The 70,352-nt window shown below is 35.1% G+C and overlaps 9 protein-coding genes, 1 non-coding gene and 1 pseudogene across 17 annotated transcripts in view; 8 read left to right on the top strand and 3 right to left on the bottom strand.

Moving 5' to 3' along the window:
• Positions 1-10,365: 10,365 nt before the first annotated feature.
• LOC142530358 (putative pentatricopeptide repeat-containing protein At5g37570) lies at positions 10,366-16,655 on the top strand. The gene is given in 3 exon segments (XM_075636163.1): positions 10,366-11,874; positions 11,876-13,127; positions 13,819-16,655. Coding segments are annotated over 2 exon segments (1,659 nt in total). The 5' UTR covers positions 10,366-10,704; the 3' UTR covers positions 12,365-13,127; positions 13,819-16,655.
• Positions 16,656-21,744: 5,089 nt separating this feature from the next.
• LOC142530462 (F-box protein At4g18380-like) lies at positions 21,745-22,902 on the bottom strand. The gene has a single exon (XM_075636299.1). It carries the CDS (start codon positions 22,900-22,902, stop codon positions 21,745-21,747), a length of 1,158 nt encoding a protein of 385 aa, XP_075492414.1.
• Positions 22,903-25,251: 2,349 nt separating this feature from the next.
• On the bottom strand, positions 25,252-28,569 carry LOC142530296 (ATP-dependent Clp protease ATP-binding subunit CLPT1, chloroplastic-like). 4 transcript variants are annotated; one of them, XM_075636062.1, is made up of 7 exons: positions 28,143-28,569; positions 28,037-28,072; positions 27,800-27,909; positions 27,256-27,435; positions 25,696-25,823; positions 25,555-25,631; positions 25,252-25,477 (listed from the first exon to the last, which is right to left on the bottom strand). In XM_075636062.1, the coding sequence occupies exons 1-6, from the start codon at positions 28,364-28,366 to the stop codon at positions 25,575-25,577; spliced, it is 735 nt and encodes a 244-aa protein (XP_075492177.1). In that variant the 5' UTR covers positions 28,367-28,569; the 3' UTR covers positions 25,252-25,477; positions 25,555-25,574. The 4 variants fall into 4 exon arrangements, with proteins under 4 accessions (XP_075492177.1, XP_075492179.1, XP_075492176.1 ...); XM_075636064.1 differs by having other exon boundaries at positions 25,555-25,607; positions 28,143-28,566; XM_075636061.1 differs by having other exon boundaries at positions 25,252-25,631.
• A 3,228-nt stretch (positions 28,570-31,797) lies between these two features.
• On the top strand, positions 31,798-36,273 carry LOC142530294 (protein YLS7). 5 transcript variants are annotated; one of them, XM_075636056.1, is made up of 5 exons: positions 31,798-31,969; positions 32,177-32,956; positions 33,798-34,072; positions 34,531-35,286; positions 35,392-35,565. In XM_075636056.1, the coding sequence occupies exons 2-5, from the start codon at positions 32,353-32,355 to the stop codon at positions 35,437-35,439; spliced, it is 1,683 nt and encodes a 560-aa protein (XP_075492171.1). In that variant the 5' UTR covers positions 31,798-31,969; positions 32,177-32,352; the 3' UTR covers positions 35,440-35,565. The 5 variants fall into 5 exon arrangements, with proteins under 5 accessions (XP_075492171.1, XP_075492170.1, XP_075492173.1 ...); XM_075636055.1 differs by having other exon boundaries at positions 31,798-32,017; XM_075636058.1 differs by lacking the exon at positions 35,392-35,565 and adding an exon at positions 35,680-36,273 and having other exon boundaries at positions 31,799-32,017.
• A 2,163-nt stretch (positions 36,274-38,436) lies between these two features.
• Positions 38,437-41,902, top strand: LOC142530295 (AT-hook motif nuclear-localized protein 1-like). The gene is made up of 5 exons (XM_075636060.1): positions 38,437-38,819; positions 39,943-40,010; positions 40,547-40,678; positions 40,927-41,088; positions 41,350-41,902. Exons 1-5 carry the CDS (start codon positions 38,462-38,464, stop codon positions 41,629-41,631), a joined length of 1,002 nt encoding a protein of 333 aa, XP_075492175.1. The 5' UTR covers positions 38,437-38,461; the 3' UTR covers positions 41,632-41,902.
• Positions 41,903-44,499: 2,597 nt separating this feature from the next.
• On the top strand, positions 44,500-47,311 carry LOC142530293 (uncharacterized). The gene has a single exon (XM_075636054.1). It carries the CDS (start codon positions 44,915-44,917, stop codon positions 47,147-47,149), a length of 2,235 nt encoding a protein of 744 aa, XP_075492169.1. The 5' UTR covers positions 44,500-44,914; the 3' UTR covers positions 47,150-47,311.
• Positions 47,312-58,411: 11,100 nt separating this feature from the next.
• Positions 58,412-58,623, top strand: LOC142532117 (small nucleolar RNA U3). Its single transcript, XR_012816508.1, has one exon. It is a non-coding gene; the product is annotated as a small nucleolar RNA U3 (small nucleolar RNA).
• Positions 58,624-60,938: 2,315 nt separating this feature from the next.
• On the top strand, positions 60,939-63,158 carry LOC142531768 (small ribosomal subunit protein uS15). Its single transcript, XM_075638023.1, has 5 exons — positions 60,939-61,144; positions 61,228-61,300; positions 61,405-61,543; positions 61,642-61,828; positions 62,903-63,158. The coding sequence occupies exons 1-5, from the start codon at positions 61,122-61,124 to the stop codon at positions 62,934-62,936; spliced, it is 456 nt and encodes a 151-aa protein (XP_075494138.1). The 5' UTR covers positions 60,939-61,121; the 3' UTR covers positions 62,937-63,158.
• A 571-nt stretch (positions 63,159-63,729) lies between these two features.
• LOC142531717 (chloride conductance regulatory protein ICln-like) lies at positions 63,730-65,841 on the top strand. Its single transcript, XM_075637940.1, has 7 exons — positions 63,730-63,981; positions 64,073-64,196; positions 64,731-64,845; positions 64,963-65,022; positions 65,102-65,161; positions 65,247-65,338; positions 65,658-65,841. The coding sequence occupies exons 1-7, from the start codon at positions 63,815-63,817 to the stop codon at positions 65,727-65,729; spliced, it is 690 nt and encodes a 229-aa protein (XP_075494055.1). The 5' UTR covers positions 63,730-63,814; the 3' UTR covers positions 65,730-65,841.
• A 1,048-nt stretch (positions 65,842-66,889) lies between these two features.
• On the top strand, positions 66,890-69,082 carry LOC142531842 (small ribosomal subunit protein uS10y-like; annotated as a pseudogene).
• Positions 69,083-69,494: 412 nt separating this feature from the next.
• Positions 69,495-70,352, bottom strand: part of LOC142531716 (UDP-glucuronate 4-epimerase 3-like) — a 1,638-nt gene continuing 780 nt past the window's right edge. Inside the window, exon 1 of the mRNA XM_075637939.1 lies at positions 69,495-70,352. This exon is cut by the window's right edge and continues 780 nt beyond it. Within this exon, the coding sequence (XP_075494054.1) occupies positions 69,678-70,352 (675 nt within the window). The 3' untranslated portion in view covers positions 69,495-69,677.

Raw genomic sequence — 70,352 nt, 5'->3', positions numbered from 1 at the left:
ATGGGTGACTGCACTGTAATTGCTCATAAATATTTAACAGAAGAAGATGTAGATGCATCCATTGGTTCGCTGGCAAATACACAACTTGATCGTGAATTGTGGCTTGTTATATAAGAATGATTGTTAATGTTCTTCCAAACGTACAAGAAGTTACGGCAGTAGATTCCTAGATGCATGGGCGTATGTTTGTGAATGGAAGCCGCATCGATTTTATGAGAGGGACGACGCCAAATGAGGATGTCAAAATTCGAGGAAAAATTTGGAATGCACATCATGTGAAGGTGCCGTTCTCAGCATTTGTACTGAAGGATGTGGTCATGTATTTTGTAAGATTAAACGAGGGGGTGAAAAACTTTTGCGAAAAAAGAGAATTTTTCCAAACGATCAGGAGGATAATGGCATATGCTCCCTCCCAAGAAGATTTGGGGGTAGCTACCAAATATAACTTTTTATGAGTAAAATGATAAACTGGCTAATGTCAAAATCTGTAAATAAGAAGTATACATGCTATTTATAATAGGAAATCCCATCATTACCTATTTTCAGTGCCCACCTGCTAAGTATGGTAAGGCGGGCGCCCATACCGTACTTCTGATGACTTCTCTGACACGTCAAACTCATGTAGTTCTGACAGTAATGATTGTCAAGCATAAGGTAGCCCATACTGATACACTCGAATGAGGTGCGCTTCACGACTTCATTTCATTGTCTACAGGTTGCGGTGGAAGCCCGAGATATACCTTCCTCACAGATATATCTTCCTCGCTCATTTTCCTAAAACATCATACTTATATCGTCGTCCGGTAGATCGCCCCGACTTTTCTCACCCGATTTACCGGAACACATCAATATCAGTTAGCAATTAATTCTTTTTCGTTGACGGTTATACATTGCAGAGAGTTCTAAAAAGACCAGATATATACCAGACGGCATTATCATCAAAATTTTCTACTTATGTGATGCAAAATCCATTTTCAATTGTTGTCTAGTGTCGAGACGCTTCCGCGAGCTTGCTGTTCGAACCAAACACATTTCTCTCCAAATCCGGTATTTCATTAGCATTCGGGAATCTAGAGTCCCTGTTTGGCCACAAGGACTTCTAAAATTTCTAAATATTTTTCCCAGAATTCGATTTGCAAAGATTGAATTATTCTGCGGTGCTCCTATCCTAACGATACCAAGCAGATGCCCGATTCCTTGCTTCGTTGGAAACATGGTCCACAAAGGTCCATAATCCTTTTCACGAAGAAGTGTGTTACTTCGTTTGATGACGATGACATGGGTGACTGCACTGTAATTGCTCATAAATATTTAACAGAAGAAGATGTAGATGCATCCACTGGTTCGCTGGCAAATACCCAACTTGATCGTGAATTGTGGCTTGTTATATAAAAATGATTGTTAATGTTCTTCAAAACGTACAAGAAGTTACGGCAGTAGATTCTTGGATGCATGGGCGTATGTTTGAGAAAGGATGCCACATCGATTTTATGAGAGGGACGTCGCCAAATGAGGATGTCAAAATTCGAGGAAAAATTTTGAATGCACATCATGTGAAGATGTCGTTCTCAGCATTTGTACTGAAGGATGTGGTCATGTATTTAGTAAGATTCAACGATGTTTCAGATGATTTAGTGGTGAAAAACTTTTGCGAAGAAGGAGAATTTTTCCAAACAATCACGAGGATAATGGCGGATGCTCCCTCCCAAGAAGATTTTGGAGTAGCTACCAAATATAACTTTTTATGAGTAAAATGTTAAACTGGCTAATGTCAAAATCTGTAAATGAGAAGTATACATGCTATTTATAGTAGGAAATCCCATTATTACCTAGTTTTCAGTGCCCACCTGCTAAGTATGGTAAGGCGGCTGCCCATACCCTACTTCTGATGACTTCTCTGACACGCCAAACACATGAGCATAAGGTAGCCCATACTGATACACTCGAGTGAGGTGCGCTTCACGAGTTTATTTCATTGTCTGCAGTTGTGGTGGAAGCCCGAGATATAACTTTCTCACATATATATCTTCCTCGCTCATTTTCCTAAAACATCATACTTATATCGTCGTCCGATAGATCGCCCCGACTTTTCTCACTCGATTTTCCTGGAACACATCAATATCAGTTAGCAATTAATTCTTTTCCGTTGACGGTTATACATTGCAGGGAAGTCTAAAAAGACCATATATTTACTAGACGACATTATCATCAAAATTTTCAACTTATGTGATGCAAAATCCATTTTCAATTGTTGTCTATTGTCGAGACGCTTCCGCGAGCTTGCTGTTCAAACCGAACACATTTCTCTCCAAATCCGGTATTCCATTAGCATTCGGGAATCTAGAGTCTCTGTTTGGCCACAGGGACTTCTAAAATTTCCAAATCTTTTCCCAGAATTCGATTTGCAAAGATTTAATTCTTCTGCGGTGCTCCTATCCTAACGATACCAAGCAGATTCCCGATTCCTTGCTTCGTTGGAAACATGGTCCTCAAGGGTCCATAATCCTTTTTGCGAAGAAGTGTGTTACTTCATTTGACGACAATGACATGGGTGACTGCACTGTAATTGCTCATAAATATTTAACAGAAGAAGATGTAGATGCATCCATTGGTTCGCTGGCAAATACCCAACTTGATCGTGAATTGTGGCTTGTTATATAAGAATGATTGTTAATGTTATTCCAAACGTACAAGAAGTTACGACAGTAGATTCCTGGATGCATGGGCGTATGTTTGTGAATGGAGGCCACATAGATTTTATGAGTGGGACGTCGCCAAATGAGGATGTCAAAATTCGAGGAAAATTTTGGAATGCACATCATGTGAAGGTGTTGTTCTCAGTATTTGTACTGAAGGATGTGGTCATGTATTTAGTAAGATTCAACGATGTTTCAGATGATTTAGTGGTGCAAAACTTTTGCAAAGAAGGAGATTTTCCCAAGCGATGACGAGGATAATGGCGGATGCTCCATCCCAAGAAGATTTGGGAGTAGCTACCAAATATAACTTTTTATGAGTAAAAATGATAAACTGTCTAATGTTGGTTGCATTGACATCTCTTACTTTAGACTTTCAATTTTTGTCGCATGGAGCTTCGGAAAACATTTATTTTCTCTGTTTTTGTTTGTTGTTGGAACTGATCACGTGTTAGTCTTTGAAAATCTTTGACAGAGCTTAGTCATTGACACAAATTATCCTTGGTAAGTTCATTAGTACAAAATTAACTTGTTTACACAATCTCATTTGTCTAGTCCTCTACAATGTTTAATAAATCACGACAAAATTCTAAACATTTTTAGTCCATTACTGCCATTTCAATTATCCGCTGATGAAACTAATATTATATTCATATAAAATAATCTTAGATTAAATCTTACAATTTCATATTAAATGTTTTTTAATAGTTATTTTTTTTTTGTCTTCAAATGGTTAGAGATTTAAAATAGAGAATTCATTTTGGTAGATGAAATGCTTTAATTTAGTTATTATTGGATAATCAGTATTTATTTGTTTTGATTAAACATTACCACTTAATGCATATGATCACAAATAGGTTCATATGATGTTAATCGATTGTGTTGGTATTTTTGTTAAAAAAAACTATAGTTTAATAAAGTTAAGGAATTCTATTATTAACATCTTGTGTGAAAATATTTTTTTAAGTTAAAAATACTTCAATCACGTACAAATGAATTGAATTAGGTGTAAATCCATGCACCTAAATTTGGACAAGCCCAAGCCTCGGCCCGTGCTAGAAAATATGGGAAGGAGGCCCAAGAATTGGGATTTTCAAAAACAAAATTGCAATGAGCTTGATTAAATCTGTTCTGTACTGGGCATTTTTCGAAAATGGAAGATGAAAAATGTATCGAACAGTCTATACCATTTTCGATCTCTACTCAATACGCATTTAAATTAAAATTTATGTGCATTGTTCCTTCTTTCTCTAATACCTATATTGAATAGTTTCCCTGCAAAATTGATTATATGTCAAAAGACAAGAGCTCTTCCAGTCGAGAACTAAGATATTTGTGTGAAAGAGAAGGGGGTGTTGCTTTCTATTTGAAAGGAAAAATGTCTTGGCATGCAAATCATAATTTATTTTTTGATTATATTTTTTAATAATATTTTACATAAAAATATAGAGTTTTGTATTTCTAGATTAATGTTATCAATGAAAAGATATATATTAAGTCTAGATTTATTTAAAATCGTTTATTTACTAATAAAACTCTTGTTTTCATGGGCAAAAACTTGTATGAGACGATCTCACGGGTCGTATTTTGTGAGACGAATTTCTTATTTTATTTACGTAAAATTTTGTGTGTTGAATTATTCTGCTGCATGTCGTGTTAGATGCTACAACATTGCACAAAAGAGTTATCTCTAAAACACATAATTCTTCAATCATACAGTACTTTTATGTTAAACAATACAAGAGTGTACATTTGACGTTATAAAATAAGATTCACTTTATTTTTGCTTAACATGAAAAAGTACTATGAAAGTCTCACTTCAACACGACACTCCTATCACCAATTTGGAATAGATCCAATTATATTTTTTGGAAAATCCATAAAAATCCATTGAAGAAATGATTCGACGTCCTGTTGTCGATGGTTGGAGTCTATCAAATATTGTTGATAAAAATGATATAGTTTAATTTAACCAGAAAGTACAAGGACGAGCCATGAAATTCAAATCTCGAACTTCAATTCAAAGACAATTAAGAGATATCTTCATTTCCGATGACACAAACATGTTAATTAAGTCTAATCCCCAAGCACTGAAGCAGAGGAAGGAAGCCCGACTCAAACCATCATCTATCTCGCGAGAGTCGCAGCCTCCGTTCACCATTCGGGTCTAAATCTTAAATAGGGTTTTAATCTCTTCCTCCATACCTAGCTATCGCTCTCTCTCGATATATTTTGTTGGTTGCAATGCACGAAGATTCACCGTTTTTTATTTTATTTGTAGTTGTTTATTGAAAATGAAAGATACCATGATTTGAGTTTGGTTTAACTTGTGACATTTACTTTGACTTGAACTCGGGAATAAATCACCGAAATATAGGGCCATGCTTTTTAAGGGGCAGTCAAGATCAAACAATCTAATAATAATAATTCACACAATACCCAATGCCCTGAAATTAGGGTTTTTTGTTAGGTTCTCAATCCCCCTTAACTCAATACTCGTATCAATAAAAAAGATATTTATTTCTTAATAATTTTGGACTGAAAGGTCCAAACTTGGAAGCTCGCGTGGATAATAAGTACACCATAAGTATGATTGCTTTCATTTTTTCACTTGTTCTGATTACCTTGTATTCTTGTGATACTCACGGGAAATTTAGGGTCCGATTCCAGCAAGTGTCACTAGTCCAGACGCAGGTTTTGAAATTACCCTGAGCCTGAAATCACAAATAAGATCGTTAGGAGGGGGCCATGAGGGTGTCCTTGCGTAGCCCCTCCGACGCTCAAGTCAGAGACTGAAGATATATGGGGGGAGCAGCTAAGGATGCTGCTGAAAATGATATAGTGAATAATCTAAAATGAACACTCAAACCTGGTATTTATAGGAGAATACCTGGGCCCTGATGGGCTTCCCACCCAAATGTGGTCTGGACCTCCAAGATGTAATCCGCGCCTAGGGGGCCCATGGGGTAATCCGGGCCTAGGTGGCCCATGGGGTATCACTAGTCTCCCCCTTCCGAGTCGAGCTAAATCGCAGGTTCGAAGTTCGATTAGTTTTGCTGTCCTCGGGTTTCCAGGTGTGAGTTGTGCATTTTCTTCCAGTCATCTATCAGTCTCCAAAAATTTGGAAACAAATCAAGTTGCAATTCTGTTCAATTTCGCTTCTCCCCTGCATAATTTATTCTGCACTTCACATATGTTCCACCATTGAAACCCACCTTCTTCTCCCTACACCTGCGCTCGTGAGCACGCCCGACGCCGCCGAGCCCTCGCCCCTGCGGCGCTCGCCCAGCGCCCGCGCGAGCACCTTCGCCACGCTCGCCCAGCGTCCGCCCGAGCGCCTCCGCCACACTCGCCCCTCGCCACGCTCGCCCATTGCCCGTCCGAGCGCCTCCGCAACACTCTCCCCTGCGCCCAAGCGCTTCACCTCACCCATCCGGCGCGCCCCAGGCCTCGCAGCGTCGCCCCCTCCACATGCTCGCCTACGTCGTGCACTGCTCGCCCCACGTCGAGCTTGCCTCTCGCCACGTTCGCCGCCAGCCAGCGCGTCCCAGGCCTCGCCCAGCCAGCGCTCCCCAGGCCTCGCCCACGCCGACGCCTCGCCCGCACAGCGTCGCCCCCTCCACACGCTTGCCTACGCCGTGCTCTGCTCGCAACTCACCGAGCTCGCCCCTCGCCACGCTCGCCCCAGCGTCCGAGCACCCGAGCGTCTCCGCCACGCTTGCCCCTCGCCCGAGCGCCCCTGACGCCACACTCGCCCTGCACGCCCTCGTGCTCGCCCAGCCACCACCGCCACGCTCGTCCCTCCGCCACCACCACGCTCGCCCTCGTAAGCCATCACCCAAGCATGTTGAGATTTTTATTTCGAAGAGGTTACAATGGAGATATTCTCTTGTGAATGATTTTTTCTGAAGAGCTTTTGGGGGCATTGCCCCCAAGCCCCCACGACCTGACCGGGCAGGTCGATCCTCGTAATTTTCGCAACGGCAAACATAATTCATTATCGACGAACCAAATAAATTTTTCTAACACCTTCTGCCATCGTCGCCTCCATATTCAAGGTCCTCTACTAAGATTTTGAAGGAAAATAATTCTCACTTCCCCGTACCCTTGACTCATCTACTAGAATAGTCCTTAGCATGAAAAATAAAACTTCAACCTCCTCACCCTCTAACTCCACTGCTAGGCGATGTCTTAGCAGGAAAATAAAACTCTCACCTCATCATCTCGTAACTCCTCTGCTAATCCGGGCCTTAGCAGGAAAAATCAAACTCTCACCTCATCATCTCATAACTCCTCTGCTAAGTCGGGTCTTAGCAAGAAAATAAAAATTCTTCACCATCACCCTCTAACCCTTCTGTTAGGCGACACCATTGCAGGAAAATAATATTTTTCTCCTTCCAAACTCTGATCCTCTCCTAGGCGGTGCCTTAGCAGGAAAATAAAATTTTTCTCCTCCCCAACTCTGCTTCTTTGCTAGGTGGTGGTTTAGCAGGAAAATAAAATTTTTCTCCTTACTCACTCTGCTCCTCTGCTAGGCGATGTCATAGCAGAAAAATAAAATTTTTCTCCTCCCTAACTCTGCTCCTCTGCTAGGCGGTGTCTTAGCAGGAAAATAAAACTTTTCTCTTTCCCAACTCTGCTCCTCTGCTAGGCGATGCCTTAGCAGAAAAATTTAATTGTCTCTACTCCACTCTGCTCCTCTACTAGGCGATGCCTTAGTATGAAAAATAAATTTAATTCTCCTCCTCCGCTCTGCTCCTCTGCTAGGCGATGCCTTAGCAGGAAAATAAAATTCTTCTCCTCCACTCTGCTTCTCTGCTAGGTGACGCCTTAGCAGGAAATTTTAATTTTTCTCCGGCCAAACTCTGCTCCTTTGCTAGGCGATGCCTTAGCATGAAAAATTGAACTTCTCCCAAACTTTGCTCCTCTGTTAGGCGATGTCATAGCAGGAAAATAAAATTCTTTTCCTCCACTCTGCTCCTCTGCTAGGCGATGCCTTAGCAGGAAAAATTGAACTTCTCCCAAATTCTGCTTCTCTGTTAGGCGATGCATTAGCAGGAAAATTTAATTCATTTCATCCTCAAAATATAACAACATCCATGAACTTAATATAAGAACTTGGCTTTATTAAATTTCAACTGATAACATAAGACAAATTCAGAAACGAAATACAGCAAAATTCAAGTCAAGATTAATATTCTCTAATGTGGTAAGAGTTCCCAAGCGTGCATTCTCCAACTTTCATCTCTGCTCCTCTTGTACCTCCACAGGACAAAGTTACCCACGTCTTCTTTTCTTAATCATGTTAAACTCCACACGCGCTTTTTTTCCCTCATCCCTCACTACCCTTTCATAACACCGACGCGCGAATTTTTGGTCCCCGCACAAGACTCCAACTCTTTTTCCCATAAGAAACTTAAGCTTCTGATGATAAATGGAAGCCACGGCTCTGAAATCCTTCAGGGCTGGCCGTCCTAGAATTCCATTATATGCTGAAAGGGTATCCACTACGGTGAACGCTATCATTTTTGTTACCCGCCGAGGATCAATCCCCAAGGATAGGAGAAGCACAATCTGACCCAAAGGCGGGATGACGAGTCCTGCAAACCCATAGAGCAGGGTGGAGAGCGGCTCAAACTCAAATCCTTCCACCTTCATTTGATCTAACGTGCTCTTGAACAAGACGTTCACGGAACTTTCATTATCAATAAATATCCTTGCCACATCATAATTGGCAATGGTGGCCGTCACCACCAAGGCATCGTTATGTGGAGTCACAACGGTTCGGAGGTCTTCCGGCCCAAAGCTGATGATGGGGTCTTGTGATAAGTATGCACCCCCAGATATCTCAAAGTTCTCCAACCTTCTCTCATGTGCTTTCCGAGCTCGCCCAGAGTCTCCATCAGTAGCACCATCCGAGATCATATGAATCATTCCTCTCGTAGGGTGGTTATCCTCATTCGTTCCCTTCCTCGGTTCGACGGGCTCCTGAAGGACATCTTGACCACGACCTTCCCCTCTCTGCTCCCCAACCCCCTGATTTATCCACGGAGGGTCTTGACCACGTCTAGGGGATGGGCGAGACATCGGTCGACTTCCAGATGCAGATCCTTCTCGTCTGTCCCGCGAAGGCAATCTAGCGCTGCACTCATCCCTTCGTGACTTCTCCCACCTCCCCGCGGGCTCCCTCACCTCCATCACCTCGTCACGACTCCTATCTAGGGGAACATGTGATGAGAATTGTCATCTACTTCTAGTTATGTCCTCCTCTCTTTCCCCCGCACCCCTCTTCCTTCCTCCTTTCTCTGCTCCCTCAACTCTACTTCCTCCGGGCCGGTTCTCCATCCTTCTGTACCGTTGGGCATCTTCCAAGTTTACAAATTTCTCAGCTCGAGCCAACAGATCATCATAGCTCGACGGAGGCTTCTTGACCAGCGACTTAAAAAATTCCCCTCCTCTCAGGCCTTGAGTAAAAGCACTTATCATGATGTCCGGGGTAGCCGCTGGTATCTCCAGCGCTGCATTGTTAAAATGTTGGAAAAATTCTCGCAAAGTCTCAGACTCTTGCTGTTTCATCACGTACAGGCTCAAATAATTCTTCTGATGTCTCTTGCTAATGGCGAACCGGTGCAAGAAAGCAACTGAAAAGTCCTCAAAAGAACATATGGAGTTAGGCTGCAAAGTGTTAAACCATTGATGGGCTGACCTCACCAACGTGCCCAAAAACACCCGACATTTCACTCCATCTGTATACTGATGCAACATAGCCACGTTCTCAAATTTCTCCAAATGCTCTTCTGGGTCGGTATGTCCATCGTATTCTCCAACATTTGGCTGCCGGAAATTTGGAGGATGCCCTTCTTCCAAAATGGCCAGTGAAAAAAGACTTCATCTCTTGGGGGTCGGTGCTCGGCTTCCCACTTGCTGCCTCAGCATCCGTATTTCCTTCCACATCTCTCCCATCTTCGCATTCCCTTTGCTCGGGAGGGGCTGTGTCTCTTCAATCCTGCTCTGCTGTCCCTCAACATTTTCTTCTCGCTCCTGACGAGTGGCATGCTCCTCAGCGAACATAGATTCTTGGTTCTTTTTCATGGTTTCATCCACTGTCCGAGTGATGAATTGGCCCAGCTGCTCCAGGGTCAAGTTCCCCATATTCTCATTGGGACGGGGTTGCTCGGCCCTGGTCTCTTGAAGAAGTTGTTCGGTTCTGGTATCTTGACGAGGTTGTTCCCGTCTCGCCTCAGCATGAGACTGTTCGGGTCCCCTCTGAGGATGCAATGATGCTGAGGTTCCTCTTCTACTCTCTCTCTTCTCTACCATCTCTACGTCTTAACTCAAATGTTCCCAGAGACGGTGCCAAGTGATACTCACGGGAAATTTAGGGTCCTGATGAACATTCAAACCTGGTATTTATAGGAAAATACATGGATCCTGATGGAATTCCCACCCAAATGTGGTCTGGGCCTCCAAGATGTAATCCGAGCCTAGGTGGCCCATGGGATATCATCTTGTAATTAATTTAGTTATTTAATTTGTATTTCTGTGATTAATTAGTTACTCCAACCCATTGAATAAGGATAAAATAAAAACTTTATTTGTATATTTTGTTTTTTCAATTAATTATGTTTGAAATTTTTTGACAAACCTATATATATTGGAGCTTGGGAGTAAATTTTTTTTAAAAGATTTGTATAAAATTTAAAAGATAAAATTGTTTGAACAGCTGAATCTTGAAAACTTGACAATCCCAAGTCTCAACCTTATTTCCTTATTGAATTACAATGATGATGGTTGGAACTTAGTTTTATTTTGGTGTTTTTTTTCGGATTTTTGGTTGGATTGTGTTGGTGGGAGACTGGGAGGTATTAATTTCTTGTATTCGACCAGGTAATGCTGTCTGTTCGATTGGTTATGCAATGGATCGACAAAGCATTGTGATATGGGAATTTTTAATGTTGATTTAGGGTTTTGTTCCAGAGTGTAAAAGTTGAAATTTTGTGGGAGTAAGATGCTCCTGGGAAACCCATCGTCAGCTGTGTTACCCCTTCTGAAAGCCTGCAAGACGATCAAAGATCTCAACCAGGTTCATTCCCACATCATCCGTAGAGGTTACGATCAAGATCATTTCTTAATCACCTTGTTCATTTCTCTCTGCACCAGCATAACGCCCACTAATCTCTCTTATCCCACCAGCCTTTTCGTCTGCGTTTCCGATCCAAATATTTACCTCTGGAACACCATGATGAAAGCGCAGTGTGAGAGTATTTCCCTTAATGATTGTTTTTTGTTCTTTAGAAGGATGAGAAGGGCTTTAAATGTGGCTCCGGATGAATATACATTTACTTCTTTGATTAAGGGATGTGTTAGAAATTTGGGTCTCAGGGAGGGGAGGGTTGTTCACGGGGTGGTGTTGAGGTGTGGAAGTGAAGGCGATGTGTTTGTTGGGTCCAGCTTGATCGATTTGTATGGAAAATGTGGGGAGATTGAATGTGCTTGTAAGTTGTTTGATGGAATGCGTACAAAAAACAAGGTTTCTTGGACTGCGATGATGACAGGTTATTTGAATTTTGGGAACCTGGGAGCTGCAAGACGTGTGTTTGATAAAATGCCAAAGCGGAATGAGGTGGCTTGGAACTCGATGATTAAGGGGTTGGTGAAGTTTGGTGATTTAAATGGTGCAAGAAAGCTTTTCGACATGATGCCTTCCAAGGATGAGGTTTCATTTACAACTTTAATTGATGGATATGCCAAAGCGGGTGATATGGCAGCTGCAAGGGCGTTGTTCGATAAGTTGCCTGAGAAGGATTTGGTTTCATGGTCTGCTTTGATCTCAGGGTATGTACAGAATGGAAAGCCTGGTGCGGCCATGAATGTTTTTGGTGAAATTTTGTCCGCTGGTGTGAAACCTGATGAATTTATAATGGTGAGCTTAATGTCTGCTTGTTCCCAATTGGGGTCCTTGGAGCTAGCAAAATGGATTGAATCATATATGAGCAATGGTTCCTTTGACTTTAAAAGACCTCATGTTGCTGCAGCTCTTGTTGATATGAATGCAAAATGTGGGAATATGGAGAGAGCAACTTATTTGTTCGAGGAGATGCCTAGACATGACCTGATTTCTTTTTGTTCCATGATACAGGGATTGACCACTCACGGTAGTGGTGCTCAAGCAGTGCTAACTGTTCGACAGGATGTTGGATGAAGGCATAAGACCTGATGCCGTGGCCTTCACCGTTATCTTGACAGCTTGCACTCGTGCTGGCCTTGTTGATGATGGATGCCGTTACTTTGACCTGATGATTCGAGAATATTCTATTAGTCCATCTCCCGATCATTATGCGTGTATGGTCGGCATTCTTGGAAAATCAGGAAAGCTCAAGGCTGCTTACGAGCTCGTACGGTCAATGCCGGTTGAGTCTCATGCTGGTGCGTGGGGTGCTCTTCTTGGGGCTTGCAGGCTGCATTGTGATATTGATTTAGGTCAGGACGTAGCCCGTAGACTTTTTGAGTTTGAGCCTCAGAGTGCTGGTAACTACGTGCTTTTGTCCCACATGTATGCAGAAGCTGATAGATGGTTGGATATATTTCATTTGAGAGACAAAATGAGAGACAAAGGAGTTCAAAAAGTTCCTGGTTACAGTTATTTGGAGCCAGTTACCCCAGTTTGATCCTGATATTCTTGAGTTTGGCAGTGTTATTACATCGAAATCAAACGAGCATGAGATTTTTTATTTCTCTCTTGGTTGCTGCTCAGTTTGTTGTCAAAACGTATATTTTAATCCGCATGCCTTTGGCTATGGAATTGAGGTCATTGGTTTGACATGCAATTGCAAAAGCAACTTCCCATTGATGAGCACTAGGACAAGAGGCCTTCGTCTGAGTCGGGATTAATCTGAAAATATATTTTCGGAGAGGATGTGAGCAAAAGACTTGATGATTGGTTTTATATGTCCATAATTTTTGTGCATTGGTTTGATTCGTTTGAGAACTTGAACCTGAGCTGCAAAATGAAGTTGGCTGGAGAAGTTTCGGCTGCTAATGTTCTGTGCTAGCTTGTAACCAACATGCTTTGGCAGTTTAGCTGTATAGATACTGCTAAATATTTCTTCAAGATCAGTTCTCTGGTAAGATTATGTAAGGAAGCACCAGAGGGGAAAACAAAAGAAAATTAGAGCTTTCTGCTGTTTAAACAATCTAGAATATTTTCATCGTGCCTCCTACTACCTTCAAGAATCTTGTTGAATGGAATAATAGGGATATCACGTGCAAGAAAATTCATTTTATCACATGTTTGATTACAAGAGAAGCAGTTAACATCACAATTTCTCACTAAAACTTGATTCTTGTGTACCCTGATTGGATGTCTAAGTGTGCCTACTCCATTGGCAATGCTGCATGGTCTTGCTTTTATTTGATGCAGCCTTTTGTCAGGTCTGTTTTTTACTCTTGAATGACTTTTCAGTTTAACACTCAACATATGCAATCAATGTCATCTTTGAATTTAGTCTTACGTGCCTACCAATTATCTGCTGTTGCTGGGTTTTGATTTTGTTTTTAAATTCGAAATGATTGATCTACGTAATTTTCCAGATCTAAATAATATGAGGTCAAAACGTGTGGAGGCCTTCGGATTCACGTGTATATATTATTTTTCTCTTTGAATTTGTACTAGCTTATGGATAAAATTAAAGCTTATTTACTGAACGAATGAAAATTGGGCTAGAACTTTATATGAATTGGACTCTTGAATTATATCAGTCTATTCCTGAATTGCAAATATGCATTGAAGAATTAATGAAGCTCTTGATTTGTTATTCAGTTTGTACTGGTTTTTGGCAGTCTTGAGCTAAGACGCCATTGAAATTATTATAATAAATTGCGATGTCGGGAGGGATTGATGCTTGCCTATAGCATTGTCAAATTTAGTGGTAAAGTTGTCCCTTCATTGTTTGCAAACTCACACGTTTTTGGAGCCATTCTAAAATGATGTTATATTCTAATAACTTAACCATAATTTTCTTTGTTGGAAATGATGGAAACTGTGTTGCTTTGATTAAGTGTTATCACTAGGAAATGTATTGTATAAATAGTAATTGACTACGTGTGATTGGAAATATTGCAGGATTGGTAAATATATGAGTTTTGTGGTCAAATGACATGTATATGGCAGTAATCATGAGGCTAAAGAGACATGAATGGATGGTATGATTGTTGATCTGGCAAAGCCAGTGAGTTGTTTTCTAAAGAGAGCCAGTGGAGTGTAATTAGCCAGTGAATGATGTATCTGACTTGATATCATGTTGATGCCATGTGGTTCATTTTTTTTAGCCGGTGGATGATGTATCCTGTTGGTGATCGTATTTGTCAGTCAGTGGATAATGCATCTGGAGCGACATGATGTTGTTGTGATTCTGACCATGGGGCCATATATTTGGGTACGAGTGGTTGATGTGGATGCATTTTTAGTCGCATATATTGATTGTGATTATAATTGATTATGATATATAGAGGCATGAGAGTATTATTGTTGGTTTCACAGCATAAATAATTGGCTTACGATCCTTTGTGGGATGTTTTAACTAAATAATGATGGAAGTTACTTTTATCTAAGGTAATTGGCTACGGTCTTTCATGTGACGTGTTAGCTAAATAATGATTGAAGTTAATCTAATGTCATTATATGAGTTGATAATGGGCTCCATGTGGTGCTGGCTAAATAATTTTTGAAATTACTCTGATGTCAGGACACGAGTTGATTCATTGGGTGATGGTCCTTCATGTGACGTGTTAGCTAAATAATGGTTGAAGTTACTCTGATGTCAGGATATGAAGCTAAAATTGGCTTATGGTTCTTTGTGTGATTATCTACAGTTGTTTGATTGCTATGCATGTTTGATTATGAACATATTGGCCATTAGTTCACTTAAGGGATTTGTTTTTCAGGTAACGTGTTAGATGTTGGTAGCGGTAGATAGGTTGTATCATGGCATAACGGAAACAAGGGTAGAGCCATGCTACTTAGTGTTGAGTATGATTAATGATACTAAAAATGTAGTTTATTCTTTATATTTTGTGTTAAAAAAACTAGCAAGGTATGTGTGTTTGTGTGTGTGTGTGTGTGTTATGTGCGGGAAAAATATGCCAGACGAAATATAAAATATTTGTTTAAAAAAAGCACAAATTATAAATAATTATCAGTTACTACCAACTTGGATTGGTTAGTTGCGTGGTTAGTGCGAGATCAACCTCGGGGTACTACGTCAGGTGGTATTAGAGCAGTGGTTAGATGTCTGGGATGGTTATGATCTTCGGTTTATGTGTTGGAGGTCAATATTAATTGTGCATATCTATACATTTATATGGTCTTCTTATGCGAAAATATGTTTATTGAATTCTTTAATTGTGTGTTCGTTGTGTTGACTTGATACAATATATGTTTGTATTATCATTGACCTTTGAAATTGCAAGATGTTAGTTAAAAACACGAAGAGAAGGTAAAACGTCTCTTGCTACATATGTTTGTCACTAGCATGATGTTCTATTGTGTGTTGTGTGAATTTAGTTTTGTCCATTGTGTCTAGATAATGTGGACAGTTATGATGATGATGTTGTTTCTGTTATTAAGGGTAATGGTATGCTACTGAGGTGCATGAGAAATTTTTGTACTGTATGGGTGGTACTTGATAACGACTGAAACAGGTCTTTTTCTCATCATATGAATATTAACTTTCTGCAAATATATTGGATATTCTAAAGGTGCCAATATGTGGTCATGCTTATTTTACATATGAGATTCTGACCCAATGAATTATATAAATTAGGTGATGTCGAATATAGATGGTGATGTGGATTCCTGTAATGATGTTGTAATTTCTCACATGTTGGAGCAATGGCCGAGATGATATGCTTAGGTGTTGATGATTGGTGTCATGACACGGAAACTCCAAAGGTGAGTATATATGGATACTTATGATACCTAAATTGTATCATATGGTGTGTATAACAGTGTTTGGTGAAATTATATGTAATCTTCGAATAATTCCCGATCATGATGATGATAGCATGATTATTTTGTAGAGTTTATTATATAAATACACATGCTTGTTTTTGACTTCTGAAAGGACATGTCTTATCTGCTAAAAGAAAAGAAATATTGATTTTATGGAGGAATCTTATGGAATGATGATGATGGTATGTTGATCTTTGAGTTTTATCTAGTAATTGATTGATCTATTGATAACTAAGTGAACTTCAATTTGTTTTAGTGTAGCTAGTAGTAACCTGAGTTTGATCTGTTTGCTGTGTTGAGGAGTTTGCTTCAGTGACATCTTTGTGATACGATGCAGTGAGTGATGTTAGTTGAATTTGTTGAGAAATTTGAGTAGACTTTTGACTAAATTTTGTTAAATTAATGCCTTGCAATTTTATATTTAGTTGTTTGATGCTCCGTTTTTGTAGTGATAAAATGAAACAGTAAATCCAGCCGATCATATATTTTTTGCCGGTGATTTGGAGGGTCATATCCAGTAAAATAAATACCATCTTCATTGGCTGCCTGGTAACAGAAACCACTGAAACAACTAGGAGCCAACCAGATATTGAAAACATCAAAAAGTATGTTCTTGGGGCCCCTATGCGAGTGTGTGATCCCGGATATTATCGTACCCGGATCGACAATGGAATCATGATGGTGAGTCACTTTAAATGGGAAGGTAATTCTGGACATGTATGTGGCTATTGTTCGGAAAAAGTTTAATGTTAGAATCAAGAATGATGCATAGTTTTTCGCTGTAATTGAATTCATTCTTGCTACCTGACATTCGAGATACAAATTCTTGTGGTGCTTTGTTGAAAGTTCTTATCCATTTGATTTGTTTACTTGGAAAAGACCAGTTGCTAAAAGAGCACCACTGTCGAACAATTAATCAAGAAATATGTATTTCAAGAATTGGATTGAGAGTTTATGTGTATATTATTTTCTATTTTTTGCGACAAATATAATATAATGTTGTATTTGAATTGAATGATTTAAACATGAGAAAATGATTTGATTGAATTATTTCAAATGACTCAAGTTTCTGATTCCATGTGTATCAAAATGGTTGTCGTGTGTTTAGGGTACAAAATGTAATATTTCAAATGCACTTAAATTTTATATATGTTTATTCCATCATCGTTTGTAAAGAGACGTACGGTTTAATTGTTACAAATTGTAATAAACTTTGTGCCACTAATTTATTCTGAATTAACAAAACTTTGTTATTGGGAATTTAAATATTGAAAAATTTGTTAGTTAAGAATTTTGAATTAATAAAACTTTGTTATCTTGAATTATATATAGATTTGGGCAATTGCTATATCAATATTATTAGAGTAAAATGATATTTGGGTACAGTAAACTAATTTGTAATTAAATTCGTGGAATTATTTTTACATTTTTGTAAATTGTAATTCTTAGTTAAGTAATTGACAAGATTTTGCCTATAAAAATTTTAGCTTATTTTTAAAATCTTTGGACAAAAACTTGTGTGACACGGTCTCACGGATCGTATTTTGTGAGACATGTCTTTTATTTGGGTCATTCATGAAAAAGATTCATGACCGTCGCACAGATAAAGATTCGTGAGACCGTCTTACAAGAGATCTACTCAAATCTTTGTTAATTTTTTTTTGCATATTAAATAATTTTTAAAATTAATAAAGTTTTTCTTATATATAACAACAACAAAATAATGATAACAAATTCTTCAAAAATATACTTATATAATGTTGATTGCAATTACCAATGTTCTAAAAAGTCCGCTTAAGCTTAAAGCTCGACAAAAACGTCCCGCTTCGGAGAAAAACGGAAAAAAGCCGTTAAAATGTAGTTTGACCGAATTAAGTGTAATTAAAACGTTTAAGCACAATTAATCGTTTCTATTTATTTTTATTTTTTATTTAGAAAGTATGTCTTTTTATTTTAAAATAATAAATTAAGTTTATAATTTAGATATTTATTTTTTAATTTAATTATGATTAAGCATGTCTCATAATGATTTGACAAATATTTAGGAATTTTAATGTAGTCTAGTTGAAAAAACAAATAAAAAAATTGCAATTTTGAGATTTTTATGTTTTTATAAATATGAGAATTAATGCATCAGACTAAATTTATCATATTTATATATTATTCTATCTATTTATTGGTTTGAGATAATTACAATTAAACTAAAAATAAAAAACGTTTTTCATGCTTAAGTATGTGCTAATCTCGCTTAAGCTTGAAAAGCTTGGAGCTCGACATCTGTGCTTCGGGGCGTTACACGCTTTTTAGAACCTTGGTAATTACTGATGATTCTGTTAACTGATACACAGAGTAGGTCTCTTGTGACGGTCTCACAAATATTTATCTGTGAAACGGGTCAACCATACCGACATTCACAATGAAAAAGTATTACACAATAAAAAGTAATATTCTTAGCATAAAAAGTAATACTTTTTCATTGATGACCCAAATAAGATATCTGTCTCACAAAATACGACTCATCTCACACAAGTTTTTATCAATATTAACACTGATTGACTAACTTCATATTCTAACGGAATAAAAATGTCTACTAGAATCACGTACATGTTTAACTTTGATTCCAAATTAATAATGGTAAATATTACTTTTTACAATGAAGAATATAATGCAGGGATTAACGATCATCGTTTCAGGTTATATATTATTAATCAATTTATAATTTATCTATCTTATATCATGTTTATTTTGTCATATTATTTATTCATCTACTAATTATTTATCTTACATCAATCAAATGATTGAATTTAAATTACAACATTACGCTTAATAAATAATATTATTAATTTTTTTAATTATTAAAATATCAAAATGGTAATTATCATCCTATCTTAAATTTAATCAAATTAAATACTATATCAACTATCATTTTTTATTTCCATATGAGATTATAAATCTCAACATTATTATCTTATCTTTAGTTTCAAAAGGCACTTGAGTCTAGCAAATGTTTACTTTTAATGAAACATAATGTTTGATTCGAATTATGCATGTTTATTCTGATTCTTTTTTTTTTTTAATCCTAATGCAATGCAAGAAACTTTAATCTTTTTTTTTTCTTTCTAAAAACGACAATATTCATGTATTATATTACACATGCATCGCGTGTATTTGGTTACTAGTATATATTATACTCTGACATCTCTAATTTTTATTTAATATAATCATAACAAAGAATTAACTAAATAGTTCAAACTAAGACTCTTATTCCATAATTAACTCGATCAAATCAATTAGTCAACACATTCTTTTTGATGTATTTTCTCAAATATTCGAAATGGGTTCAAAATACTATGAATGGTATCCTCATAATCTACATCGTGACATTTGAGCCTAAGACCTATCTTAATAGATTTTTTGTGAAACAGTTTCACGGATTTTTTTATTCATGATGAGAGTCAATTATATCCATATTTACAATAATAAGCAATATTTTTTATATAAAAAGCAGTATTTTTCACGGACGATCCAAATATAATATGTGTACATAAAATGTGACAATCAGTACTAAATGCAAAGAAGGTACGTGCATCCACGACTATATACGTAAAGTTGTTTGAGCTTAAAATTAAAATTAAAATTCCTATAAATTTTTTACACAACATAAAAGATTTCGCACAACTTTAGCATTTCACGAGGAGGTTGGATGCACTTTACCCCATATATTTGTATTGTAAATATAGTGACAGCACATTTTGACTTGTCCATCTTCCAAAGGAAAAATTATCACTTCAAAATCAAATCTAATTATAAAATTATGTCATAATACTAATCGATCCTAAAAAAATTATGCAAATAATTTAAAACTAAAACAACAAAATTGGTATCTTAAAAGTATTAGGTTACGTCTGGATTGATGAAATTATTTTTATTGCTTAGAAAAGTAAGATCATAAGGTTCAAATTCATTTGTCACGTGTTCATGTAGTATTTCATGTTAATTATGATGAATTTCAAGTTCATCCAACAATAGTATTACATAAAATACATTCCTCTTTGTCTTAAATGTCATTTTTTTCTCTCTTGTTTTTTTAAAAAATCACGAGGTACAATCGCATAAACAGCTAACCAAATCTCACACCAATAGAAGCTAGACAAAATAATGAAAAGATCATCAGATAAAACGCATATAATTCGAAAGCATAAAGCTTCAAGGTCACATCCAAATAATTCACCTACAAAGCAGCAGCTTATCAAATCACATACTAACAGAAGCTAGACAAAAATTGGATGTTCTGAACCTTAAATACATCGTGTCAGCTTCTCCCGGGAACTAAATTCAAGGATCTTGGCCTGAGGGGAGGACAAGTTCAGCCAGGCCAAGAGTGCCTCCTACAAAACTCAAAGTAATGGCTTGGAATACTAGTTTAATGACCATTTAATATACCAAAGTGCAACATCAATATACCATAAAATAATTCATTTCAAATTTGAAACGTTGTATGACCATTCCTAATATATCAGAGATTAATATAAGTGCATAGAACACAGTTTTCTTTAGACCTGAACTATCAAAATAATGCTAGTCTGCACAGAAAACTGAAGTAAGATTTAAAATTGAGTATACTTGAAGGTTGCAAGATTGTAACACATGCTTGTCAATGTCAGACAAAGCATACAAATACTATCCATCTGCATCCCTCAAGTTCTTTCTTCACATGCCTAGCTTCCCCCATGCAACATGGATAAAATAAATAAAGAAACAAATAGGGGGAAGTGAATTTGACTCTAATGGAGCAACAAGCTGCAGCAGATGAAGTTAGCTGCTTAAGTCATTCAAACAATTCCGCAGGTATGGATAGAAGGCATTACTTCTTTGCTACAAATTGATCGTGGTTCGTGAAGCAAAACCATGATCTTAAGATTAGCAAACCTCATAATGTATAGAATCTTGAATCAAGACGAAATAAATAGTTGGAGCTGTAACTATTGTTCTGTAATAGTTGGAGCAGATGAAGCTAGCTGCTTAAGTCATTGAAACAATTCCGCAGGTATGGATAGAGGGCATTACTTATTTGCTACAATTTGAACGTGGTTCATGAAGCAAAAACATGATGTTAAGACTAGCCAACCTCATAATGTATAGAATCTTGAATCAAGACAAAATAAATAGTTGGAGCTGTAACTTCTGTAACAGTTAATTGGTGTTTCCTATGTAATTTATGCATGTGAAGGGGAATAAAATTGGCCAACGCTTGACATATAACTGAGTGTGAAACGATTAAAAATGACCATTGACAAAAGAGATTTTATGCCTGTGATGCTAACACCTATTGGCTGCATTGGCACAATCACAGTCCTTTTAAATGGAGAGTATGTATCAAAGAAAGAGTTTTTGCTCGTGAGGCTGTTTACAGTCCTGGTTTGCGAAAAACTGATGTAAGGAAGCAGTTTGCAGTCTCGGTTAGCGATACCAGGGGGTTGATAATGCCTTGTGCAACTAACCGATCTCCTAGAATAAATAGAATCAGTACCAAAGACATTAATCTGATAGAGTTCATTCCGCGAATAAATCAAGGGACCACCTCAATAGACATTATGCTAGAGATGCTGCCATCTAATATGATACTGCAGATTCCATTAGCAGAACCTGAGTTTAAAACGCTTGAAACAATATAATTACTCAAAGATAGGTTATCCTGAGAAGAAGTCGAAAGAAAAACATACCACTTCCCTAAAATATATGTTACCAGTAAGAGAACTCTTCAACCTGAGGACCACAAATCTCTTCACATTTGCTAAATGTAAATGTTGATAAGTTACGATTTCAAGTAAGATGATAAGGATAGTTTTGTTTAAAGAAAACATTGATGAAGACGTATATATGGCGCAACTAAAAGACCTTAAATTCGTGGAAACTTAACTAAAGGTGTAGAAATTTCATATTTTGATTTACAGATTAAACAAACATCCTGAAAATGGAACATCCAATCTACCTATCATTAAACAGTTCTCTAATTCAACCTTTTCCTTTTGCCCCAAACTAATTACTTGAAGTATCTGAAAGTGAAACAATCTTTTCAAAACTAGCTTCTTCCTTCACCAAAATCATGGCAAGTTCACGGTACTCTTTTTCTTCAAATGAATTTTCTGCCACTAAAGTATCGCAACATTCAATTTGTCTGAACAAGATGAGGCTCACCTCTTTCATTATGCATCCAGAAAGTGGCAGTTTCACCACAGGAGCTTTCCACAGCTTTAGGCAGAACCTGTCATCCAATGGATTCTTATCTTTCAAACCCGCAATCCCCTCTTCATCAAGAACAACTCTACCCTGTTTCATATAATCCACTGCCACAACATTTTTTATGTTTGGAAGACCAGCAATAATCTTGCGTATAAGAGTCACCCTCAAAATGGAATCCAAGATGTGTTGTCCCACCAAAAGAAGCGAGAGAATGATTTCCTCCATGGCTAAATCATTTGCCGTTTGGACACTGGAATCACCTATATTTTCATCAGTCGATGCAACACGATTCTTGGCGGATATGAAGATGAACCCTGACGACCCATATTTCCACCTGAGGAGAGGCTCAAATCTCAGCTGGTAGACACTGCCGAGAGAAAAGTTAATGATTATGGAGTCGGCGCAAGAAAATTTCATCAGAAAGTTCATGATGCCCGGATTCGACAAAGCAGTCTCGCCTCCCCTCCTGAATCGATATTTGAGAAGCGACCACAGGGCTATCAGAGGCTTGAACAAAAAATAAGGGATATTCCGAAGAAGAAAGAGCATCAGACGTGACGGCCGCACGGCCGCAGGATCACTGTGGCAGGTGCAAGCTTTAAACACACCTGGCATTTCCACAAACACCACACGAGTTTGAAGAACAAGATCCGCAAAGTTCTTGGAAACCAAAGAGCAAATGCATAGACATTTAGCATCCGAAATCTTGTCGAAGATGGACACTATCAGCTCTTTCGGGAGGCGATTGAAAGGATTTTTCTCTACACAAAATTCAGACGCCGTTAATTTTTTCCTCATTGATTCTTCCATTGTTTCTCTGTATTTTCTTGTTCTCCAGTTCTCACTATCAGTGTACGATCGTGGAGTGGGCGGAGGTAGAGGGAGTCTGCTTGTTGCCCGAGTAGGTGAGTGGGCCTTGATCTCCTGTGGTGATGGTGCAGTATAATCTGCCATGGTTTTTTTTTTTATCTTTTAAAAACCCAATTAAAATTAAGGATAAATTATTAAAAAAAATTCTCAATTCCAGTTTTATGATTTAATCTATAAGACATAAAAAATTTAGTTTGAATTCATCAATTTTGATAAATTGATTAAAAATAACTTTGACTTTATAATTGGATCAGAAATTATATTAGAGTCAAAGTAAAATTATTTACAATAAAATCTAACTAATGTTAGATATCAAGAGCACATAGAAACAAATCTGAATCCTAAGATAGACATATTATTTAGAGTAATAAGTTTCAAGTCCTCATAGAGTACACAACAAGGTGTGAATCTCTCTTGATAACTTGGTCATCTTCCCATTAATTACCAAGAGAAAGCGTGTGATTTCATAATAAAAATACGAGATGACCCCGAACAAATTTCCAAGTAGATGGATAAGCACACCCAGCGGAAATAAGTTCAAGGAGAAATTAAATTACGTTGCAACAAACACCATATGGGAAGTCTGCTTAGAACCAATACATCTTTATAGGGTTATGCTTAACTTTGATCTACTGAACTTGAAAAACAGAAAATATCTCATCGATGACTGGACATCAGCAATGAGAACTAGCAGCAAGAATAATTGATCTCAACAAATAATGATTCATTAAACTTTTAGAAATTAGTCTGGTAGGATCAGTCAAAAATCCCTGGAACATGACTTATACAGAAATCAAAGAGTCAGTCCTAGCCGGAGAATCTCTTAATGAGATAGTTAGATGAATGTATGCCCTGTTTAAATCATAATTTACAGGGATAGACTATTTTAACAATCAAGACATATAGAACTCAAGCCTTGTATAGCCTTAAATTACATGACATATATTTAGTAGATGAATATATTATTTTATCCACTAAATATAAATAAAATTCAGGGGGGTCGAAGAAAATAAAGCAATGCAACATTTTTTCGACAAAATATCAAGTCCTTGAACATAAATACTAATTTTGGAATGTGTCACCGGTAATCCGGATACTTTGGCACAAAGAACATATTTTCTCGAAGAAAAATTTATAGTATTGCGTCATATGACAACATTACAAAAGAATTACATACTATTAAGGAGTATTAATAAAAGTACTCATTTATATTGTAAAGAAATGAACTTCCAACAATCATTAGAAGTAAGCAACAAATGCACAAAATAAAAAACTTTAGATCTCATCTTTATGCCAAAAGTTGAAGTAGTTCTCGAAAACCAAAAATATTATGGTCTAAAAAAAGTCAAATTTTACAAATTTGGGAAAATAAGTGGACCATCAAGAAGTAGAACATCATCTCAATTATGGAACTCATCTCGAAATTCGTCAATATGATAAAAAAAATTTGTTGTATACTTGAATTGATAATTATTTATCAAATATGATTTTTAAATAAATATAGTTTTTTTAAAAAATATATCGATAAAATAAAATAAATTAAATAATCTTTAAAATTAAATTGTATATCTAATTAACTTTATCAATAGTAACTGAACTTAAAAGTAAATTAGGTTAAGGTAAAATTGAAATTTTAGCTTGATCATGTATTAATTTGTCAATTTATAAAAAGTGTATGTTCCAATTAAGTCATTTATAATAGTTCATATACTAGTTTTCCAATTTATCAATAGTTCGACTACCAAAATGAATTTTAATTTTATATAAAGAAGCTTTTCAAAATATAATATAAAATGTTAATATAAAAACTTTACTTTAGTCAAAAATAATTTCAAAATCCTTATATATTTTATCAAGTCATCTTGAGTGATTTTGTTACTTACTAGCATTTATTTATATATATATTCTCAAATCTTTAATGGCATAATATATGAATTTGAAATTTTTTAGAAAAATAATGTCAATTAAATACAATATGCGCTTGGTCGATTCAAGATCTCAAATTTTAGATTAGATATTGTGTTTGAGATATAATTACTAATTTCAAAAAATCAATAATTATACAAAGACAATAACTTGTGTTAGACGGTCTCACAGATCGTAATTTGTGATACAAATCTCTTATTTGGGTCATCCATGAAAAAATATTATTTTTTATGCTAAGAGTATTACTTTTATTATTAATATCGGTAAAGTTCCGTCTCACAGATAAAGATTCGTGATACCGTCTTACAAGAGACCTACTCTTATACAAAAAGCTAGGAAGCATAATTTTTTGTGAAATATGCTCAAATAATAATTTTTTTCCGAATATATTTTGCTCCAATATAATTGTTGCTCATATAAACAATCTTTCTCTCAGTTTCTTTTTCTTTTTTTAATTCATATTTTTATATAAATCATGTCCTGCATCTCTTTTTATGCATTAAGAGGTACACCAACTTTGAAAATTTATATCCAACATCTCAAAGATTGAATACAAACACAACATTTTCCGAGAAGAAAACTAAATAAAGCCATGGAGAGACTAACATTCATCTCCATAAAAATCTATAATCAAATTGAGCAAACAAAAGTGCATTTGAATCAAAACTACGAACACTTTCGCCATTTGAATGCGCGGAATCCAGACCCCGTAAGAAGAGTGTTGATAACCGGCCTGTATAGCAATATCATCATCAAGAAGAAAATTTTCTCCTTGGCATGTGCTGGAAATGAAGGTTTTGAGATTCTTACACCCGGTTGATTAAGGGAAGTTACTTGAAGTTCCAAATAATATCCTTGTCCATCTGCGAAAAAGAAAGATTTGAAGTCTGCACCAGAGGATTCCAAAGAAATCGTGTAACTTCAAATCGACTAAATACACAGTAAAATTACAGTTTTAGCCAGTTCTTTGGCCTTTTCATCGTCGAAGCCAAACGTAGCCATTATTGCATGACCCGCTGATTCTTCTTGTGACCAGATTCCAAGAAGCAGATGTGAAACAGTAATCTCCCCACTCTCACCTGCATTTTGAGAGCTTCCAATCGTAAGTAGTAATGACAGTAGCAAGTACTTAGAGAACTCGGTATTATACATAGTTTTAATCATAAATATGAATGAGATACATTCATATATCAAACCCCTGTCTATTCCAAGCCAAAAATATACTAGAAAAAGTCTACCCCACAAAATTGGAGGAAAAAGTACTCAGTTGCTTGACTGAGTATAATGTTTTATTAAAAAAGGATCAAAACAAGGAACTCTGAAAAGATGGTGGAACAGGCACCATTGTTGTTCCTTATGATATTAGTAAGTGTTTTGACTGATGCAAACAATAAACAAAAACTAGCAGAAAAGAAAACAGCCTAATTAAGGACAAAATAAGCTTAGAAACTAGCGGAAGTTATAGTTTAGTTTTGACCAGTGAAGTTTATCTTCCTAATTAAAATGGACGTTCGCCCCTCATTGAAATGATAGAAAAGGCACAGAGCAAGACAAAAACGAAGAAAAGTACTGCATTCATTATGATATTCTAATTTCTAGAAATCTAGGCAACCCAAGATTCCTCGAGTCTTAAAAAAGTCACAATCACGACAGGATTACTTAATGCCCATGAACAGAATAATAGTTTACTTGGATTGATCTATTGTGGAAAATATGAATAATGGGCCAAATAGCATTGACCAGCCAGTACTCGCCACTGCTTCTACCTTACAGTTCCCTGACATTGCTCAAGCAAAGTAACATATCAATCGTGTTTTGATGACCGTACTTCAGATTGCACACAAAGAACCAACTAAAGTCGATCCCAGTTCTTTTCCCATTTCAATTTAGTAATCGACGAGGAAAGACGCCATTGATGATACATAATTCACATGTAATCCAATGGCAAGCAAACGATGAAATTCTCATCCAGTTCAAAAATTAAATTTAGAAACTTTGATTTGGATAAAATAAGTAACATTAGCAATTCAGGAACGAAAAAAGTAAAAAGATGATCACTATCTATCTTGAAAAACTGAAAGACCAAAATACGAAATCCATTAGATAGCGAAACAATATGTTACAGTATCCAAAGTAAATATAATTAAAGAAAATTCGGTGGAAGTCCAATTGTAGGACCAAACACTTAGAACCAATCTTTATAGTTGTTAGTTGCCATGTAACTAAAATTATAACCATAAACAGTCAAACACTACGTTTGATCAATGAGTTGCATATGGCAGCCACACATGGCAAGATGTGCAACTAAATTTTTCTTCAACTTATAGCTTAGAGAAATCAAACATGTGATCTTGGATATTAACCCAATTATAGGATCGAAAGCTTGCTATAGCTCAATTATCCACTAGTAAGAGCAGCAATCTAACACTTGTGAGCACAGTAACCAATGCTTAATCAACTATGCATGGTATATGCGGACAACTTCAACAACATAAAGAGTTCCATTACAACCTGACTTCATTTTTTCATCAACCGCCCAATCTAGAGCTCTCTGAGCTGGTTCAGTCAAGGGTGGATGCTCTGGACTGAATACATACAAGTCAGCCATCCCTAGAAGCTTCACGGTTTCTTCTCGCACCTTGAACAGTGTAATTCCATTTTCTCTCAAAAATTTTGCTGCCAAACTGGTTCCTGCAAGATCAACACCTGATGACTATAAAAAAAAATTTCTCAAAATTTCAAGACTGTAACCTATGCTAAGACACTCATTATTTTTATACTGCTACGACACTTTACATAGCACCCGACATTATACCAATATGTTAACACGTTACTAGTGCTGAACATAAACTCGACACCGAGTTCAAACGTTTTCATTTCTTCAAGGACCAAAATGCACAAAGGTATCTTCTTCAATCAAACAGACAAATTTTCTGATGAAAAAATGGTTCTCTGGAGAATCAATCAAATTAAGATTTTTGGTTCTAGGATAGAGATTCGAAGCAAACTGAAATCAACTAAAAGTGGCAGCATTTGATCATTTGCAATCACCAACCTTCAACCAAAATCCCCATAAGTAGAGCCTCGGTCCCAGTATTTGGATATTTCAGCTTCCTAGCCTCCAACTCCGCCATAGCAAACGACTTTATCGCCCTCGCCGAAAATCTGTAAAGGCCAAAAGTAACTCTCAACTACACATAAAACTCATACTTACTCAACCACAACACCATAAATCAAGCCATATATTGACTTCAAACCAATAATAACCAAGGAAAAAGCATCCAAATCTTACTTTGGTTTCTTGTCATAAGCGGCACCTTCTCTCTTTCTACAAAACCAAAGATAAATTAACAAATTTGAGCAAGCAATAACTCCAATAATAGAATATAAAGACTCACCCAGTTGGGAGGCTAAAAGACACGGTTGCAACAGTTGAGCCCAGTCGTCTTGAAGTGACGAGACTCAATCTTGACGGTTGAATCGATAGCTTCGTACCCACAATATAATTTGAGAGAATCTCCGGATTCAACCTCACAAACCGTTCAACGGCTTCCCCGCAAGATTGCTGCGAGGATGAAAAAGAAGGTGTAACAGGAAATAAAGACAGTCCTTGAGCGGCCATTAAAGAAGAAATTTTCCTTGAATTGAAACAAATATATATATTTCTTTCACGAATCTTTGATTCTTTTCCCACAAATTCCTACAAACGAAACGTGAGATTAGATTTTGGAGTTTTGTCAAAGCATTTGAAGCCTTCAATTCACTCCAGGTTCAACTGGAAGGGATGAAATACAGAGGCCAAAAAAACCCCTCTACAGTTCCTGTTTATTTATTCTTTTTTATTTTGCTGAAAGTCGCTATTTGCGATTTCCGTGTGAGTTTTTCGCGTAAAAAAAGCATATGCATTGGATCGGTGCGGCTGGCAAAATATTTGTTTTACATTTTAATTTATCGATTTTGATCGGAACCGGAACATATTCGAAGTTTTTTCGAATCAAACTCAAATACAAATAATATTATTCAATAGTTGGCACAACGACGAACATTTTGAATATTACTTTCGAACAATAGTTCCAAATTTACAATAACTTACAAACATGTTTGAATCTTTCGAACTGAAGTCAAACCGAAGTCTTCATTCGAATCAAACTCGGATAAAAAAATATTAAATTTTTTGAATTTCGAATCGATTTTGACCTCAAATAAATCTATTTCAAACCAAATTTAAGCCTTAAATTTTCAATATATTTAGCTCGATTCAATTTATATAAATATTCATAGATTGAATAATATGTGAGCTAATATTTATTTTTATTTTCACTCTAAATTTAGAAGCTTGGGGAGCATCACATAGATATCTTACCACTATGTCAAAAGTTATAGCAGTTACTCAAGGCATGACTTTATTTTCTTATACTTGTGGCAGCGCAGAGTGCACCTACTTTGGTGCTAATGGGTCGGGCTGTTAGGCCCATGAGTCCGGGGAGGTGTATGTCTATATGTTGGTGCGATCTCATTTCTCTTAGAGATCAGTCTTACCTTTTCCCTAGCAGAGGCAATGATACCCGTTAAGATATGATGTTACTATTTTACGGCCCACTTAGCGAACCAGCTCAAGCGGCGCAACATCAACAACTTGACGCATGAGAACTTTTCAAGAGGTCATCCATCACAGTACTACTCTCACTCATACATGCTTAACCCAACATTGTCATCCAAGAAGTATACAATCTGTTACAAATCTCTCTTAATATGTATTCAAGTCTTTCAAGAATGAAACATTTTTTAAAATAATATAATAATAATTATTATATAGGTGGTTTACCGAAAGTTTATCCAACATGCATAGAACGATAACAATATCATAATAAAAAATAATTATATAAGACAAAAACTTGTGTGAGATGGTATCACGAGTTGTATTTTGTGAGACATATCTCTTATTTGGGTCATCCATGAAAAAGTATTACTTTTTATGCTAAGAGTATTACTTTTTATTGTGAATATCGGTAGAGTTACTCATCTCACAGATAAAGATTCATGAGACCGTCTCACAAGAGACCTACTCATTATATAGATATTACTTTTTATTTTTTTGGAAGTAGGTACTAATTATATTTTGAGGTATTAAATAAGATGAAAATATATTTCAAAAATTATATTAAAAAATCAAAAATTCTAGTTTGTTAAAAGAAGTTATGAGCTTTTAAATATTTTAAGTAGAATTTTAGTCAAATATTAAATTAAATAAAGATTTATCATTTGCATCAAATAATGTCGTTATACTTTTTAAAAGTATAGAGATCCTAAGGACATCCACATTGGTTTTAATTTTAGGTAAAAACTTGTGTGAGACGATCTCACAGATCGTATTTTGTGATACATATATCTTATTCGGGTCATTCATGAAAAAATATTACATTTTATGTTAAGAGTATTATTTTTTATTGTGAATATCAGTAAGATTGACCCATCTCACAGATAAAGATCGTGAGACCGTCTCACAAGATATCTACTATTAATTTTAACACCCATCATCTCATCAAATATCGTGGGATTCACATGCTAGATACACATTATATTAACACATACATTGTCTCGTATTTTTTTATGTACATCCTCCCACATTCAATTTAACGTTAGCACTCATTATTTATCTGTCTCATTGTTAATTCATCTTTATTCTTATTTTACATTAAATAAAAAAATTCAATTTTATCTACACAAGTTAAATTATCATTACTTAAAATAAGTCATAATATTAATTTTAAATACATTTATTGCTTAAAATTATTCCATCTTATTTTATCAGATCTTATTTTATCAGTATAATTTATTTAAAATTTAAATATTATTATAAATTTGAAATAAAAGAGTAAAACATAGAAAAAAATCACAATTTCATAAAATAAAAAATTGATGAAGGAGTACAACAAACCAAAATTCAAATCACAGTTGTTACATTCCAACCACTATTTTACAACAATTATATTAGTTGATCGATGTATTACATTAATTGAAAATATAATAATTTAAAATTACGTAAATTAGCGGTTTAAATTTTTTATTTTTTGTTTCAATTTAAACCATTAGAAAATATTTGCAAATAATATATTATTTTTTCTAAAAAAAATTAAATCGTTTGAAATAATTAAAACAAAAAATTAAAAGAAAATGGGCATGTGAGGCGAGCCAAGATTGTTGCCCACCCCTCAATCTATTCGTTTTGTGTGTGGCTCGTGTAAGCTCGAGCTAGAAAGCAAAATAAAAAATTTCGGCAAAAACTCTTGTGAAACGATTATCAATTTCGTGAGATAAATTTTTTATTTGGATTATTCGTAAAAATAAATTATTTTTTATTGTAAATATAAATATTTTTGATCCATTTCATACATAAAAATCTATAAAACCATCTCATAACAGACCTGATTTTCAAACAATTGAATGTTCAGATTAAGGTGACACCGTTACCCATCCATATTGATTTGAACATTATATTAGTGTTCAATTACATGAGTTACCTACTGGATTCAAAAAGTAAAGAAAATATGTAAAAAAAAAAAAATTGGCAATCCTTTTACAAATTTAGAACCTTTTCAAGAATGACAAAATCTTGTATAAAACGGTTTCACAGGTCATATTTTGTGAGACAAATATCTTATTTGTGTCATCTATTAAATAATATTATTTTTTATGCTAAGAGTGTTACTTTTTATGGTGAATATCGGTAGGATTGACCCATCTCACAGATAAAGATTCGTCTCACAAAATCTACTCTTTCAGAATTTACAAAATAATTTTAGCACTTCTTTAAAAAAATTATATCGAATCCAATGCATAGAACATGTTGAGTTTCCATTTCAGGAAATATTTTATCTAATTTTCTGAAGTATAATCATCAAATTTCAGGTTTGGAGAATTTAATGAATAGATTAGGAACTAATTCTACTTTAATCTCCTGTCCGATTCCGTGACGGTGACGCGGAAGAATATCGTGTTATAAATCTTTTTTTTTTTAATTTAATTATGGCTTTATTATTATTTTTTGGACCTAATTTAATCATGGCTTTAAGGTGGTGGGAGAAAGTACCACATTAATCATCAATAAATATATATTATTGCTGCTGTATTTCCTTCAGATCCATCGGCCACTGGAAAATACATCAATTTTCGTTCCGAACGTTTCAAATCACCATCAATTGCTTGTAAATTAGTGGAATTTCAGGTTGGCATTTGATTTTTGTGGAGAATGGAGCTTATTTTCGCAGTTGAGGTAAGATTTTTTTTTTCTAAGCGAATGAAGTGGATTTCGGATCATGTTATTGTGTGATTTAACCAAATCTTGGTTTTCTGCGTTTTGTGTGTTTGTTTATGGCATTTGTGATTTTACGCGATCTTGTTTCTTGTTCAATGCATTTTGTTTAATTTGCAGCTTTTGGTCGAAATGGAGGAGTTATGGGGGATAATGATCTAGAGATTTTACTGATTGATTACTGTGTGTTCGATGTCTGTATCTGAAATCAAGTTAGCAGATTGAGGGTAGTTTCTGAAGAATAAGAATCTGGCTGTGTGTCAAAATCTGATCTGTGTAGTTTTGAATAGAATTCCATGACGGAAGTGGCTAGACCTGCCTATCCGAGGACCTTTTTATCTATTGTTGGTTTAGTGGGAGGCCTTTCTGTGTTCTTAGTTCTTGCCTCCACCGTCTTGGTCCAACAACCAATAGGGTCAACAGTTCGTGGGTATTTCTATGCTATTGATAGCTCCATAGAGGTTCGTTCACATTCCTCCGGCGGTTCGGTTTCTAATTCCAATTACAGCGATGGTTCTCCTGAAGATACACAGGGATCGAGTTCATCTGTTTTGGGTGGCTACGGAAATGGAGGTGTTTCTCTTCATGGGAATAGTAAGCCTTCAGAAAAAGGTGGAGGTGATGATAGTAGAACTGTGATTGAAAAAAAACATCCTCCCGAATCACTAGATAAAAAAGACTTGTCAGGTTCAGTACAGGTGGAATCCAAAAATTCGAAGAACGTGCATCCATATTCTGAAGTTAGATACGAAGAGGACAGCTTGACAACTCCACCTTCTTCAGCTACTGCTGCTCAAAAAGAATCACCAGTCTCTAACAATTTTACGCAAACTGGACTGCAGAAGAGTTTGGAGCCTTCTGCAGCTACCATCAACTTGAAAGCTGATGGTGTTCGTTCAGGTATAATCTTGTTGTCTTCTGAATTGAAGCTGTTCCTCCTTTTCCACTACCCGCTCTCTCTCTCTCACATTTGATACATTGCTTTTGTCTGAGTTTATTTAATTGCCATGTGCCCCTTCGTGATATTTATTGTGGTTTCTGATCTGTAATCACTTTTAACCTGCTAGCATAACCCAATGCTAAGATGGACATAAAGTTTGTCTGTCCAGCGATTGCAGATTTATTTAGCATGGGGAGAATTACATCCCTTGGTTTTATAGGTTGTCTTTTTGTTGTTTTTATTCGTACATAGCTAACAAATATTACTCAAAGAAATTCAGTTCTTTGACACACAGAATGAATATGATGATAAATTGATGAAGTAGTCATTGTAAATATTTAAATATTCATTCACTGACTAGTATTTCATTGCTATTCTGCCAGTCAATGAAGTCAGTTTTTCCCTGCTCACACATAAGCCCAATGATATTTTTCTTCTGATTTTTTTTGGGTGTTGCTGACTGATTGTGACCTTCTGTGCCTTTGACTTGGCTTGAATATAATCAAGTTTTCATTCCAACTACTGGAATCTGTTTTCTCTGGTTTTAAGAATATATCAATTGGAATGATAGCAGCACTCCTGCTGTCACTTTTATGACCACATTGATGAATTTCCAGTTGACTAATATGCAATTCCTGAATTGCATTATGTGTTGGCATCTGCAGTGTTATTTTTCTGCATTATATTCTCCCAAGACAATGATATACTTGGTGTTGAAGTCAAAAGAAACTATCGTTATTGTGTAGATTATATCACGTGGGTTAATATTCTTGACGTTGAGTTTGTTTTTTTCATGTTCAGGTTGTGATCTTTACCATGGCAAATGGGTTTATGACCCTACTGGACCATTGTACACAAATAACTCATGTCCCATAATTACTCAGATGCAGAATTGTCAGGGAAATGGGAGGCCAGATAAAGAATATGAGAATTGGAGATGGAAACCTTCCAAGTGCGACCTTCCTAGGTTTGATGCGAAGATGTTCTTGGAGTTAATGAGAGGGAAAACACTAGCTTTTATTGGTGACTCAGTTGCAAGAAATCAAATGGAATCAATGCTATGTATCTTGTGGCAGGTTAGAAGAAGGATTTCTTGTTTTACTTTTGTCTACTTATCCCCTTCTTTCCATTATTTATGTTCACTGTTTTTTAGCAATTAATGGTTCAGCGTGGGGAAACTTTTTTTTCTTTTTCCTGTTGCATGTGGATTGTGGACTCTTGAAGGGGTTTTTAACTTTATTATCGCGGTTCTCTCTCTATTAATCACCCAGATGTATTTTGAAGGAACTCTACAACTTCAAAACTCATCAAACCCCATTTGTGCCACTTTGATTACAAATTGCATTGGCTGACTTATAGGCTATTGCTGTTCATAGAATTCTTTTAGTTCAGTAATGTAAAATAATCTAGAAACAAAATATCTTCGTTGATGTAGTCTATTCGCATGAGCATCACGGAACAATGAGGATGTGGGAATTTTTTGCATTGCAGATAATACTCTACAATTGTAAATCTGTCATTTGCACTCTTTCAGGTTGAGGTTCCCAAAAACAGAGGCAACCGAAAAATGCAACGGTACTATTTTAGATCTACGGCTACAACGATTGTCCGCATATGGTCTTCCTGGCTTGTCCATCAAACACCTGAACCATTTGACTTTGCCCCTCATGGTGTCGTTAAGCTCCACCTTGACTTACCAGATGAGGTCTTCATGGAGTATATCTCAGGTTTTGATGTGGTCGTTCTCTCCTCTGGCCACTGGTTTGCCAAGCAGTCGGTTTATGTTTTGAACAATGAGATTGTTGGTGGACAACTATGGTGGCCTGATAGTTCCAGACAAAAGAAGATTGATAATATTGAAGCTTTTGGAATTTCAGTCGAAACGATTCTTACTGCCATAGGCACTCATCCAAATTACACTGGTCTTACACTTGTTCGAACATTTTCACCCGATCATTATGAGGGTGGAGAATGGAATACTGGAGGATCATGCACTGGGAAAGAACGGCCCATCTTGGAAGGTGAATTAGTTGAAAATCACTTTACTGATGTCATGCACGAGAAACAGGTGGCAGGTTTTAACCGTGCGATGAAGAAAAAGACCAACAAATCAAAAATGAAACTGATGGATATCACAAACGCATTTTCTTATCGCCATGATGGGCATCCCGGTCCATATCGAAGCCCAGACCCAAATAAGATCACTCAGAGAAGACCAGATGGTAGGCCTCCACCACAGGATTGCTTGCACTGGTGCATGCCGGGTCCAGTTGATACATGGAATGAACTGGTACTTGAAAATATAAGAGAATTCCAGGACATATAGAAATAATTGTCCTGAGAGTTGTTTGGTTTTGTCGTTAGCTTAGATTTTTTTTTTGTTTCCACTCCATAGAATACTGTGCGAAAGAAAGATATCACAAGTTTTATAGGCTATCGCTGATGCAAAATCTTTGTAATTTACTCTTGTAGCTACTGTACTGAAAATATTACTGTAAAAGCGCCAACAGGTCAGCTTTATTTTTTGTTCTAATGTAATTAACAGCCATTAGCACCCACTAATTTTCAACCTCTTTGTTTATCTGATAGCAGTCCCTATGTGTGGTATAGAAGGATGTATGATATTAATTTTTTTCATATTCTCACGCAAAAAGTGGCTAGTTTGGTGGCCAGACTTTTACAGGTTGCAGAGAGTATCCCTTAAGCAAAGTAGCCATCAAAGATCCAATGCAAGGTAAATCACAGCAACTTTCTTGAAAGCTTATCACAGATCCAGGTATATCCCTGCACTAACTTCCATAACATTTGTATTGGAGGATGGTGTCTCCATATAATTAATCACTTTGTTACCTTGTTATGTCTGTACTTGCAACGGGCGTGAATCATTTGCTCTGATGAAATTTATCTGTTTTGGTTAGAAAATGTGTTGAAGGTGTGTAATACAGGAAGCTATTCTTGACCGGCAAGGAGGTAAAACGGCCGGGTGAAAGAAAACGGAAAACATGCACCAAGACAACATGAACAAACATCATCGGTAGACAAGCAATGACAGGGACAAACATCTGGAAACGATACACTTTCGAGAAAAGCCGCCGTGATGTACAATGCATTGGATCTTGGATGACTGCCTTGGTATTGTATGAGGTGGGTTGCCCGAGTACCTCTCCCCCTTACTATCTCATATGCAGTATAGTGGTATTCTATTCTCTACCGCTCCTCAATTAAATTTGAGTAGAATATGTCCATTTCAATTCACATGTCTACACTCTAAGCTCTCTTAAGTTCACAAAATTTGGGAATTTATTAAGTGGAATCCACCATTAATTTTTGTGTGACAAAATTTGATAATTAAATTAAGAGGCTTGTGATTATTTTCTAGTCACATCAAACTTCTCACTATTTCCAGGGTGGCAACCTATCGCATGAGAGGTCTTGGGCTCGAGATCTCGTTGTAAACACCCTCACCTCGAATTATTAAAAAGTATTGAAATATTGACCATGGTTAATTTTTTTTATAACGAAACTAAGTTTCTTTGAAAACGCAATTTTATGATTTCAGCTACCAAAGTTAATCTTCACCATTAGTAGGAATATCAATATGATGTCATTGGTGGACTCAGGAATACGACTCTGTCCAGATTAAAATTTTAAACTCTAAAATATTTTAATATTTAAATTGATTTATCTGGACTAATATCAAATTTGTTTAAAATTATACAAAAATTTACATATAAATTTTAAAAAAAATCAGGATCATCCGGGCTTCAAAGTACTTTGAAGCCCGGGTGACAGACTGTGGCTCCGCCACTGGATGTCATAACATCACAATTGCAAAATAGCTATTCTCACAAATTACCGAAGTTTAATTCAAATGTTTTATATTATAGTATTAATTGCAAAATAGCTATTCTTATAAATTAACGAAGTTTAATTGGAATGTTTTATATCTATATTGTATTATTAAGCTTGAGTTACTTGAATAACTAACTGTTGATGTCATGATCTATTTTATAAATATATATATATATATATATTAAGAAGTGCTAAAATTTTAATGTAACTTAGTGTAGCTTACTCGATAAAGTTGTTAGAGTATGTCTCTTGTGAGACGGTCTCACGAATCTTTATATGTGAGACGAGTCAATTCTACCGATATTCACAATAAAAAGTAATATTTTTAATATAAAAAGTAATATTTTTTCATGAATGACCCAAATAAGATATCCGTCTCACAAAATACGACCCGTAAGATCGTCGCACACAAGTTTTTACCAAGTTTTTATTATCTAAGCATTGAGTTACAAGTTCTATTTCTACTTCGTTTTTTTTTTAAATCCATGTATCTAAATGGTAATGTACTCTCTTATTATTTTTTATAATTATATTTTGACAATAATTTAAATATAAATTATAAAAAATCATTATATATTGCGTGTATCGGTATATTAGTATATATAAAACCTAACATGTACACACAAGGTATATATTAGAAAATCTAATTTATAATATTTTATAAATCAATTTGATTTGTATTTTTATTTTTTTAAGATATAAAGTTGTCATTTAGTTTTTTGGGCTTTGATTTCACATCTGGTTTTTCTCTAATGAATCGATCCTTGCAAGATGAATCTTTTCAAATTTGTCAACTTTATTGACCTAAAAGACAAAGAACTGGTCAAAGCTTGAAAATATTGAAATACAAATCACAATTGCTTTACAGCTTTAAATAATTAAATTGCCTTTTTTTCCAAATAAATAAATAATTTACAGAAATGTTATATTCTTTAATATTTAGAATCGATTAACTTTGCAGATTTTTAAATCCCATTTATGAAATTTCCAAGACGGATTTGAAACCATTTTGTTAACCACAATTAATAATTTGAATTTTGAATTTAAATATTGCCACTTACCTAATTAATTTTTCTATTATTTAATTTGATTCATAATTATTTAAATTCCTAATATCTCCAACTTTACTTATTTTTCCTTATTATTATCAGCTTTTTCTTGGAAAACCCTAATTTTACATCTAAAAAATTCGGACACCCACCAAAATTTTTGAATTTTTTTTCTTTTTCTAGGATACAGTTCTGATCTTGCTCTGTAATGGCAGAAATTTTAAAAATAATCTTAATTTTCAAATTTTAGCCCGCATTTTCCTGCAGCGGAGCTCTCTTGTACTGGGATGATCTTTGAATTTTTAAGCCTGAATCTTGGATTTTAAGATTTTCCTAGTTCCTGAACTGTGTTTTTTGCGAGATTTCCTGGGTAATTCAAGTTTTTACCTTGTGTTCTTAAAATTTCTACTTCGGTGTAAATTTTGTTGCAAGGTGGTTTTCTCAGTTAGTCCTGCGTGTTTGAGGTGAAAAAGATACGATCTTTCTCATATTTAGTGAGGTTAGTTCTAAGAATCTTCCGAGTTTTAAGGATTTTGTAGGTGTCTGTTATAGTTTAGGGTATTAATGGAGGAGAAAGAAGGATTCATGGGCTCTGGAGTTGCAGTGAGAGGTGACGAAGCTCCTCAGAGCTTCAGGGTGGAGCCAGTAGTGGAAAATTCGAGCCAATTAGGGGGATCCACTGCTCCGCCGGCGTCGGAAGTGCCTCCAGCAAGTGTGGCGGCACCGGCGGCCGTGGAGGTGATGAAGAAGAAGAGGGGAAGACCAAGAAAGTATGCGCCAGATGGTTCTATTGTGGCACTGTCACCTATGCCTATATCGGCTTCAATTCCACTGGCTGGTGACTATTCAGCGTGGAATCAGAGTTTGGGTGGAAGGGTTGACTCCTTCAAGAAGAAAAAAAAGTTGAAACTCGAAAGTCCAGGTACCCATTTTCTATGTTGATATTATATTCTTTGGTTTGTGAAGAAAAGTATGAAATTTGTTTGTTGTGGTGTGTATGTATGTTTGCTAACTTGTCTGAGATCGGGCTGTTATTATTTTTGTTGTATGTCAAAGGTGGACCCAAGATTTTCGATGAGAGGAGATAGAGAGAAGAGGGACGTTTTAGTAATATTTGATGAGGGTGAAAATGAAAATCTTGGGGGAGAAAAATATGCATAAAATTTGGAAACCAAGGGGTAAATCTGTTGGCCACGAGTGTTGAGAATCTAGATCTACTTATCTTTTTTTTCCATAGTGCTTCTCTTTGCTATTTTGTTCTGTGTCATGGGGTCAAGTTTATAAATATAGCACGCAATAAGTGTCACGTTTAGAATGTGGAAATTTATATCCGCTGATAATTGTTGAGAATCAATTTGTTTATAATGATGTCTTTTGAGCTGTTGTGACAGAATAATTATCTCTCTTTTTTACTGTATAAATGTGTGCAATCGCTCATAAGTGGTAATGTACGAATTAAGTAAATGGTCGAAAAATATGTGGATCTGAACCATGATACAGGTGGACTTGGACTTCTGATAAAGACCTTATTAACCTGGTAACATGCAAAGTTATTAACATTAAAGCACCTCCCTCGGCAGTGGTCCTGACCTCAGTTTATGTATTAACATTTGTTCCTCTTTATGTTTCTAAACATGCAAATTAGATAACGATACAGCAGCTGAAAAGTAGTATTGGCACGTAAATTATCTTCTACAAAAGTCAGCCTCGGAAAGTTGTTTTTGTCCATGTTTTCTCGATGATTTATCATAGAATTCACAACTAACTGAATACCATGACTTTGTGAATGGATTGCGAGATCCAAAAGGGCTAGGTAACAAAATTTTTGGACTTCCATTACACCGATCGTGCATTTTGTTTGTGTGGTTGGTGTGGAACTGATGAAATTAGTTTCAGTTGTTTCTGATCTTGTAACTTATGCTAGCCATAGTAAGTGAATATTATTTGTACTCGTGGATATGGAAATAATAATTTGCTTTAGTTACTTGCTAATTAGATTGTTTTTATTGAATGATTTAATACCTTGATTTGTTATTATGTTGTAGGGGGGACTATGGGTTATTCTGCAGGTGGAAGTTTTACACCCCATGTGATCACCGTTAATGCCGGCGAGGTACTTGTCATCTGAAGAAATTTGTTATTCTTTCTGGTTCATATTTTCTTTTAATAGTGATTGGTTTTATAATTATTTTAATCATTAAGTCCTATAGAAATTCTTAAAATTTGATACGTATAAAAAAAAAGCAGTAATTGTCTCATAATTTGAATCTAGGTGGTAATAGTAATTTCCAAGCATATGTTTCAACTTAATAATGGCATTTGTTAACCATTACAAGATCTTCTCTGATTATATGTACTATGGTATTTGAAAAAATTTCATTCCAACTATGACTTATTAATCGTGGAAGAGCTAAGACACCGTCATTCTAAAGAGGTGTAGATATCATGCATTGCTATTGTTGATCACTCTGAGCTTGGCTTTTAGTAAATCGTCCAACTTAGATAAGATGACTTATGGCAATTCACTCGTGCATACATGTGTTTCGAAGAGTCGAAAATGAGCTATATTGGATACTTAAAGGAACACTCATCGGATTGGGGTCTCACAGCCCATTTTATTTTTGGCTATTTTTATTCTTTTTTTATCAGGATGTTAGTATGAAGATACTATCCTTTTCTCAGCAAGGATCTAGAGCCATTTGCATTCTTGCTGCAAATGGCGCTATCTCAAATGTTACACTGCGGCAACCTAATTCTTCTGGCGGTACTTTGACCTGTGAGGTATTGGTTGGTACTATGTAATTGATCTTTCATTCATGTAAATTGTGAAATTTAGACAGAGAAATATGATTTCGCCTCACGTTCCGAGTTTTTTGAATTTTACTTTCGCCTACCTCACGTGAATTTTTGGCTACATGATTATTTCATCCGTCACTAGCAAGAATTTTATACAGGATACAATGCCTCAGTTTTTGTTTTTTCGAAGAACAACGCCTTAGTTTTAAATGACATGTATGTTCATTGTACAGGGGAATTTTGAGATTCTTTCGTTGACGGGATCATTTGTTCTGAATGATGATGGATTGACAAAAAGTAGATCTGGTGGAATGAGCATCTCTCTGGCCGGGCCGGATGGCCGGGTACTGGGGGGCGGTCTAGCTGGCATGCTAGTGGCTGCAGGCTCTGTTCAGGTTTGAGAATTGTTGTCATATGTAATTTTTGTGACTTTTTGCCTTATAGATGGTAAGAATGAGTATCGGTCGTCTAATATTTCAAATACAAGTAAAATAGATATCAAATAATCGATTTGAATACCAGTGACAAACGGGATATTACAACTTCCTCGTCGCCCCTCTAACATCGTTATTTACGTAGGAAATATTCATGAAAACATTCTGTTCCTGTGGATTTTTTAGGTTTGAATACTTTTTTTAACCTTTTGAATGCAACAGGTTGTGATTGGCAGTTTTCTTCACGGACACCAGCGGGAGCAGAAGCCCAAGAAACCAAGATACGAGCACACGATAACATTCGGACCCTCCTCCAGTAACCCTGTCTCTGAAGAAAGATATGACGTACCCTATAATGGACCGAAGCCTAATCCGACCACTTCCATCTCCTTTCATGGGAACTACAAGTTTGCTTCTTCGAACTCCATTCCAGGTTCCAAGATTACCGACATTGACAATAATCTTTCACTAACCGGTGAAGATTCCGGAGAGCAAAGCCATTGAATAACTTGCTGATCATATACCATGTGCCTATCTTTATCTTAGGTGTAGAAAGCCTCAGGCTCACTTATTCTGACCCGTTTACTAAGCGAGGACTCCTCGTTGTTACAGAACAAAGTCGAGTACGATTTGTCAACAAGAAGTTATTCTGTTTCTTGTTGAGGATACTGTAGGTTAGGAGTGACTTCTGGTAGCCTTGCATTTCTTGTGAGTTTTTCTTCTGTTGTGTAAAACTTGTATTTTATATGTATGAAACTGGGATTTGTTGTTTTGTTGGTTCAGACATTGAAATCTACTGCTGGCTTGATTCAATAAATAATTGACCCAACTCAAATCAATTCGTTTGAAATATCAATAAATAATTGTATCAGACAATCAAACTCATTTCACATTTTGAAACAGACAATCAAATTCGAAAGACAAGAATCATAGACTTTCAAGTCGAGCGGAACTCTTCTCTTCCTTTTTTATTTAAAGCCGGAAAGATTTCGGCCATTGATTTGGTTTGAAGGTCTACTCTTGTGTTTTGAATTTGCTGATTTTTTTTTTTTAAAAAAATTAAAATACTTATATGGAGTTGATAGACTTCTAAAAAATTTCATAGAATTTTTAGATTTATATTTTACATAATTTGTATCGACCGTTGTACATTTTTCGTAGGATTTTATGAATTTTGTAATTTATGATTATGTTTTTTTTTAAACTAACATTTGAACGTGAGTAATTTTTATTTATTTTTATCTAACAATATAAATATTTTTTAATTATTGATTTAATTTACGAAAAACAATAAATAAATCATTATTAAATCTATTACAATTAAACTTTAATTATTCAAATCAATTCAAAATTTTATTTAATTAATTAATACTTTTTAAAAATATACAAGAATAATTTTCAATATTAATATATAATCAAACTTAAAATAATTTCATTTATTTTAAATAAATTTTTATATGAACAATATATTAATTTTATTTTTGACAATATGTCTAACAAAAAAATAAACAATACAATTATTTATGTTAAAATTTTTGCAATTAGTGTAACTTTTTAAGATTTTAAATATTTAGTTTATTATAGTTATTCTTATATAGTTTTGATAAATATTTAAAATTAGGTATTAATCACGTACTTATTTATATATATATTTTTATTCAATATCGTGTGTAAAAATTTTGAGTTATAATAAAAAATAAGATGTAGATTAACTAAAATTATAAAAAAAATAAAAAAACACAAAATGCTATATAATAATTAATAACAAATTAAATTTTACCAATTAAAAATAATTTAAAAACCAATAAAATATTATAATTTTTTTGTTACGTAGTGTAATAAATTTTATTAAACTTTTTTATAAACATAATTTTAAATTTTACCATGTTTTGTAATTTTAACCATAAAATAAAATATGTTAATAATATTGATTTTAAACTATTGTTAATAATAACTAATATGTTTTTGACAAGTCCAAATAAAAAGAAAAACATATCGAACAGAAAATACCGAAAATTTAATATTTGTATTGATATTATTTTTGATAGAAATGAAAGAGAACATGTGAGTTTAAGAAAAACATTTTATAGTTATTTATATATTTTTTGATTTAAAATTATGTATCAATCACATACACATTTATATATATAATTTTTATATTCAATGTCATGTGCAAAATTTTGAGTTATAATCAAAATAAAAAATAGATTTAAATTATAGAAAATGATTAAATATAAAATGTTATATAATAATTAATAAAAAACTAAATTTTATTTATTAAAAATAATAATAATTTTTAATTTATAAGCCAATAATATAATTAAAATTTTTTGTTATGTAGGGTAATAAATTTTAATAAAATTTTTAATAAATATAATTTTAAATTTTACAATATTTTGTGACTGAAACTAAAAAATCAAATGAATTTTATTAATAATTATGATTTTAAGCTATTGTTAGCAATAAAAAAATATATTTTTATAAAGTCTAGATAAAATAAAAACATATGGAAGAGAAAAGAATGAAAATTTAGTTTTTGTATTGATATTATTTTTAATAAAAATGAAAATGAGTTTGTGAATTTGAGATATTCTCAATTAAATATTCATTCAAATATTTGGTTTAAATCAAATACTTGTTTTGATATTTTATAGTCGTATCTTATGCTTTAATTTTTATACTTAATATAATTTCATAGAGTCATTAAAACTTTATTAACATTTTGAATACTTATAAGCTTTTGTAGAATTTTTAAAAGCAAAAACTTGTGTGAGACGGTCTTACATGTCGTATTTCGTGAAACATATATCTTATTTGAGTCATCCATGACAAAACTATTACTTTTTATTGTTAATATCGATAGGGTTGATCCGTCTCACAGATAAAGATTTGTGAGACCGTCTCACAAGAGACTTACTCATTTTTAAAAGTCAGGTTTTGTAGAGTTTTTAAAAATCAAATTTAAATAATAAAAATTTACAAAAATTTATATTGAATATATAGAAATCTAAATTAAATATTTTTAAAAATTTAAACTCTATAAAAATCATTAAATATCTAAAACCACTGAACTCCTAAAAATTTGTTCGGACATAATCTTGAAAATATGATCTCTCTCTCTCTCTCTCTCTCTCTCAAGTAAAATTCTAAAACGTGGACTGTTTCCATGTCACCAAACCATTGACTAATCAGTCAATTCCATTGGCTAAATGCAAATGGGGCCCACTCCATGTCCCATCTGTTTGACAAAATTCGGAACCTTTATTTGCGGACTCTCCACACGCGCCATATTTAGCACGTGGTACCACGGAATATAATACTTTAAAATAACGTCAGTATACCCAAAAAGTTGATGAAAAATTATGCAACAAAGCAGTCCATTTTTCTTCTTCATCAACAGCCACAAGAAGGAACAACTTCATAATTCCTCTATAAATTTCTCCCAATTCCCTTCTCCTCCGCTGTAAAATTGTGGGTTTCTGGATTTTTTTTTACGATTCCGTGGAGTTAAAATTTGTTCACCTTCTGTGGAAATGCCGGCCGTCGGTGGGATTGTGACGGCGGCTACGGAAGCAGGAAACCCACTCCTTGTTGGGAATGAATTTAATGGGTGAAATTCGATTTGAATGGCAGTTTGGTGAAATTCCTGCACCGAAAACTCACCTAGTTCTTCAACTACTACTGACCCACAACAAAGAAAAACAAAGGTCTTGTTTTCATTTTACTCAGAAATCAATTACCCGCCAACGGAATTTGGATTTTTGCACCCACGAAAAATCTTTCGGCCATGTCTGGTGCGATGGAGGCGTCGGAGGATGTGGCGGCGATGGCGGTGAGCAAGAGATATGAAGGATTGTTGACCGTCCGTACGAAGGCGGTCAAAGGGAAAGGGGCTTGGTATTGGGCTCATCTTGAGCCTATCTTGATCAAGAATCCTGAGACCAACTCGCCGAAAGCGGTGAAATTGAAATGCACCCTTTGTGATGCTGCGTTTTCTGCGTCAAACCCATCTAGGACTGCCTCTGAGCATTTGAAAATAGGGACCTGCCCCAATTTCAACTTGATGTTGAAGCCCATTTCGCAGTTACCGCCTTTGGCTTCGCCTTCTACGCAGCAGAATCATCGAAAGAGAGGCTCGCAGCATCCGCCGGATGTTTTACCGGATGTGTATCCTATAAGTATGGTTGATTCCTCTCGGTTGGGGAACAAAACGGGCTTTGCCTGTATGCCGGATTCGTGTCCCAAGCAGCCGGTTTTGTCGGGTGGAAAGGAAGATTTGGGGCCGTTGGCATTGTTGGAAGATAGCGTGAAAAGGCTCAAAAGCCTGAAGGCGTCGCCTAGTCCGGCATTGAGCAATGAGCAAGTCGAAACGTCGTTCGATATTTTAGCAGATTGGTTCTACGAGTTATCGGGGTCGGTTTCGTTTTCTAGCCTCGAACATCCCAAGTTCAAGGATTTTCTTAACCAGGTGGGACTGCCTGCTGTTTCAAGAAGGGAATTCTTATTTGCGAGGCTCGATTCTAAGTTTGAGGTTGCAAGAATGGATTCGGAAGCTAGAATCAGGGATGCGCCATTCTTTCAGGTTGCTTCTCATGGATGGAAGTGTACTAATACTTGTGACAATGGTGAAAATTGTTTGGTTAACTTTACGGTGAATCTTCCTAACGGAACTCGAGTGTTTCACAAGGCCGTGCATTCGAATGGTAGCACTGTGCCTTCACAATACGCAGAAGAATTATTGTGGGAAACGGTACGAGGAATATGTGGTAATAATACGAATAGATGTGTGGGAATCGTTTCGGATAAGTATAAAGCAAAAGCATTGTCAAATTTAGAACTCCAGAACCATTGGATGGTGAATGTATCTTGTCTCCTCCAGGGATTCTTCAGTTTGATCAAGGACTTGTATAGAGAACTTCCATTATTCAGGAATGTAACCGAATCCTGTTTAAAAATTGCGAATATGGTTAATTCTACGCCACAGGTTAGAAGTAGTTTACACAAGTTTATGCTTCAAGGGTATGAGTTTTCTTGGTTCATTAGAGTTCCTTCTTCTAGATATGACATTGGGGGGAACTTTAGTCCTTTCATTTCTATGTTGGAAGATATATTGAGCTGTTCGCGAATTCTACATCTAGTGTTGTTGGAAGATTTATTTAGAGTTGTATATATAGAGGATTTTACGGCTAGGGAAGTTGCTGATATTATTCAGGACGTTGGGTTCTGGCGCGATGTTGAGGCAACTCATGCACTAGTGAAGTTGATCCTGGGAATGAGCAAAGACATCGAGTCCGAGAGGCCGTTGCTTGGGCAATGCCTCCCTCTTTGGGAGGAACTAAGGGATAAAGTGAAGAACTGGTGCGCCAAACATAATTTTCCAGAAGAATCTGTGGAAAAGATACTCGAAAGGCGCTTCAAGAAAACATATCACCCTGCATGGTCTGCTGCATTCATCCTCGATCCATCATACTTGGAGAGAAATTCAAGTGGGAAGTACCTTCCTTGTTTCAAGTTCTTGACGCCAGAACAAGAGAAGGACGTAGACGAGGTTATAAAACGGCTCGTTTCGAGGGAGGAAGCTCATATTGCATTGATGGAACTTATGAAATGGAAGGCAGAAGGGTTAGATCCCCTATACGCGCAGGCGGTCCAGGTGAAGCGTTGGGATCGTGCAACAGGGAAGATGAAGTTTGCGAATCCTCCTAGTAGTAGACTTGTGTGGGAAACTTGCTTAAAAGAGTTCAAATCTTTAAGTAAAGTCGCTGTGAGGCTTCTTTTTCTTCACGCGACTTCGTCTGCAATTAAAGGCGATTTTTCATTCGAAAGATTGTTTTGTGAGAGGAAGGAAGCAAGATTAGGCTTGGAGAGGGCTCAGAAGCTGGTTTTTGTTGCCGCTAATTCAAGGCTGGATAGACGGGATTTTGGCGGCTCGGAAGAAAAGGATACCGAGCTTTTCGGCAACGTGGGTGGCGGGGAGGAGGAAATGATCGATGAGGCTCTTGCAGAAACATCATCAATATAGTTTCTTTTCTTAAAGTCTTTCAACTCTGGCAGGATTCTTGGTCGTGTAGGATTCATTACATTGTTGATTTACCTGTTTATGTAAGTTTATTTTTGTATTTGAACTTAGACTTCATAGGAAAAATCCATTACGGAGAGACAAACTGCTGAAAATTCTTGGGAAGATCATCTTTGCTTGTAGAGAGAACTCATTCTTGTTGATAGTTATGTATTAATTAAATCTGAATCATTAATGGAACAAGAATTTGCTTACTCATTGCCTGTTCTCGTTTCCAAGATTCATGATCCCATATAGGATCTTCGAAAAATTCAAGTTTCGCAATCCAAAATCTTTGATTCGTCTCAAATCTTGGGTCCACCTTCCGAGGCTTGAGTTTGAAGAATCCTTTCCTTTTTTCTTTTTGAGAATAATCAGATTTAGTCTTGTGGTGTCTACATCAGAAGGAACAAGAAAATTGAAATTTTAGTTCTTAAAAAACTCTTTGATTAACTCTCATCTGCAAGAAGATAGAGCCTGCGGGTTGTTGGCGTTGCCCCCCACCAAGAGAAAATGGAAGTCCATCGAGTTGGTTACGAGTTGTCAATCCTCTCTATTCCCGAGTCCATAGACCGAAAAAGTACGTACTATTTCTTGTGATACCGTCTAACAGATCAATTTTAGGAGACGGATCTCCGACATTACACGACCTATGAAAATATTACTTTTATGTCAAAATTATTAATTTTCACAGCATTTATGTATCAAGTCGACTCCATCTGACAGATATAAATACGTGAAATCGTCTTGTAAGAGACCTATGTTGAAAATTGAAATTTCCTTTAGCATGATTTTAGGTATCCAAAGTGTTGTGCTACGGGTCCATATATCTAAATTTATTGACGTTTCATCACATCCAATGGGTGAGTGACACCTCATCGGTGCTCACATAGGTGTGCAACATATCAAAACTATATATATATATAATAACAAGTTGCCCAAAAAAAGACGGGTAAAAAGTAACAAAAATAAACTAAGTAAAAATGATGATAACCGACAATTATCGGGGTCATAAGATCATCTTAGGACTCGATCCATCTAAGAGATGTCGGGATATGAACCAACATGGGAGAAGAAATTGCTCTTTTATAAACCGTTTTTAGGTCTACGACGCTAGAGAAACTGATCAGCCCAGCACATGCTCAAATGAACCCAAGCTCTCAGCTTAGCTCGAGTAGGGCTATAAGACTTAGAAGATCATTGGTCATATCCCCGCACAATGATCATCTGTAAGAGCATATTGGTACATGTGCAATTCCGAGTCCATATATATGTGATGTCATGTTTCAAAATCATTGGCATATCATTTATTGCGCATTGGGATGATATGACTAGAGTGTGGCAACATGAGATATCAGATGTGGCCATGTGATGAGACGAGGCATGAGCATCTAACTTGCCATAAGTAGCAACCGAATACTGAAAACAAGATCAACATTATGTTTGCCCCTATAAATACCCATGTTTACTTGACCCAAAAATATTATATTCACTTGACATTTTTGCACAAATATTCAATATACCTTCTATATATTGCACTTTTCTTTGCAAAAAACATTTGAATGCCTTGTGCTTGGAGTGACTACACTGGAAAACTTTTTTGGCGCCCCACTAAATTTTTTTTCTCTCAAAGTGCGTGGATTCTTCCGTCTGAGGCTTGTCAAATTGGGCCAGACCCGTCGGGCCGGCCCGCACCGCCATAAAAATTGAGCGGGTTGGGTTGATAAAATAGCAGCCCGTTTGGAGGCGGGCCAAACGGGTTGAGCCCGTTTGGGTTGCGGGCTGGCCCGCCAAATTAGAGTCGAATTATATATTTTTAAGTTTTATATAAAAATTCTATTTCTTCTTTATTTATGTGCCTAACTTCAATCAATCTGGTAAAATCTCTATGCTTCTATTTTTTTTGAAGATGTTATACTCTCCAGTCTCCTCCATTTTTTTAATGTTTAACTCGAATTAATCAAGAATTATCGAAATAATATAGTAAATAAAGTAATTATGTGTATTGTTGAACACATAATATTTTCTGAAATTTACAACCGTCTGTTTTCTCGACTTTGTGTTATCTTCCAATGTTTCTCACTTTTTAAGAAAATGTGGATGGTAAGAGCTAGGTTCCTTGTGCGGACAAACCCTTAAGATCATTAATTTTTGTTTTTTTGTGATGACAAACCCTTAAGAAACTGGAGAATGTGTATACTAAAAAAGATTTGGAATTCACATTTAAATGTTTTATTGTATTTACGGTTGGTGATATTACATGAGTTAATTTTTAGTACATGTGTACGATGAAATCTTGTGTGAATTAGAATAAACATTTTATTTTTTTATGGATTATGTTGATTGTTGTATGCTTTCAATGTCTTATTTCAATGTTTTTAAGTTTTTTATGAAACTATTTGACTGAAATATATTTTTCTTCTATGTTTATTTTAATATTGTTTAGTATTTTTTTTAAAAAAAATAATAAGCGGGTTGACCCGCATAACCCGCGGCCCAAGGTGGGTTGGGCTGGGTTGGCCATTTAGAGGCCCGCCCCGCCCCGCCCCGCTTAGCCTAATGGCGGGTTGCGGCGGGTGGCGGGCTGGCCCACCCCGTCAGCCCGTTTTGATATGTATAGTCTGAGTACCATTTGTCCGATCTCCAGTGTGCTCGAGAGGAACCTACCCGACCCGTTGAATCGTCTATCCAGTTCAACCTACTTTTCCATCCATAATCAATATATTAATTTTGATATGTTGTCCATCAGTCATATTTATCTCCATGTCCACCGTTGAGGTCAGTTATTGTCAAAATGATACATTCAATATATAAATGTTTCCTCAACCGTTGACACAATTGATGATCAACATTTATATCAAATATATATACACACACATTCACATGCAAGATGCATACTCGATTTATAGAGGGCACGGTAGCACCAGTCAAGTAAAAAGTCATAACCAAATAAAGATATGAATTATTATGCATTAAACAAACTTTATGGTACAAAGTATGATAGCAAAAGTTGGAAAGATGATGGCCAAATGGACCCAAGATATGATATTTAGTTTTTTTTAATGGTACAATTAATTTTTTCGATTTAAATATATATATATATTTTTGTTTTTTTTAAATATTTTCTATTTAAATTATATATTTTCTTTAAGTTTCAGGCAAAAACTTGTGTGAGACGGTCGCATGGATCGTATTTTGTGAGACGAATATCTTATTTAGGTTATACATGAAAAAATATTACTTTTTATGCTAAGATTATTACTTTTTATTATAAATATCGGCAGTGTTGACTCGTCTCATATATAAATATTCGTGAGACCATTTCAGACATACTCTAAGTTTCAATTATAACAAACTTTCTCAAAACCGCGAAATCCGATAGATTCAATAATGTTTGGTAACATGTCGTATCTCATTCCACAACACAGTTATAGTTCTAATGTAGGTCTACCTTCTTTTGGTTACTCAAATCATTCCTTTACCAAAACTTTATCACTTTCCTTGTAGAGGTCTTTCCATCAATGGTTGTTCTTATTTGTTCATTATTATTATTAAATTTTGAATCTCTTGCCCTCATTTTCCTCTTAAATTTCTACTTAAAAAATACAATGTGCGGTCAATCTATGTTACAATTAAAATAAGACTGTCTTTTTTTTTTTTTAATACAGCGTACGTGCTTGATTGATCATTGAATTCAAAATAAAAAAACAAAAACTTGTGTGAGACGATCTCACGGATCGTATTTTGTGAGACATATCACTTATTTGGATCATCCATGAAAAAATATTATTTTTTATCCTTGTCATCCATGAAAAATATTACTTTTTATGCTAAAAATATTAATTTTTATTGTGAATATCGGTAGGATTGATCCGTCTCACAGATAAAGATTTGTGAGACCGTCTCACAAGAGACCTACTCAAATAAAAACGATGAATCCACCGGATAATCAATTAAATATGTTGTATTAAAATATATGGATTGTTACTCCAGGTTTTACCATACACTCGAAACGAAAACTTAGGTGAAACAATATGAATTTTTCTTTCTTTTATAATAAATTATTAAATTTAAATATTTTAATTTCCTCACAAATTGTCCTACTATTTTTCTTGACAATTAAAATTGAAAAGAATAAGTTTTAATCCACTTTAATTTGAATCTTAACGAAATTAAAACCATTGCCAAATAATTTTGGCTGATAAAAAGTATGTTTGGAATAATTTTTCGAGTCTGACGGTTTTTGTTATACAGTAAAACCTATATAAATTAAAAATAATGAGATCATGAAATTTTATTAATTTAGGGAGTATTAATTAGTCGATAAATTAATAATTTATTATTTAAAATGGTATTTTGTGATTCATCAAATGTAAATTTAATTGCGTAAAAAAATTATGTTTTACTAATGCGTGTATCATATTTTTTGAATTAGTATAAAATACAAAATTGATTAAATATAATATATATTATATATATTTTTAAAAATAAGTTATTAATATTCATTATTTTTAATGATTAAATAATAATATAATTGTCTAATCAAATAAAAAGTACTTCTACGATCAATTATATGAAAGAAGGCACTTATAACAACAATTTTCACAATTTTTGTTGCAATTTGAAAATGCAATATCAGTGATTTTGGATGTAATTATAGATGAATCCAACCAGATTAACAATCAACATTAGGATCAAAGTTTAGAGTAGGTCTCTTGTGAGACGATATCACGAATTTTATCTGTAAGACGGGTTAATCCTACCGATATTTACAATAAAAATTAATACTCTTAGTGTCACACCCTTACACTGTACTTAGCATAATTACCATAATAAAAATAGGGTTTGAATGATATACCTATAGTATGAAGCAGATCAAACAAGGGCATCAAATTGACGGTTTATAAAAATTTTGGCATGATGTCCCTATATTTTGTATAAGCCCAAACCCAAGCAACAACATTCATATATACATAGAAACATATTTACATATACAAACATACATTGTATCCTCACACATATCGTGGAACTTGTTTCAAACCCTGACATTCAATTCATTATAATACATATGCGGAAGCTACACAATAAGAAGTCCCGGTTCTTGTCGAGGCGAGGCACGTTAAAGGCATCCATTGGCGAACCGGCATCCTATATATCTTCATTACCTGATCCTGTAATACATGAGCTACGTGAGTTTATAAAACTCAATAAGTTGGCACTTATACGTATCAATATGCATCGAAGGAACATACATATCAAGTCGTGATCAATAATGAATCTTAAAAACATGTCATACCGTAGCATATATTCAATGTTCATTTTTGTACTTGAGCCTCATTAGTTGACCTGTACTACCGTGCTTGCTTTATTATATAGCTACTACTGTGTTGGACGTCAGTGAGCAACCTTTGGCAACCCCACGCCCCATGAACATATATTGGCCAATAGCTTTGGTGACTTAAAACCACCCATGATGTCAACAAGCTCTATATCATGTAAAAATCAGTCATTTTTCTTTCATGTCCATGTTCATGTTAATGACATAGCACTCATCTTCAATATTCATGAGTTCCTTACATATTTAATACATAACAATGGAATATGGTGCTATGTTTTCATCAATAAACATACTAACAATGTATATAGCAATAGAAAATGAGAAGCATTTGAAATTCATAATATTACTCATGTATTACTTCAAGAACATGCCAACTTACTGTCCAAGCGTAAGAACACTGGTTTGAGACGATGTTCCTTGTTCCTATGCTGTCAAACATATCATTAATTCAATTACTATATCTATTCTAGGTGAAAATCACTCCTCTACATGTAGAACACTAAAAAAGAAGAAAACTTACACATATATGATGTCCTTGTGATGGAGAACTAAGTTCTTACCTCAAAGTGATGAAAGGAATGAAGAAATGGGCTTTTGGAAGAAAATTTCTTGATTTCCTCTCGAGCTTTGCTGTGAAAAGGTTTGGAAAACTGATGGAAGTGCTTAGAAAAGTCGAAACTTATCTTCTTATATGAAAGGCGGCGCTCGGGCGGTCATTTTCTACCGCTCGAGCGCGGAACATTCTGTCCAAAACCAAGATTTTTCGTGCAGGGGCGCTCGGGCGGTAAAATCCTACCGCTCGGGCGCCTATTACACTATTTCTACGTACACATTTTACTATCACTATTTAGACACATATTCATTCTCAATACACCATGGACAATATAAATATCATGTTCAATCTCAATATTGATACCTCAATCATCACGTGAAATCTAATGAGCTAAATAACTACGTAATAAACGACATAAAAGCATTATTATCATTTGTACGAGTAACCGGGCATTACAATTAGCATGTATATCGAGAAAACTATAAATTTATAGATCTGTGAGACCGTCTGACACAAGTTTTTGCCCAAATTTTATTAGATTTTTCTGCTCTGTTTATACTTTTAGAAAATTAATATTAATTCATGATATTGAGGAAACTATAAATTTATTTAAGAATATTCTAAAATATTATTATTTTATTAATTTATCAAAATTATTAATTTAGCAAGCTGACCCAATTCAAGATCGAGAAAATATATTATCTTCGAAAAAAAATTAATTAATGAAGTTTTACTGAACTATAATTAACTAAAATTGATATAGTGTGAGACTCAAAACTTTATATGAATTTATTGATATTTAATTAAGTTTAATTTTTTTTAAAAAAAGACTACAGCTACAAATTATGGTTGGGGGGATGCTGTCTGTCGGCATGGATTATTAAATACTTTTTTCCCCCTTTTTGTTTTCCTTTTTTGGAAGGGTGATTGCTAATACTTGACCACTTACCAAACTTGACAAGAAAAACCTTTTCAATAGTAAGGTGTTGCTATATGCCTCACTTTTTCATGTTCTTTTTTTATAATGTACATTTATTTTTCAAGTGTAATTACACGAGGATAACACAATAATTTGTAAATTATGTTAGTCAAGTAAATCACATTAGACAAATCTTGTGTGATATCTCATGGATGTGCCCATTAAGATCAGGGCAAACCAGATTTGGACCCCTGGCACATCCCCAACAAAGGTAGAAGGTCTATCACAGACACATATATTCTTCTGTAAATATCATGTTTGACTGTTCAATTCATTCATTCACTATATTATTTTTCAGCAGCACCCTTAGTTGCTCTCCAGTTATATCCTTAGTCTGACTTGAGCGTTAGAGGGGCTACGTCGAGACACCCTTCCGGCCCCCTTCTAACTGTCTTCTTCGTGATTTCAGGCTCAGGGCAAATTCGAAGCCCTGTGTCTGGACTAGTGTCACTTGCTGGAATCAGACACTAAATTTTCAGTGAGTATCACTGTATGAGAAACTTGTTCGAGAAGGTGTTGATATGGATAATCAAATTTTTAACCATTGATTTATCATTAACTTATTTTATCAACTCGGACAACCATATGAGCAAATAATAAAAGTAGTTTTACGTTTAGATATAATGGTTTTAATTTCTTTTCGAAGAGAATATGAAGATCGAAGCACAAACCATAAATTTTTTTATGGAAAGTGCTTTGTCATTAAAAGAAATTAAAATGTCGATACAAATCAAATTTGCTGCCACAAATGTAGATTAATGAGTAATCGTTGTTTATATGGGTTAAACAATCCTCTTTAATGACTCTAACTGAAAACGAGACTGAAATGTATTACATTAATTAGTGTCATAATTAATCCCAAAGAAAAAAGAAATGATTTAGGAGAAAATGATAGTGGAAAAACGATGGAAATTGTGAGAAAGTGACATCAACAATGAATAATTTGGTTGTTACCAAATTCTAAGCACATATATGTGATTATTAGGTGAGAAACTGACATCATATAATCATAGTCATTGATAATGTTATATATATATATATATATACACACACACACATACACATCGGCACTGACATGTCGAAAAATTATCAACCCAACTCACTTATTTTATATTTGGAACAGAAACCACATTATCCAAACATCGATTTTTTTAACTAAAAAATTTATTTCAGTGAAAGATAATATTAATTAGATAGCTCATTTATGCAAATGCATTCTTAAAATAAATAACCAAGTTGTGAATGGTATGTATATAAAAAAATGTTTTGATATAGAATTAGAATAGGATATAACTTTAGAACCTTAGTTTAAATAGATTTGGCAAGGACATACTATTTATGCATAGAGGTAAATTATAAACACTTAGGTCATGTTGTGTTTGGATCGAGGATCGAGGATCGAGAGAAATAAATTCTGATTGTTTTAAAAATAAAATTAACTCAATGTGTTTGTATAATTTCCAAATATATAGATTTGAAATTTTTACAATCATTTTTGTTTTGTTCTTTTTTTTTTTTTTGAAAAAAAAAAACTAAGGGCAATTGTGGTGTTACAATTTTTTTAATTAAAAATAAAATCAATTTCTATTCCAATAATTCCAATCGTGGATCGTGGGATTTTAGCATTTATTATAAAGGCCGCCTCAATGGGTAGCCCAAAATTACTTCTACACAATACCGACCAGCCCAATAGATTTTTGAGTTTGAAAAACGGCCCAATGTTCATTAAACTGAAATAGACCTGATATTCAAGGTATTTTACTACGAACAAAAACTGCATTCCTCGAGTACTTAACAAGAACTTTTAATATTTGAGCTCGAGCTTGAACCGGAGGAGCTTTGATAAACAAAAGTTTTCCTCGTTGAGTTCGGCTCAAACAATTTTTTGATGCTCTTGCTCGACACGAGAAGGTGTTCAAGCTTGACTCGATCTCGACCAAGTCGTGAGTTATTTCTGAACATATATTTTTCTCCCGTTATTTTAGAAAATGACACGCACCTTCAGGTGCACACGGATAAAACTGTGTGTAAATATGGCCTTGCAAATAAATATTTCATAACTATTATTATTTTATGAAAATAATTATTATATCTCAAAATTATATTAATTTATAAAAACGTGTATAAACATCCCAATGACATAAAAATAACTTTTGATTGCAAATAAGAAACATATTGTCTGCATTTATCATCGTGTCTCCAAGACCTTTAACTACATTTTGAGGATGAAATTGACAGATGGACTTAATTTTTTAGCCCGCTAAAATTATTGACAAAGTTAAAATATTATCGTGGTAGTATTTAGTGTTAAAATGTAAGGTGGGGGATCAAATAAATTTCAAATTTTATAGTGATTTTTTTAAACTTTGGAACATGTAGCTGCTATTTTGGTGTGTTATAGGATAACTGAAAGGATCAATGCAGTAGCTTACAAATTACGTTGATCAAGTAAACTATATTCGATAAATCGTGTGTGGCAAACTCAAAAATGAGATGATAGAAATAATGAGAAATTGAACTCTTGACCTGGCTCACCATATCTTACCATCCGAATTATCATTGAAGGCATTTTTTTCGCAAACTAAGTTTGATCAAATAAACTATATTAGACAAACCGTGTGTGGCAAACTGAAAACTGAGACGATAGAAATAATGAGATTTTGAACTCCTGACATGGGTTCACCATATCCTACCATCCAAACTATCATTGAAGTCATTTTTTAGTGATGTTGTTTAACATAATTGAAAGATAACTTTTTATTAATTGGCATGTTTATATATAATAATATAAACAAAAAAACGTAGATAACAAATCGCATTTTTATACATAATTTTGCAAAAAACTTGTGAGACGATCTCACAGGTCAATTTTGTGAGACGAATATTTTATTTGGGTTACTAATAAAAAAATATTGTTTTTATTGTAAATAAGAGCAGAATTGACCCGTCTCACGAATAAAGATCTGTGACACCGTCTCACAATATACTTACTCATAATTTTTAATTTTAGTTATATTTAATTAGATAAAAAAAAATCACCAAACCATTATTATAGGCGGATATGTTGGCGAAAGAATATTATTTTGAAGAATAAAATGTATATGATTTGATAGAAAAAGTTTTAAATCGTAAATAAAGTGTGATTGAATAATTTGATAGACTTGGGACTTTTGTATTCAAAAGATACTAATCCAAGTATAATTGGTTATGCCGATGCTGGATACTTATCTGATCCACACAAGGCACGTTCCCAAACTGGATATGTTTTTACTTGTGGAGGCACTGCAATTTCTTGGCGTTCACAGAAACAAACGCTCGTAACAACTTCATCAAATCATGCCGAGATTATTGCACTACATGAAGCAAGTCGTGAATGTGTGTGGTTAAAATCATTGACCCAACATATCCAAATTCTCATGCGGATTATCATTCGACGAGAAGCCTGTGATACTATATGAAGATAATGCTGTATGTGTTGCTCAAGTGAAAGAAGGATACGTAAAAAGCGACAGAACTAAACATATTCCTCCTAAGTTCTTCGCATTCACCAAGGAGCTTGAGAAGAATAAATGTATTGATGTTCGTCACATTCAATCAAGTGAAAATTCATCAGATCTCTTCACAAAGGCGCTTCCTACGTCAATATTCAGAAATCACATATATAATATTGGGATGCGCAATCTACGAAATTTGTGAAGAATTGTTCATGTCAACATCAGGGAGAGTTTACGTGACTGCACTCTTTTTCCCTTACTATGGTTTTTATCCCAATGGGTTTTTCCAAGTAAGGTTTTTAACGAGGCAGTACAAAAACACGTAATGAAGACATCATCGTATCATGATCATCATCACAAGAGGGAGTATTGGAAAATAATATTTAAAATGTGTGTATTGAATATTTGAATGTTGAAAATAAGAGTTGTAAATATTGAAAATTAGTGTGTGATGATGTATGTAATGATGTATTTTATTTTTGGATTATTTGTAAAGATTTCCTATAAATAGATCTCTCATTTGTGAAGAAAATCACAATTGAGTAGAGAGAAAAATATTATAAAGTCTGTAGTTTGGTAAATTTTGAGAGTTTGAGATTTTTACTTTTTACCATAAATTTTTACTTTTTCACAACACGATCGAATAATTTGTAAGAACAAGTTTTAAATCCTAAATAAAGTGTGATGAATAAATTTGTAAGGGGTCCTACGTGCGGGTGCTTTCTTCGTTTAATATTTCAACCAATCCTCCCTTTAAACTCAAAATGACGCAAACAACCTTATACAACTGAAACTTATCCCACATTGGCCAACCATTAAAGAAATAAGCTTGTTATATTACTCTTAGCAACCACTTAAGGCTACGACCTTACTTGAACAGGATCTGTTCTATAGGCTCGTACCTCTGTGTCCTTGAGTTCTAAGGAGGCAGGAAACCAAGTCTGGTGGATGAGTAATAACTGCAGGATCAGAGCGTGATTAACATATGTCCATGGTTCTAAGCCAGCGGATCCGTAGAGGATCGCTCTTGACCCCACTTTGGGTTGAGATGGTCCTGCAGTTGTCTGACAGACTATACCAAATCTTTTTTGTTTTTCTGGGTTTGCGTCGATTTTGAAATTCGATATCTGGGACTTTTATTTTATGGATTTACGGGGCATTTGGAAATGTGGGTTATTGGATTGAGATTAAAGTATGCATCCATGGTGTTCGGAACCATGTTTCTTGGTATGTGCTCTTACTCAACTCCGAAGCTGCTCTCCGATCAAATCCCATCTCCCATTGTAGCCTCAACGAGTCTACCGGTAAGCTCCAACTACTACCATAAACTCTTCAAAAACGTTGATAAAAAGGACATAAGAAGAAAACCACTAATACTTAGCAAAGAATGCACTTGTTTTTGCCATTATTTTGTTTATTTGGGCTGGAAATTAGAGGTAGAAAAAAAGATATGGAACATTTGTTTCATTTTCACCTACTGCATAAAGATCACATTCAAAACTCGACATGCACCCATCATTTAAAAAACAAAACCTTGACAAATGATATCACTGAACAGCTTCTAAAAATAGTTGAAATTTGGATATCACATCTGGTTGAGTTCGCCGGGGCTAAGGAATCAGGCCAGACCTTTAAAGAGATCATAAAAAGACAATTGCTGGACATGACAGGCGTGACTCTTTAGCTGCAAGCTTTTTGTAGAACAGAAAGCTATCTACAACTTATTTCAAGTTGCCTAAAAAAGAGCAGATCTTTGCTGGACACGTAAATCAGATCCCATTTGAACTGTTTTGATGCTTCGCCAAGGAAAGAGAGATCGGGGACAAGTTTTGATGAATAAGAAGATATTATTGTTAATATATTAAGCTGCTTGGTTCTTGTTAAAATCACATTGAAAAATGAAAAGAAATCAAATGACAATTGATGCATATTTACATATTTGATGTAATACATCCGTGTATAAAAAATGTATAAAAACAGCATATAAATGTGTATAAATATAGTAAAGAGAATGGAAAATGCTACACTGGACGTCAACCATGGGAAACATATGTAAAATATATATCAGGCTTTGATGTTGAGCAACTCCCATTGAAGAGTGGATTTTTAAGAGCTTTATTTGTGTCAGCTCGCTTCTGCCGCACTGCTTACCTTACATAATTCCGGATCGATCTTCTTAACATCAAAAAACTTGAAGAAATTCAGGAACACGAAAAATAATTTACCCGAACAGCATTCTCTTTGGAAATGACACAGCATCTTCATATTGGTGCACCATGAGAGTGCTGGAGCAAAATAAATTCAGTAACATGAAAAATCAATTACCAGCAACCACATTCGTTTTGAGAATTACGTAGCACCTGATACATCTTGAAAAGTTGAATTATGCAAGTATGTCAAATGGTTTAACTGTTTCGCATAGTCCGATTTATGGCTGTTTAATAACCATTTACTCAACTCACAATTCTCTAATCGCCCGGCACAGTTGAAAGAACTCAAAGAACAGCTTTAGGATTTAGCAAAAAAAGCTATATCAAACCTAGCATGTCACCTTGGTGAGCTCCAATATTGTTTGTATAGAAAAAAGATGGAATCGTGAGAATGTCCATCCATTATCGACAGTTAAACCGAGCCCCATTTCGGAAAGCCCTCGGTTTAAAATTCTGACAACTGACGGATGAGATATCGCCGGTCAAAGTTTGACAATGGTGTTGAATTTTTTTGATACGGTGATTACAGATAGAGATATATGGATGAAGATGATAAATTTACTATTTTCTCCATCCATATATCTCTCCCTAATCACGTCTCAAAAAAATTTAACACAATTACCAAACTTTAACCGACAACATCTCACCCGTCAGTTATTAGAATTTTAAGCCGTTTTTTAGGACAGTGTAGCATAATCCTGTAGACCTATATGAACGGATTCCAACATCAGCTGTTAGCCTAGATCGAGAAAAATCCTCTATCGATCGACTAAACATGAGCAAGTGCCGAAAATTATCACATTGTACACAAAGACGAACAAGACAGCAAACTTCCTTTCTAACACTCTGAAACCATATTATCTGGACAGATGATCGAGATAGTTAAGTTACTCTCAGAATATAAGTCGAAACAATAATCCAGACCAATCCAAAACCTCACAACTTTGCATTTCTTGACGAGTAGGTCTCAATGGTGACGCATATCTTTGTGGGTGAGACTAACAACTGTGTTCATGTTTACGATAAAAATAACATTTTTGACATAAAAAATAACATATCTTTATTAATGACTAGAATAGAATATCCGTCTCACGTAATTAAAATATGAGTCTTTGAATTTTTGGGTTATTTGATAATATATGTGTAATTGTGGAGCCAAGAATCAGGCTTCTTTTGTGGCCCATATTATAGTGGTACAATTATATAGTGTAAGCCCAGATAGTATTGGGCCGCATAAGGAAATCTCGTTTCAGCGAAAGATATAACCCTAACCATTTAGAATTTCGGCGTTTTGTTTATTCCAGAGAACTGAGCTATATTCAGTGAACGCAGTGCAGCGTCGCCGCCGCCGCCGCCGCCGCAATGGGTCGTATGCACAGCCGCGGGTATTCCTCCTCCCGTGTTTTCTCTTTCAATTTCGATTCACGAACATAAATCTGAAATTTTTGCCATTTTTATCGGATTTCAGCAAGGGTATCTCCGCTTCAGCTCTTCCATACAAGAGAACACCTCCCAGCTGGCTCAAAATCTCGTCGCAAGATGTGAGTTTGTGGGGGAAAAATTTATTCTAATTTCACATTCGTGCGCTATACGAGCGAGTTTGTTTTGTGAATTAACTGGATGTGTTTGTTGATGGGTTTAAAAGGTTGAAGACAATATCTGTAAATTCGCGAAGAAAGGAATGACACCTTCTCAGATCGGTGTGATTCTTCGTGATTCTAATGGTATTGCTCAGGTGAAGAGCGTCACTGGTAGCAAGATCCTTCGTATTCTCAAGGCCCACGGTATTATTTCATTTCTGAATGTTTGCCTGCGAATTTATCATCTTTTGAATAAAATGGTGATTGATTTGCTGATGGTTTGGTTAATCGATAATGTGTAGGTCTTGCTCCGGAGATTCCGGAGGATTTGTACCACTTGATAAAGAAGGCAGTGGCAATCAGGAAGCATTTGGAGAGGAACAGGAAGGATAAGGATTCCAAATTCAGGCTGATTTTGGTGGAGAGCAGGATTCATCGCCTTGCCCGATACTACAAGAAGACCAAGAAGCTACCGCCCGTCTGGAAATAGTAATATGCCCTTATTTTTCTTTTGAATGCAGTTTGCTAGAAATTATTGTGTATGGTTTGTGTAATTCTAAAGACATTGGAGGTTATTATAATGTTAAAAGAATAATCTTTGAATCTATCACTGCCCTTCTGGAAACACTAGTTCCTTTGTTTTTGTTTTTCCATTTTATTGCAGTTTGTGTAAAATTGATGTTCGTTGGTTGGTTGATTACAAGACTATCATGAAAATTTGAGCAGATCGTGTTATATTTTAATGCGTTTGAATGCATTTTACTAGAAATTATTAGAGGTTTATATTATGTTAAAATAATACTCTTTTGAACTGCTGAACGAATTTGTTACTTTGAATTGAACACCACCTTCTGGAAGTAGCAAGTTTCCTGTCCTTTTTGCTTTTTTCTACAGTTCAATGGAAATTAATGTTTGTTGTTTAATTTCAAGATTATGATTTAACTTTAAGATCAGATTATGTTATATTTTTAATCTGTTTTCAACTTATTCCCCATTAAAGGAATTTATTTTGTAGTTGACGACGTGTTATTTTCCTGCATATTGTGGACTGGTTTAAATGCTATGAGCAATGTGTCATCTAAGGTCATCTTAGATTAATTTTATGCAAGGGTTGTGTTGTGACTAGTGTCTGGCACATTGGCATTATTAAGCTGTTTTTTCAGATACAAGAAGATGTTTTGTGTGGAGAGCTAGTTAATTAAAGTGAGCGAATAATTGTATTGCTGTTGAAATTTTGGAGAAGTGAGAGTTTTCGTTAGTTCATCATGTATCAGAGATAATATATTTGTTTACTTGTAATTGTAATATTAGCAAGCTTCGGGTATCCAGTGTTCATGTTGAAAGAAACAGGTTCTGTTCTATTTGTGCACATGTATATTTGTAACTTGGCCATTGCTATGTTGAAGTAGTATTAGATCCAGAGGTTACTGGTTTAGCTGAGATGATTGTCACCATGCCGTCGAACTTTCTCATTCTTCTCAACTATTTGCGTTTACAACTGTCTTCTTCATCATCTAGTTTTTATAGTTTGTTGCAAATTATTGATGAAACTCTATGATGCAGCGAGTCAACCACAGCGAGCACACTCGTCGCATAAATCAGGAGATGAAAATTCGAGATGGTTACAACTGCAGCCAGGCGATATGCTGGGGCAAACGGCATAATGTGTTCTTAATTCTTATAGTTCGAGTCATTTTGTTCGACGACAGTGTTATGGTACTTCAAAATGAATGACAATTTTGAGTCTTCTATGTTTTTGTTGTTGTTAAGTTTGGTACAATTCTATGTGAAATTTTAGCTGTTGGGTTGTACGAGTCAATGCACCGAGTGTCTTCGACTTAAAACACCTAAGTAGCTCGTTAAAGTGATTGCTTTCCTAAAAAATGATTTATTAGTAACAAAATAGATCGGTAAATCTGCCAATTTATAGATTGGGACCAATTATTAATATTTCATTAATATACCAATGAAATTGATTTTGAGCAAAAAATTGATAAATTGAACTTGAAAAAAAAATCCCAAAAATCATGTCATTTGAACCAGAGTAGGTCTCTTGTGAAACGATTTTTTTATCTGTGATATTCACAATAAAAAGTAACATTTTTAGTATAAAAAGTAATATTTTTGTAAGGATGATCCAAATAAGAGATTTGTCTCACAAAATACGACACGTGAAATCGTTTCACACAAGTTTTTGTCTTCGAACTATGTGATTTTACAATTAATTTATTGATTATATTTGAGTTACAATTATTTAATTCATAGCAAATATGTTTGATTATAAAAAAAATGAGATGTTAGAATTTAAAATCCATTTTATAAAGGAACGAAGAGAAATTATAAGACCGTGATTGGTACATGAATGAAATGAAGTTTGGAAAGAAACTATATATTAATAAAGTGGTAATAAATAAATACAAACCCTAATTTGCAACGACTCAAATCCAGCTTAGAGAACCAGGCACCGGAAGTTAAATGGCCGCTGGGCTCCGTTTAGTGGCTGAAAGAGCCGGCGGAGACGCCGGTCAACCAGTTTTTGACGGAGACAATGGCGAGGAACTGATGCACACGCAGCCAGGAGTCTCTATCGTTCTCGGCAACCGACCTCCTGAATTCCCAGGCACTCTCTACATCTCCACTAAGTATGATTCAGTACTGTATTTCGTTTCATATGTGTGATTTGGAAATTTGCAGTTGCGGTTTGTGTGATTGTTTTTTGTTGCTTGGGCGAAGGCAAGTTGTTTGGTTGAGTGACACGGACCGAGCTAAAGGTTATGCCGTGGATATCGTGTCGGTGGCTCTTCATGCGGTATCGAGGGACCCGGAGGCTTACCCTTCTCCTTGTATTTATGCTCAGGTAAGCATGCTTTCACCAATCGAGCTCGCCAGTTGTTGATTTTGTATGTTCTGTTCAAAATTTTATTTTTTCAATTGCGTTTTGAAGACTAAGATTACTTGTTTTGTGGGTAGTTAAATTTTTATTGGATTAAACGTGCTTACCAGTGCATTTGTTTTTGAAAGATAGGAACTTCATTTCAGCCTTGTGCTCGAGTCTTTATCCTTTGAATTAGCATATTGAATTGGCTTATGATATCAGCATGACAGATTTATTGCTATCCACTGTAGCTGTAAAAATCACAGGACCTCTATAGTTCACATACCAATTATTTTTCCCTAGTCATATGGTATTAAAGTAATTTTATTTTTAGTATGCAAAATGCGAATAAACTGGTCGAATCAAAAGCCAAGGTGAACAAAATAGTAGTGATTATTTCAGTAATATTAGACCAAAATTAAGCCATGTTTTTGTTCCTCTAAATGCTTATACATTTAAACTCCAATGCCAAATGCGCTTGTTATGATGCATTATAATTTGCTAATACTTATGAAGATTGAGACTGGAGCTGAGGCTGATGAAATGCATGATTCAGATTCCGAGACTTACGAGATTTTAGATTTATCAAAGATTACAGAGATGAGACTTGTGCCTTCGGATCCTAATCAAGGTATGTTTTGCCGATCTTTTTCTTTGAAGGACTGGTATGCAATCCATCGATGTTATGCATACATTTTTCATTTTTTCTATCTCGTGCATAACAACCTTCTATCAACTTATTAAACAGTGGATACACTGTTCGCGGTATTTTGTGAATGTGCTGAGCTGAATCCAGACCCCATTGAAGGTGATTTATAGTCTCTTGAGACAAAGTTAAGAAAATTCTTTTCTTATGAAAATTTGCTAATTTTTTTTTATGCTTTCAGATGAAGAAGATGAACACAACTGGAATTTCAGTGCTGCTCAGTTTGTAAATGAGGGTTTAGGTGCCCATATATTTAAATGCCCTTGTTTGATCTTTTAGTCTGAATCTTTTCGATCGTTTAATTGTCTTTTACTTAATGAATGCAGACGATGAGGATTCTGAATGGAATATCTCCCAAAATTCAACACGCACGATTGGAGCTAATGGAGATAACGACTTATGCCATTCTGTCGTTCAGGTATATATGTGCTGAGTTGGTGTAGCATTGAGAATACTTCAAATTTGGCATTACTACTTTCATAGCTATCACTTTAAAAGGTAAAAGGATATAGGGATTGCATGTAATTTTTTTGTATTACTACACCGAATCGTTTTATGGTATAATTGCACCTCAAAATTAAATTACTCCCTACTCACCACATAGAAATTGAATGTCGATGCTTTCTTTTGTGATCGCATGCAACTGTTGTGCAACTCATGATCATCCCGTAGGCGTGTGTTCTTTCGAGAATAGTATGGCACATCAATGTATAATTCGAGTAACATGTTTTGTGCAGCTCCAGATAAATGATCAACGGTTCGAGGATGCAGAGGAATCGGAACAAAGTGATAAAAATGGCCATCATTGATCTCCTACCTTTCGGCTCAGATATTTATCCGTGTCTTGACATTGTAGTCAGAAACAATGTTGTATCTCTATTTTATAGTCTGGACTATGGGAAAACCATTTGCATTATTTCAGGTTTTTTCGAAGCTAATACATACAACGTTAAAGTTGTCCATAACTTGCACAAAAATTTCTATAAACCTATTTCTGGCAAAAATAACTTTTTACTGGCAAAAAAAACTTTTTTTAAAAAAACCTGTGCATTATCTATCCTTTCAAATATTTTCCACAATTGGCAACAAAAACTTAAGAATGCAACTTCAAATTAAGTAACACAATATGGTTGGTTATTGATACCAACATTGTTTATTTAAGAACAAAAACTTGTGTGAAATGATCTCACAAGTCGTAGTTTGTGAGAAGAATCTCTTATATGGGTTATCCATGAAAAAATATTACTTTTTATGCTAAGAGTATTATTTTTTATTGTGAATATCGATATGGTTGATCCGTCTCACAGATAAAGATTCGTGAGACCGTCTTACAAGAGACCTACTATTATTTAAATAGCTAAATTCAATTTGTAAATTGATGTTTTTACATCCCTTGTATATTATTGTTTAGTACAGCATGTATTTAAGTATATTTTCAAATTTAATCTTCACGATGAAAAAAAAGTGATAGGCCCCATTTTCCTATAGCCCCTTAAACTTACTCTCATTTCTTTATAGCCCTCTATAACTTCACCTCACTAATCCTCTCACTTATTAAATTTTAATTATACTTAAATAATTTTAATTATTAAATAGAAAAATATTGTATCTAACAACTGGAATCCCAAGTGTAGGCCTAGAAATGACAGTAAACTGGGCCGGGCTCAACCCTCTTCAATTAAAACCTACTGGCTACGGCAACATGAATGGATTAGGCCCATTATCAGAGTCCATTTAAAGTTGACTAAACCCTAGCTTTTTTATGCATGCAGTAAAATTATCCAGCTAAAACTCCTCGGATTTCTCAGCTTAGCCGCCGTCGCGATCTTCATTTTTCCATCAGGTGATCTACGAGCTGCAATCGTTGCGATAAACTTCGATTGTCCCATAATTGTGTTTAATTTGTGATTCGGTTTTGTAACAATGTAAATTGATATGTTTTTTTTATTCGTGTCTGTATCTGCACAGATTTTAACCGGTGAAAACATGGCGTACGCAGCTATGAAACCGATGAAGCCGGGGCTGGAAGAGCCTCTGGAGCAGATTCACAGGATCCGTATCATCCCTGTCTTCCAAAAACGTTAAGAATCTGGAGAAAGGTATACTGTGTATTCTCAAACGGTTGAAGTATTATAGCTTCTTGTTGTAATTACTTGTTTTCTTTTGAATGCGTTAGCTTCAATTGGTTATTCTATTTGTGTAAGGTATGTATCTAGTTGAAATTCATTTGGTTTTCATTATTAGCGGTAAATTAAGAGTTTTGGTAGTGTTTGGCAGTTTGTGTGCATAGGTGTTTTCTGAGCATGTGTTGGAGAAAGCTATCTTTGGTTTAATTCTCTGAATGATATTTGTAGATATATACTAAGCTTTTGTAGTGCCTATGAGATTGTCCAAATGTAATGTAATCGTGATTACTAGAAGCTAAAGGTACATGGGCTTCGTAGAGCCTAGGATAAGAGCAATAGTGAGGCTTCCGTTTGTTTAAAAGTCAGTTGTTCTAAAGGATAATATGATGTGATCTAAATATTTAGAGACAATTTTTTGCATATAACTAAATATGTACCTTTGAAATTAGCATATGATAGTAAATACAATACTTAGAAGCTTCTTGGCAAAAATAAAGTACTCCTATCTTGCGGTTCACCTTGGATTTATTATCTCTACATGTAAGGCACAAGAAAATCACTCTTTTAATAATAGAGATTTTTTGGGGAATGATGAAAAGTTGATTAAAAGTAATGATTCTGGTGGGAGATATCAAATTAGATAATAATAAAAAAAATTTAGAAAATTATGTGCGAGAATGTGATGTATATTTCTATTTTGGGATAATAAAATCATTCTTGTGTATGTAGTTTATCCTGTTCATTGTTAAATGCTATACTAGCTTCTAGTTATTTGAACGATGTCGGTTTATTATATTTGTATTATTGCGTTATTGTGTATGCTTCTTTGTTAATCAAGATAAACTAATCGATTTTACTCATGCTGATCAATCTGAAATCTTGATAGTTGTTTACAGTGTGGTTTTGCTGGTAATTACCTTGTTCCGTCACAGACGTGCAAAACCTTTTGTTTTGTCGCTGGGAGTTTTATCCTGTGACGATATGGTGTATTACTGATTTTAGCTGGTTCTAGGACTTGGAAACAATTACACTTTCACAATTTTCCGTGGTGTTTGGTGTTTTAGTTTCATTGTTGTTGACTCGAGTCTTGTTTACAGTTTGTGCTGATTTGGTGCGTGGTGCCAAGGACAAAAAGCTCCGGGTCAAGGGACCTGTTAGAATGCCTACCAAGGTTCTTCATATCACGACTAGGAAGTCTCCATGTGGTGAAGGTATTAAATTTTTCACAAGAGTTTAATCTTTTCAAATTTTTTCACGTTGGTATTTCTTCTTGTATTTATGTGATATTGAAATGAATTTGTTATGAAAATATGGTTAAGCTTAGTTCCAAGATGATATTTCTAGAGAGTAGTCTGCGGGAAGGTTTTAGTGTAGCAGTTTTTACAGAGGAACAGAAGTTGATTTATTCATTTCTTGGGTATTTGTAAAATGTAAGGTCGTCCCTAGGATTATGCAGCCAAGAAATACTAAAGTATTTGTCTGATGTAGACCGTTTGTTTGATATTTTACTCTTTGAATACATTGCCATTGAGTTAGTTCAACATTTGTTTCCCAAAACTGATGCAGTGCTTTGATATCTTTACCTGTTTGAATATTGTTACGTAGGTACTAATACTTGGGATAGATTTGAGCTCCGGGTTCACAAGAGAATAATCGACCTTTTCAGCTCCCCAGATGTCGTTAAGCAGATCACCTCAATAACTATCGAACCTGGTGTAGAGGTTGAGGTTACGATTGCTGATTCTTAGACCTCCCATACCTTGTTATTCCATTCAGATTTTAAAAGCATTAAATCATGTTTTGGTATGATGAGTGGTGAGCTTAAGATATGTATCATGGTTTCTTTTTGAATATTTAGTTTTGGATGTCAAACTATCAATGACATTGATTGTGGTTATTTTCCAATTTGTCTCGAGTAGTTTCTGACTTTTGAGTAATGAATTTTGAGGCATAATTTGTCGGGATATCACATTGCTTGCTTTGTAAGTTTTCTAAACTTGGAGGAAAATGTAATTATTAGCTCTAATCTTTGTATTGATCTTCTTTCGAAAAATGTGTAGCAACTGTTGCATCAGTTTTGCGGCAAGTGATCATGGTTGTTGTGGCAAAGTTGCACGATTTGGCAGTGTTACTTGAAATTGATATTAAAGTTGCAGTTGATCTTCATTTTTTTCCCGTTCCTTTCCTCACACTTTTCAACAGAAATTCTGATCATTAGTTGAAAATATTTGACTTGCATCTATTTATAGCAAAAAAACAAAGAATGGCGAGAATATACTTTTGGATTTTCGCCTTTGATGCTACGCAAATTCCTATCCTTGGTTATAACATCAAATTTTTTATGTAAATTTTATCCCGAATGAAACAATAATCTTTTGGAGCGCCTAATTGATATAAAATGCATCAAGAACGGTAACTCAATTATCGCAACACAAAATACGTAAAACCCAAATCTTTATTATAGAAGATGTCCTATGACATGTTCCCGTGATTGCGTTCAAAAATTCAAGCTTGTTTCTTTTGCCAAAACAAACACAAGAACATCCTTGAAGATGATAAACACCATGTCTCCCATGCAACATTCTAAGTGAGGTAAAATATGTACTATCTACAACACAATCCTTTGAAAATTCATCGAGAATGTAGGTCCTTCCCGAACCCAGAATCATAATATTCCATGTACCAATCAACAAATTTCTTCAGCCCCGACTCCAAATCCGTTTTTGGCCTATAGCTGAGCTCCTTCTTGGCATAACTGATATCAGCATGTGTAAACGAAACGTCGCCGTTTACCGGCAATGGCTCAACCTTCTTCTTTGCCTTCACCTTCAACAATCTCTCCAAAGTTCGAACGAGCTTCTTGACAGTAACTGGAGAAGTGTTCCCAAGATTAAACACACGTAGTTGCGCCTTGCCCTTCTTCTTCCCTCCACTCCCTGTACTCTTTTCTGCAGTATCTAATGCAGCCAAACAACCCTTTACTATATCATCAATGTAGGTGAAATCTCTTGCCACGGTTTCTTGATTCCGCCCTTCGAATATTGTTATCGGGGTCCTTTCTAGTATATCCTTTGTGAAGAAGAAGTAAGCCATGTCTGGCCTCCCCCATGGTCCATAAACTGTGAAGAATCTGAGCCCGGTGATAGAGAGGCCGTAGATATGGTTATACGCGTGTGCGATTTCTTCCCCCGATTTCTTTGTCGCTGCGTATAAGCTCGCCGGTTGATCCGTTCTATCTGCTTCCGAAAATGGTTTCTTGGAATTTAGTCCATAAACTGAACTTGATGAAGCCCAGATGATCGCCGG

This window comes from Primulina tabacum, chromosome 17, assembly GCF_025594145.1.
Source record: "Primulina tabacum isolate GXHZ01 chromosome 17, ASM2559414v2, whole genome shotgun sequence".
In the NCBI taxonomy this organism is placed as follows: Eukaryota; Viridiplantae; Streptophyta; class Magnoliopsida; order Lamiales; family Gesneriaceae; genus Primulina; species Primulina tabacum.
The sequence above is the reverse complement of the archived record's forward strand: the minus strand, read 5'-3'. Positions and strand labels throughout refer to the sequence as shown.

What these genes read in the sequence shown, in the direction of transcription:
- LOC142530462 (XM_075636299.1), bottom strand. Translation starts at nt 22,902, where the DNA reads ATGGCAGATTATACTGCACCATCACCACAGGAGATCAAGGCCCACTCA.
- LOC142530296 (XM_075636061.1), bottom strand. Translation starts at nt 28,366, where the DNA reads ATGGCCGCTCAAGGACTGTCTTTATTTCCTGTTACACCTTCTTTTTCA. An exon ending in GCTTATGACAAGAAACCAAA is followed by an intron (nt 27,910 to 28,036) that starts GTAAGATTTGGA and finishes TGGCCTTTACAG; the next exon opens with ATTTTCGGCGAGGGCGATAA. An exon ending in CCAAAGAACTGGCTAAAACT is followed by an intron (nt 25,632 to 25,695) that starts GTAATTTTACTG and finishes CCTCTGGTGCAG; the next exon opens with ACTTCAAATCTTTCTTTTTC.
- LOC142530294 (XM_075636056.1), top strand. Translation starts at nt 32,353, where the DNA reads ATGACGGAAGTGGCTAGACCTGCCTATCCGAGGACCTTTTTATCTATT. An exon ending in AGCTGATGGTGTTCGTTCAG is followed by an intron (nt 32,957 to 33,797) that starts GTATAATCTTGT and finishes TTTCATGTTCAG; the next exon opens with GTTGTGATCTTTACCATGGC. An exon ending in TTGATACATGGAATGAACTG is followed by an intron (nt 35,287 to 35,391) that starts GTACTTGAAAAT and finishes TCCACTCCATAG; the next exon opens with AATACTGTGCGAAAGAAAGA.
- LOC142530295 (XM_075636060.1), top strand. Translation starts at nt 38,462, where the DNA reads ATGGAGGAGAAAGAAGGATTCATGGGCTCTGGAGTTGCAGTGAGAGGT. An exon ending in TCACCGTTAATGCCGGCGAG is followed by an intron (nt 40,011 to 40,546) that starts GTACTTGTCATC and finishes TTTTTTTATCAG; the next exon opens with GATGTTAGTATGAAGATACT. An exon ending in GCGGTACTTTGACCTGTGAG is followed by an intron (nt 40,679 to 40,926) that starts GTATTGGTTGGT and finishes TTCATTGTACAG; the next exon opens with GGGAATTTTGAGATTCTTTC.
- LOC142530293 (XM_075636054.1), top strand. Translation starts at nt 44,915, where the DNA reads ATGTCTGGTGCGATGGAGGCGTCGGAGGATGTGGCGGCGATGGCGGTG.
- LOC142531768 (XM_075638023.1), top strand. Translation starts at nt 61,122, where the DNA reads ATGGGTCGTATGCACAGCCGCGG. An exon ending in TCAAAATCTCGTCGCAAGAT is followed by an intron (nt 61,301 to 61,404) that starts GTGAGTTTGTGG and finishes TGGGTTTAAAAG; the next exon opens with GTTGAAGACAATATCTGTAA. An exon ending in TCGTATTCTCAAGGCCCACG is followed by an intron (nt 61,544 to 61,641) that starts GTATTATTTCAT and finishes GATAATGTGTAG; the next exon opens with GTCTTGCTCCGGAGATTCCG.
- LOC142531717 (XM_075637940.1), top strand. Translation starts at nt 63,815, where the DNA reads ATGGCCGCTGGGCTCCGTTTAGTGGCTGAAAGAGCCGGCGGAGACGCC. An exon ending in ACTCTCTACATCTCCACTAA is followed by an intron (nt 63,982 to 64,072) that starts GTATGATTCAGT and finishes GCTTGGGCGAAG; the next exon opens with GCAAGTTGTTTGGTTGAGTG. An exon ending in GTTTGTAAATGAGGGTTTAG is followed by an intron (nt 65,162 to 65,246) that starts GTGCCCATATAT and finishes TAATGAATGCAG; the next exon opens with ACGATGAGGATTCTGAATGG.